At 36.6% G+C, this 68,410-nt stretch overlaps 1 non-coding gene across 1 annotated transcript; it reads left to right on the forward strand.

The window, feature by feature from the left end:
• Positions 1 to 35,361: 35,361 nt before the first annotated feature.
• On the forward strand, positions 35,362 to 35,464 carry LOC123232653. Its single transcript, XR_006505181.1, has one exon. It is a non-coding gene; the product is annotated as a U6 spliceosomal RNA (small nuclear RNA).
• Positions 35,465 to 68,410: the final 32,946 nt, after the last annotated feature.

Below are 68,410 nucleotides of genomic sequence, written 5' to 3' on the forward strand. Positions count from 1 at the left end.
GACAGGCATTTATTTAACAAATATATAACAAATAATATATTTATATAATAAAATATAAATTTTATACATTTATTATAGATATTATATAACTTCCTCTTTGAAAACTACTTTGTTTTGCATTAGTTCACACAAATCTTTCCATATTTATTTGAATTCCTCATAATTTTTGTTTCTTATAAAAACATTTTATTATATTCCTATAGTATAGTTTATTCCATCTTTCCTCAAATGATGTGCACCAAACTCATTTCTAATTTTTTTTGCTATTACAAAATTGCTGTTATTGATATTTTGGCTTATGTGAGGCCTTTATGTATTTGTCCTCCTTGGGATGCCCAGTAATATATCATATGATCATTGAATCAATGGGTAGGAATAGTTTAGCAATTTTTCTCATATAATTCCAAATTATTTTCCAGAAAGTTTGGACAAATTCTCAGTTGAATTGACAGTGCATTCATATGTCAGCTTCTCCAAAATTTACTATTTCCATCTCTTTTCATCTTTAGCACTTTTAAAGGTAAGCAGTGAAATCTCAGCTTTATATTTTTCCAGGAAGAATAGAGTTGATGGGGGAATTTTGGCTAGAGTGAGCAGATATAGTTGGTCCTCGAGTCTGGAAATGTTACTTCCCCCACATCAGTTTGAATGTAATTCTGGCTGGTAGTGAGCAGAAGTTGTTACTCCAACACTTTGGATAGAAATGAGGGGGATAACAGATTTAAAATCACACTGACTTTCTCAGGCTCAGCATTATATACACAAATAGTACTCTAAGTGCCAGTCAGTGTGCTAGAGAGATAGACACTCTTCCAGTTGCCAGATGTCTGGCCATATAACTTTTTGGCACTTTAGAGAATATAGAGGCAGATCTATGGATTGTATCTATAAACATTACAGTTACCATCTGACAACTGTTCAGTGGCCTCAGTCCAGTTCCTAGTGGACAGGTGTTCGAATCACAAAAAAACACCCTCACAATTGGTACCACTAATTGATATGCTTGTTGGAAGGCTCAGTAATGAGGCCAAGAATTGAATGGGCATGGAGACAGAAATGTTCACCCTTCATGGTGGTCCCTCTAGTTTAAATCTGGAGCATTTGGGTGGAGTTATGGCAGGGGAAGATTTGTTTGGCTGCTCTATGGTTCTGTGATTAGATGGCTTCAATTCCCATTGCCCTGAATCTGAGGAATTTTCCAAGCCCCCAAAATTGCTTTTTAAAAAGAATTAAAGTTCATAGAAGAAATTACATTTCTCTGTCCATATCAGCTGTTACTAGTTCTTATGGTCTATCAACATGTTTTCAAGCTCAAAAATTATAGTGAATTAAGATCTTGTTTATCTGTTCATAGACTCGGAGCTCTAAAGGATTTTAGAGGTCTTTTAAGTTCAGCAATTCTTCTTTTTTAGTCTCAGGAACACCTTTGTACTTTTTATAAACCCTTACCTTCCATCTTAGAATAAATACTGTGTATTGGTTCCAAGGCAGAAGAATGGTAAGGGATAGGTAATGGGGGTTAAGAGGCATGCCCAGGCTTACACAACTAGGAAATATCTGAGACCAGATTTTTACTTAGGACCTCTCTTCTTTAGTCCTGGTTCTCAATCCACTGAGTCACCCAGTTACTCTTAACTCCTTTGTATTCTAAAAAATATTGAGAACTCCCAAAGAGATTTGTTTAAATGAGTTTGTCTATCACCATTTAATGAATTAGAAATTAAAATTCAGTATCTTTATTAAAATAGTTTTGACCTCGTGAACATCCTGAAAGGGTCTTCAGGGAATTCCAGGAGTCCCCAAACCAAACTTTGGAAATTTTTACTCTAGTCCAACTCATCATTTTAAAGATAAGAAAACTGAGAAGCCCATAGAGGCAAAATGATTTGTCCATGATCTCATAGAAAGTAAGTGAAAGAACTTGAATTTGAATCCAGGCCCTCTGACTCCATATTTAGCACTCTATATTGGGATTCAAAAGTCATTGTTCCTGATTCCTAGAAGGTAACAGTCCACTGTTAAATTTGCCAGGAAAGCCAACCCAATGACAGGCGTCTTTAGGATAAGCCATACTCTCCTATATAGTATCTTTGGGATTCACAAAAAGAATACTATACCATATAATATAATTTTTTATTGACCCCAAGGTGTTTTGGAAAATATTTTTTAATGTGGAAATGACATGAAACTACTTTATTTCATCAAGAGCAAACTGAGGTCTAGGAAGGTTAAATAATTTGTTCAAGGTATATAGTTGTGGGCAAAGTTATGATGAAACCTGGGTTTTTTGACCACAGGAGAGTGTTGGAGCCATCTTGAGCCAGTTAGCCAAAGCTGGTTGGTAAATTTTCAATGGAAACATTTACACCTTAGAAATGAATCATCACTACAAATCAGGACTTGATTTATTGTCTTGTTGATCGGCTACACTTAAGAAAATGTTAATAATACAGGTTATTCTTTAAAAGTGTGTGTATACATTTTTTTCCCAGCTGAGCCTGGTTGTTAAACTTTTTCCAAGTACATCCCTGTATTGCACTATGAGCTCAGCTAGAGAAGGTTCAGGGTATAAATGTCTTGACAAAGGGCAGCTAGGTAGCACAGTAGATAGAGCATCAGGCCTGGGGTTGGAAGGACCTGGGTTCAAATATGGCCTTCGATACTTCCGAGGTGACTCTGGAGCCCCAGTTGCCTAGCCCTTGACTCTCCTCTGTCTTGGAATTGATACTAAAACAGAATGTTAAGGGGAAAAAAAGAAAAGGCTTCATCAGACTAGAAGCCTGGTGACCGGTGACTGCTGCTTTTGATTGTAATAACTGGCATTTATATAGTGATTTAAAGTTTGCAATGTACTTTGCATTTATTATTTCATTTGAACCTCACAACACCCTTTTCTGACTTCTAGTCATTGTTGCCTCCAATGCCCCACACATTTTTACCTAGTATCAATTATAACACATTACATGAGAATATCAAAATATTTGAATAGGATTTTTAATGGTTATACCTGAAGAAATTCATGATTGTTTTTCAATCTATATAAATCTTTTTTTTTTTTCGCTAATAACAGGATTTGAGCAGAATGGAAAATTATTCACTCCACTTAGGTTGCTGTGTTGCATGCATTTGGAAACAATAAGGGTTTATCATTCTTTGAAAAGTGGCCCTATAAAAGTATTTTGATTTCCAGGTAATGTATTAATTTCTCCTTTACGAGTCTATGTGTCCTAATATCGTAACTAAGTGTATCTCTAATCAGATTGGCCTTAGCATAAGAATACCTTTCACTTCAATGATTTCTTCTCTTTCTACCAATGATTATACATGATTATTTCCCAAGACTCTCTTCTTTTCTCTTTCATTATGCTTTCCTTCTTGGCAGTTCTCTCCATTCCCATGACTCACTTATCAACTCTATGCAGAGGTCTTCTAATTGTCTGTCTCTACCCCTAACCTGGGCAGTTGTGTGGTACAGTGGACAGTGCTTAACTTGCAGTCAGGTACTGTCCACTCCTCTTCTTGAGTTCAAATCCGGCCTCAGACACTCATTAGCAGGGTGACCCAGGGCAAGTCACTTAATTCTATTTGCATTCAGCTCCTTATTTGTCAAATGAGCTGGAGAAAGAAATGGCAAACTACTCCAGGGTCTTTGCCAAGAAAAACTCAGAATGGGATCACAAAGAGTTGGATGTGACTGATCCACAAGCTCTAACCTGTCCCTTGATTTCTAATTCTATATTTTCTTTTTATTTTTTAATTTAAAATTTTAATTTATTTGTTTGTTGTATTACAATATCCAGTTAACTTCCCTTCTCCTTGCCCTCCCCCATTTTTAAATATATGTTAGGTACCTCCACTTATTATCACTTCAATAACTTCTACTCAATTTGTTCAAAGCAAAACTCATCATTGTTTCTCTTAAATATGATCTTCCTTCTTGACCTGTATTTGGTAGTGCCACCATTATGCTAGAGCTACACGAGCTATAAACCTTGGAGTTATAAGTGACTCTTCACTTAATAGAAAATCATGGCATCATAGCTTTAGTGACTTGGGATGTCATATTTTCTAATCCCCTCATTTTACAATATGGCAGCGCAGTGGATAGAGTGCCTAGCCTGGTGTCAGGAAGACCTGAGTTCACTTTATCCTGTGTGGCTAAGTTTCCTCATTTGTAAAATGAACTGCAGTGGGAAATGGCAAACCACTTCTTTATCTTTGTCAAGAAAACCCCAGATGGAGTCACAAAGAGTTGGGCACAACCGAAACAACTGAATACATTTCATAGTTGAGGAAATGGGGACCCACAGAAAAGAAGAGGCTTGTTTAAGATCATGCAAGAAATAGCAGAGCCGAGATTCAAATCTGACAGCAAATCCAGGCTTTTCATCACATCTTTGCATTTGATCAGCTGCCAAATCATATCAATCAGGTAGGTGGCACAATGGATAGAAGGTGGTACTTGGAATCAGGACAATCTGATTTCAAATCCAGCTTCAGACTCTTACTAGCTTTTTAACCCTGGGCAAGTCTCTTAACTTCTACCTGCCTCCTATGTGTCTTAGATGTGTGTTTTTATATGTAAAGTGGGGAATAATAAGAGTACTTAACTCTTAGAGTTATTGTGAGATTCAAATGAGTTAACATATGTAAAGTTCTTCACAAAACACAAAGCATTATTCAAATGCCAGTCAATATTATGTTTCTTTTCCATTTCCACAGTCTCTTCTCTAGCATGGATGTCCATTATCTTTACGTACTAGTAAAAAAAAAAAGACACCTCCTAAAAGGTCTCCCTACCTCCGGTCTTTCCTCTTTTCTATACTTTTGAAAACCTGTCAAAATAATCTTCCTTATGTGCCAATGTGAACATGTCACTCCCTTTATCAAAAAACCTCCCAAAAGGTCTCCCTGCCTCCAGTCCTCCCCTTTCCTATCCATCTTGCATAAATCTGTCAAAATAATCTTTCCCATGTGCCAACATGACCACATCACTCCCCTTATCAATATTGCTCATAGAATAACATGGAAACTTCTTATCTTCACATTCAGTACCTTCCACAGTTTAACTCCAACCTATTTTTCCAGTTTTATTTTTCTTACACTATATAATCCATTAGCATACTCCATTTTTAAGCAAACTGAACACTATCTTATCTCATCTTGCCCTGTCCCATGTCTGCATTTGCCCAACCTGTGCAACATGGATGTAGGTATCACTTGCATCCTCATCTATTGAAATCTTTCCCTTTCTTGAAGGGTGAGCACAGGTATCACCTCCTCCAAGAAGGCTTTCCCGGTCTCTCTCTACTCATTTTCTCATGGCTTCCTTTCCATGGTCTAGTGCTCTGAAAACCAGAAATCCCTATAGAAATTAAGAATATAATGCAAATTAAGACAATAAGAATGTATAAAAATAATGGCATTTCACTCAGTGGGTGTGCCCAGGTGGCAAAAGGTAACAATTCTAACTAAATATTCTGTGATGCCATCTAAGCTGAAGGACAAAAAATCCATGTGAACTTGTAAAGCAGATGATATTAATGATGCAGTGAACAAGAAAGTACAGATCCTCCCCCAAAGCATCTATAACATTGTACTAACATACAGGTTGTTATTTTGCTTTCTGATAGGTCACTCTGAGCAGACTGAAAACCTCTGCTCCAAATTGAATATCAAGATTTTAGATTATATATAAAACATATATAAGAAGAGAGTCACTACCCAGTGAAGAAAGGTAAATTAGAACTTGAATAAGATGAGAGACAGAATATCGGAATGTTTCTAGCCACACTGGCCAATTGATTCCTCAGCTGATAAATGAGCAAAAGAAATAAATAGTTTTTGGATGAATAAATCAAAGCTATATATAACCATATGAAAGATGCTTTAAATAGGTGATTCTCAAAGTGGGCACCACTCCAAGTGGGTACTGCAGCAATCCAGGGAGGCGGTGATGGCCACAGGTGCATTTATCTTTCCTATTAATTGCTATTAAAATTTTTAAAAAATTAAATTTACAGGGGTGCTAAGTAATATTTTTTCTGGAAAGGGGGTGGTAGGCCAAAAAAGTTTGGGAACCACTGCTTTAAATCATTATTGACTAGAGAAATGCCAATCGAAACAACTAAGGTATCATCTCAAACCTATTAGATTAGCTAAAATGATAAAAGGGCAAAATGACAAATGTTGGAGGGAAGTGGAAAAATGGGAACACTAATACACTGTTGGTAGAACTGTGAACTCATCCAACCATTTTGAAGAGCAATCTGGGATTATTCCCAAAGAGTTATAAAACTATATACCCTTTAGCCCAGAAATAGCACTGTTAATTAGATCTGTTTCCCAAGATGGACAGGGAAAAAGGAAAAGATGTTTTAAAATATTCCTAGGAGCTCTCTTTGTGGTGGCAAAGAACTGGAAATTGAGAGAATGCCCATCAACTGGGGAATGGCTGAACAAGTTGTGGCATAAGATTTGATAGAATATTGCTGCATAATAAGAAGCATGTTGATTTAAAAAACATGGAAAGAACTACATGAAATTATGAAGAGTAAAAAGAGTAGAATCAAGAGAACATTATCCTGGCAGTGTCAGCAGTGTGCAAGTCCCCATCCTTGTATCTCCACTTGCAGAGAAGCTGGATTGCCACAGCATCTGTGGTTTTGCTGAGTGTGTTGGTTTCCTTTTCTTTTTTTCTAAGAAAAAAATAATTTTAATTTTTAGGACAATATTTTTCTGATGACTTTCATCATTGAATTTTAATAAATTGACTTGAAAATTAAAAAAAGAGAACATTATTTAAAGCAACAGAAATATTGTTTGATGACTTATGTATGTCTACCTCTAGAGAAAGAACTGATAAATAAAAACAAGTTAGACAATTTTATATATAGGTTTTGTCATATGATACCTTCCTTATACAGTGTGTGGATGGGAGTAAGGGAGATACCTGGGAACTTTAATGTAACAAACAAATTAATTAATTAAAATTTAAAAAAGAAACATAAGTTGCAATCATTAATTGATCACATTCTAACTAGTATTATAATTATTGGGTACATATTATTCCTCCTTTTTACATCATAAATTCCTTAAGAATAGGCTATTATTCTTCAGATTTGTATCCAAAGCACCTGGCATAATGCTTTGTACATGGCAGGAACTTAACTGTTGAATCAAATTGCATGGAATAGAATGGAATTTCTGTTGGGACCAGCCATTCCCAAAGAGAGGTAGAATAGCGACAAGCTAGGGAAGAAACTATGTTGACTTTATCTCACTTCCAAAATTAGTGACAAATTCAGGATTAAACTGTTATTAAATAGTTAAAGAGAAAAATACTGAGAACTATGCTGAAGAAGAGACCTCGAATATATGGACATTGCTGACCTTAAATGAGAAGCATAATAAATGCCACTTTAAAGTGCTCTGTTGCCAACTTTCCATAAATATATCAGAACAAGATATAGCTTCTGAAAAAGGGATTTAGATCACTGACAACATTTCTTGCTTATAAACAAGAATTTGAAGTTTAAAAAAAATATATCATCAAAAGTCCAGAAATATGTCTAAGTGGTGGAAAGCTGTGTCTACATGGTTATTAGGTAATGTGTTAGCCTATCAATTCAGTCAACCAATTTATCTGACTGATTTTCTTAGTGAATCCATTCATAGTATATCTGAATTTAACCAATCACTTCAATAAATGTGGTTGAACTGGTTGTGTGTATGGGCATAACTTAAGTCATAGACTACATGCTGAAGCTATTTATATTCATCTCATTAATTCTTTTCTATATTAAATATAGAATCACAGGATTGGAAAGGAGGTGCCATGGGACCCCAAGTTTAAAATGGTCTAGTGCTAAAGGCAAGAAGAGATATTTGCATGGGTGGATGTGACTGTCTTGATATGATCTGTATGTTCTGGGATCTAGGGACTCCTAGTAAACTCTCTAGGGTAATGGCATGAGTATTTCCTAGGAAGGTATTTTCCGGGGATTAGGGAAGACAGTGACCCTAGAAAATTACTTGAGAGTAGATTAGTCTCCCAGAGACTTCTCTTTAGTCATAAGGGAATAGTTCCCTCAGGGGTGTTGTCCAAGGCTCAAGATGTCAGATATACAAAGTTTTGCTTGTAAGATGGTTTACATTAAAGAAACTTCTTAACATTTCTTTTCACTTACCCCTTCTTATCCAGGTGACTGAGTTGTATGTAATTAATTTTTTGATTTCTAAAATAATTCTGAATTCTTTGTTGTCTCATTGCCTATCAGAGCACTAATTCATTATGCTACTTTAATTAGTGGCCTCCAACCCTGACCCATAGTCATTGCAACTCATTAGTAGCTGTTCTTTTCCCTGATGGATGTTCTAGAATAGAGGTTCTTAACTTAGACTTCTGTGCACTTGTTTTTAAAATATATTTTGATAAATACATTTCAATAGAATTCTTTTCCTCTGAAATCTCATGTGTTTTATTACCTGTCTTATTATTGTGTGTGTAATATGTGTAATATGATAATATCACATTATCCTGAGGATGGATACAAAGGCTTCGCTAGCCCAAAAAAAGGGATTCAAGATAAGCAAAAGGATAAGAACCTCATTGTAGTGGAAAGAGTAGAGTGGTCCAGAAGCTGAGAACTCTTCTTATAAGAGAAAAAAAAACACAGTAGGCGAGAGTTGTTATACATCTCTCCAATCTTCCTTTCCAAAGTAGGATATAAAAGTAGCTTCCTTAAGAATGTTTACTCAGAATACAAAGTATTAGGCTGAGAGGGTCACAGGTCTTAATTAGGACCATTGTAAGAGGATTGCCTCACTTTTCATCGTGACCATTGAGAATCCGTGATGCTGAGTAGCAAGGGTAGAGAGTGGCTCAAAACTCGGGTGACTCATTGCCAGTTTCAGACATCCTAGAGCAATGGTTCCCAAACTTTTTTGGCCCACCACCCCCTTTCCAGAAAAAATATTACTTAGCCCCCTAGAAATTAATTTTTAAAATTTTAATAGCAATTAATAGGAAAGATAAATGCGCCTGTGGCCATCACTGCTCCACTGGATTGCTGCAGCACCCACCAGGGGGTGGTAGTGCCCACTTTGGGAATCACTGTACTAGAGGTTGGAATTTAGAATAAAGAAGGTTAATGCCTCTTTAGAGTCTCCACTAAAACTGTTCCCTTTCATTTTGCATGGGATACCCAAAAGAGTTTGAAAGACTGAGAAAAACCATGGTGCTTCAGTCTCAGGGAATTCTTTGTGGTTTTTCAGAAGGCAGAACTTGGAAAGGATTTAAAGAGATAGTCAGTAATTAAACAGGAGTTACAAGGACTATCTAACCCTAAATCAGATAGAATTTTGGGATAGAGTATGATCCTAGTGGATAGGAGGAAGTAGTTTTAAAATCCATCTGTGGATTTTACATAACTGGCTTTTTTGTGTTCCAAAAGTGATGAACCTATGAAGACTTGAACTTTGGGGGTGCATGGTTATTATTCAGTTGTTTCAGTCATGTCCAACCCTTCATGACTCCATTGAGAGTTTCTTGGCCAAGATAATGGAGTGGTTTACTATTTTTTTCTTCAACTCATTTTACAGATGAGGAACTGAGGTAGACAGGGTTAAGTGACTTACATCACACAACTAATAAGTGTCTGAGGCTAGATTTTGACTCAGGTCTTCCTGACTCCAGGCCCAGTACTCCAACTACTGTGACACCTGTTAATCATTCTCCAGTGGAAAGAAAATAGTTGAAGTACTTTTTTCGTAGTCTGATTAAGGACTTGGCCTTCTTTCTGAATGTGTTACAGGTTCAGTCTTTTGGTTCTAAGCTAAAAGAGAGATGGCAAAGCCCATTTTTTTTTATGGAACATTTTAGCAAGATCCAGAATCACTCCTCCTCCCCACCAGTATGTTCTCTATGAATTATTGATACTGGCCTCCTTGCAACTTCTGACTATGGCCATTTTCACTGGCTCCCATCATGCCCCCATGCCTGGAATGCTCTTGCCTCTACCTCTTGGCTTCTTTGGCTTCATTCAAATCTCTACTAAAATTCCACTTTTTTACAGAACGCTTTTCCTTATGCCCCTTAATTTTAATATCTTCCCTCTGTTGATTATGCCCAGGTTATCCTGTCTGTCTATAGCTTGTCTCTACATAATTGTTTACATATTTTCTACCCTGTTAGATAGAGAACTCCTTGACAGCAGGGACTTTTTTCTTTTATTGTATCCCCAGCATTTAGTATTTAGTAGGTGCATAATGAATGTTTATTGTTTGGATCTTAGTCAATCAATGATAAATTTTTTGTTGATTGTTGACTAAAGCCAAAGACTTCACAACACAGAACATAATGCCAAAAAAATAGCTTTTCAACCATTAATCAAGCAGATACATGCAACAACAACCATATGACCAGAGAGGGGAATGACGACCATGTTCATAGGGGATAGACCTCAAGAAATGGCCATGAGACCTATAGGAGCAGTATGATGACATCAGTCTGACTCTACTAGTAGTCCTACAGCTTTGGAGACATTAGTTGCCCGTCTGTGCATGGTGCCACATGTTGCTTTGTACTTTCCATGCATGACCTAATGCTCCACAGCTCAGGTCTCACATGGATCAAACCCAATCTTGGAAGCCTACCAAATAATATTATTCTCTGATGGTCACCATCAACAGTTTACTCAGAAACTGGGAAAGTTCCTGAATATAGCTGTTGCCTAGATCTAAAGAGATGTGAGCAAAATACCCATCTAGATCTTATATAAACAGTCAAGATGGCAATGCATTTAATTAGAAATCAAGTTTAGATTTAATTAAAGCCAAATAAATAATTTGCTGTATATTGGACATACTATAGTTATTTATCAGGCATAGGGCATCTTTTATTTAACCCCACAGAAAACTCAGAGGACTCATCAGAGCCTATAAACAAATGAAGAAAAATTACAAACAACTCATAGACAAACCTTTATACAATTAGACATAATTTTCATTTCTCCATGGAGAATCTCTCTTTCGTCTTTATTTTTGGTAGGCATGTGTTTTATTTTACATATATATGTATATACATACAAACATATACACAGAGAATAGTTAGCTATTTGATTCTTAAATACTTTCTGATTTCCAAAGCACAATGACAAAGTTCGTAGTTTCTCACTTTCAGTGAAGGTTGTAAAGTCCTCCATATTCAGCACCACTCAGGATTTGAACTCTTCTCAGAAAACTGCATTTGGCCTTGCTAGACAGACAATATCCTGACATCATAATGAGTCCCTCTTTTATAAAATAGCAATCAGTCCAGGGGCTTGGACTAGTCTGGAGAGGAAACCCTCTCTAGGCTGTTAGAGAGGTAACTTTGTTCCTCATCAGATGAACAGAAAAATCTTAAGAGTAATAGCAAAGGACATGGTCCAAGATCTCTTGCTTCCTCATGCTGTGATTATAGTGCCTTGATGCTGTTTCTTCAAGTACCAGGAGCCATATACATGGTTTTCTTTCTCCAAGAGGCACATTTTTCAAGGAATTCTCATTCCCCGAATAGAAGGCTGGATTTCTGAACTCTGCTACTTGAAGTTACTTGCAGTGGGACCCCTAAAATGCCACTACTCAGGGAATCCCCCTCTTCTCTAGCTTAAAGTCTGAATTCTGAAGTAGCCCTTGAGTTAATTTTCTTTTGTTTTTAAAGTTTTTTCTCCCTCTTCCCATTCACTTCTCCCATTAGAGTAGGTATCATTTGACAAAAAGCTATATACATATATAAAACTATGTCTTGCTTCTTTCTAATTGTCAGTTCTTTGTCCAGAAGTGGAAATGCAGAAGTCATTCTTCAAACAATAGTTCTGTTGCTATCTATAATTCTCTCTTTTTGTATAAGGAACTCTCTGATTCATAAGCCTTAGTTCCACCTTGGTACATTACCATGAATACATATCAAGATTGTTTAGTTATGGGTTTTTCATGTAGTCTCATTATTAGCAATATTGATCAATATTAGCATCGATCAACTACTTACTTTGCATAAGGAGTTGTGTTAGACTCTAGGGATAGGAACACAAAAATGAAACAATCTTACCTCAAAGATGCCTGGATGGTGATCAAAGCCACATAAATCATTTGTTACACCTGGGGACACTAGATTTAGGAACACTTTTCCTCTTTCTTGTCCGTGGCTGAGCAAGAAGTCATTACCAACAAAATATATACTTGGGGTATAGAGAGTCTTCCAAGAGGACTAATACTTCTAGTGTGAGGGCTTGCGTAGTCCTTTTAAGGGTTGCTCATCCACCTTTGGTGTCCACCTACCACTCAACTCTCACCTTTGGCTCTTAGAAGAAATAGCATGTCCACTGGTGATACCCCAGGAAAACCATCATGGCAGAGGGTTAAACCAGGTTGAGGGTAACTGACAGTGCTCAAACCTGTCAGTGGGCTAGAGGGTTATCTCCCCAAGCATGTGAAAAATTTCCCCTGAGGATGAGAACAATTTGTTCCAATGGCAAGGAAGGTAGCTGAAGTGGGTGTTATGGAGTCCTTGGAACTTGGTTAGACATCAAAGGGGCCAAGGTCATTCCTTGCATCCTGGACCATTGCCAGTGATCCTGACTTTTGCCATGCCAAAGGACTTCAATGACTCTGGAAGAGAGAATGAGGCTGCCAACGTTGGAAAATCCTGTTTCACTTCAATTAAATTCAAGCACAAGTTGAGACATCACCCTCTGATCTCATTGGTCCTCTTCAAAAATGAAAGATGTGAACAACAACTATTTATACTTGTATGTAAATTCGGAATAGGGTTTCTGCATATTTCTCTGACCTCACTAGAACAGAGTGCTTTAACAGCTCTCCCCAAGGGGAATTGTATTCCTGAAAGTAAATGTATAAATTTGATGCCTTTTCTAGAAATAGATTTATACAATCATAATGCATTCAATTCAAAAGTTCTAAAGTGAACTTTAATCTTTTTGAGCCATACTGATGATCCTAAATGTCCAGGCAGACATTTGGCCAAGGGGGATCCCATATCGGGAAGAGCACCTGGAGGTGGCTCAGAAATTCTTCCTTCCTCAAAAGAAGACAGCACATTACTTCTTTTTGCCCATAGGCCTATCCTACCTTTCTAGGTATAACTGCTCTTCATGTGGGACTCTTATCTAGAAAAAACACATTTTTGTAAGAATTAAAAACTTAACCCTATCTTTTATTACTTTTTACTTCTCAGAAACAGAGCAATGACAACTATGGACATATGAGGAAATAAGGTAAAATGAAAAAAATGGAATAATAAAGGATGAAAATAGATTTTAAAAAATAGCCTTAATGTTCAATTCAGAAGACAGGATAAGTTAGGTCTGGAAAATAGTCAGCCAGGTTAGCTTTTTTGGGCATCTCCACGGATGGCATCGGTTTTGTGGATATCCCGATTAGGATTCTGTATCGTCAGAAACCAAAGTGACCGTGTTTTGTTTCATTGGAAAAGTGGGAAATTTTGCCATTGCAGAATATCAGCCTTAAAAATAGAATGAGCTGAATATGAATCCCTGCATCAAATATTCCAAATCATATATATTTGAAGAATTGTGTTTTAGTTCATCTGACCATTGAAGCTTTCAGACTCAGATCAATGCCTAGATATTCAATATTTACAAAAAAGTGATTTGGCTTTAGGGGAATACTGATATCTGGGGGTACCAGATGATACATGGGGTTCTAATACCCTACTCGGGGAGTAAGACAGAGCCAGCCTTTTGGGTAAGACATCTTATAAACATTATGTTATAAGTACTCTTATGTGAGGCTCTTTCTTATAGAATATCTTATCCACACTACCGGAAATCTTTGAGTTTAGATTGCCAAGTTAGCTGAAATTTTCACCACTTAGATACGAATATGAAATAACAAGTAAATGTCTCTGGGAAGCCTTCTAGATTATAAAAATCTTGAGGCCAGAAGTTGTGCCTTATTAATATTTGTATCTCTGGCATCTAGCACAATCTCATGCACAAAGTGGGAGCTCAAAAATGTCTATTTAAAAAATTTTCAACTTCACTTACTTGTCAGTTTTTTGAATGCTCAGAAGCCATAAATATTATTATGTCAACTCCCATTTGGGATGGGGCAGTAGCAAAAATGGCAGGTGTTAGCTTTCTATATAAACCCACTACCCGCTGTACACTACTCTTATGGTAGTACTCTGCTCTCCTACACAAGCATTTGAATTTGCTTCATTGGTATAACTTTGGATTTCTCATTGTTGCTGAGTCTCACTTCTGGACTGAGCTGCTGCCATTGGATTTAGCCCTCCGGAGATGATAGTACTTTTCCTTTCCCATTTGTGCTCTTCCCTGAAAATAGACTGTCTTCTCCTTTTCCTGAGGATTTAGTATTAAATACTATAAAGGGGTAAAATAACAAACAAGTGCAAAGTTTCTACTGTAGAAAGCATTTGTGATTTAATTCTGGTCTTATATGTTAACTACTATGAAGTATGCCTATTCTGTGTGACTGTGGACAAGCTATTGAACTGCATCTGCCTCAGTTTTCTCATATGTAAAATGGGGATAATAATATCATCTACCTCCCAAACTTGTCCTGAGGATAAGATGAGATATTTTTGTAACAGACTTTATAAACCTTAAAGTGCTATATAAATGTGATTGTTACCACCACCACCACCACCACCACTACTACTACTACCACTACTATTATTGCTGCTGCTGCTACTACTATTACTACTACTACTACTACTACTACTACTACTACTACTACTACTACTACTACTACTACTACTATCACTACTCCTCCTACTCTTCCCTCTACTACTACTACTCTTCCTTATAGCTCTTTCTTTCAGGAAGATAAAGGATACTAAGAATCATGTCTTGTTTAAACCATCTCTAAATGCTACCTTATCTAAAAGTATGTCAAATTCTTGCCTAATGAACGATGACTCAAAAACCTACTGGAAAATCTGACTCATATCAATATTGATATTCTTACTATAAATAAAACACAGATATTAAGAAGTGGAAAAGCAGTATTCTAGATTTGAGAAACTAAATTCAAAGACTGGAAAGGTCTCTCATTCCTCAACATTTAGCATTAATGTTTTTTAAAAGGATAATTATATGAAAAACATTACCACTATGCCACAAAAAGTGGGGGGGGGGGGAATCCAATGTCCATTTCATATATTCTAGTGTGGTTTTCTGGAAGGTATGATATCACTGGCTAAATCTTAGAAATATAGTGGATACTGTAAATGGAAATGTTGCTAGGGGGTCCCCAAGAGCTTCTAGGTAAAGAGAGTAGCACTCATTGAGAAAGGATAGGGAAGGGAATGGGCGAAAGTATTCATATTGCACCCATTATATATTAGTGACTATAATAAGTACTTCACAAATATTATTTCATTTGATCCTCACAGCCACCCTGCAAGTTAAATACTACTTTTATCCCCATTTTATAATTAAGGAAATTGAGGCAGAGATTAAGTGACTTGGCTAAGGCACTGAAGCATTTTGAGGTTCAAAAAGAGTGACGTCAAATTTGAGCTTTTTTGGCAGCTATATAGGAGAATAAATTAGAAAGCAAAGATACTGAAATCAGGCAAAGCAACTAGGAGATAATTACAATTGGAAGTCATACACAGAGAGTTAATGACTGAACCCACTGGAAGTGAAAGGAGCACCAAAGGAGAGAGTACACAATAGAAGCAGAAGAAAACCTATGAGGAGGATTCAGGAGATAGATGCTGACCTAGCACTGAAAACTGAAATGTCCCCTTGCCTCTGAAAATTGGCTGGCTTGCAATTCAAATTTGAAATACAAATTATCCTTTCTATTGGTTCTCTATGTTAGGATTCCATGACCAAACAGGTCATCCTAATAGCCAGGACAATAGTCTCAGAAGGTTTTATTAAGGAAAAACATCTGATGTCACAAAGTTCTCTTCCTTTATCTAACCCCAGGATATTTTTGGTAGCCAAGACCTCTGGAAGCTCAAAGCCAGTACAGGATAGCACATGAGATTACACACACAACTTGAGAGTACATGGACAAATGGGAAAGTAACCAAGGACACCTTACCCATAGAATTGCACTTTTCTGCCACCAAGATTTCTCATCTAATTCTCATGCCCTCTCTTTAATCAATATATACGGTTCCACAATTATAGTATCTATATGTTTATAGACTATCCCAAAGGACCAGATTATCTTTGCTTTTCCTCACAGAAAGCCTCAGAGTGAAATAGAGTTCTGTCTTTGTTAGGATTATTAGTAACAATTCTTGCCTTCTCACCCCCTCAGATCAATTATCCTATCTTCCTTATCCTGGTAACACCTGTTGTGGTGCTTTTTTTTTTTAAAGCGTGAGAAACTTTTCCCCCTTTCTTAGAATTTGGAATGCAATTAAAGTAAGTATTCCCCAGGCAGGAGGTACCTTGACTTTTAGGTTTCATCTTACCCTAATTATAACCTAAAGAAAAGAACTGAAGAGGAAATAACCTTGTAAACCTCTAAAGCAACTCTTGAAATAGTCCTTTGTTCCAACAAAACATTACATTGTGATGCCATGTGTCAATGTTATTTCGGTCCATTGAACTGCCATCCCTGCCTCCACCTAGGAATGACTGTTAAATTATCATTTATGTTTATTTCTCTTCTCTTTCTATAGTCCCCGTTGTGTGCCATCTTGTGACTTTGTCGATATCTTTGTTCTTCCTGAGTTTGTAGGAGAAAGAAAGGAAAAGAAATGAAACTGAACCAATATCTCTTATTCCTAATAGGTCTTGTGAAAAAGAGTTTGCAGCTAATAGTTTAGATCAGTTTTTGGAATTATTTGTGTATTTCAATTATCCGTGTTTTCTACATTTCCTATTATCTCAGTCAAGTGCTGCCTATGTTGCATTACATTATTGACATATCCTTCCAGCTAATATATTGTTCCCTGTTTGGTGCAAAGCAGACAATTCTTGATTATTCAGACAACTGTACCATGAATGACCACAAATCATCTTTCAATTATTCAAGGGTTTCTTTTCTAACATGAGGATTACATAGACCCTTGCCTGCTCTATCTTTTTACTTTGTTTTTTTTCCTTTTGTCCCCTCATGGACCTTTTGGCATTTTCATTGTTTATTAACACCTTCATCAAAGAATGGAAGGGTGAAATAAAATCCAAACCAGACCATTTTTCTCCTTGCTAGTAGTCTTGTTAAATGACTTATTAGAGGGAAAGGATTGGAAGTACTGAATACATTTATTATTTTATATGACTAGTTGAGTACACTTTTTCCAACCTGTCCTTCAACACGATTTATACAAATAGCTGAAAGTTAGCTCTAACTAGACTATGGAAATATGGCACTAGTTTATAGGCATTTATTAAACTTCCAGGGGAGTTGCATATATCAGTATAAATTATTTTTAAAATTGTTGACTAACACATTTACAGATACACCAAGATTCTTTTCCCCCAAATATTCCAATAATGTGTTTGAGCAATTTTATAGGTTATAAAAGTTGAGAATTAACACCTAAAGAGATGAATTTAAGTTTCGTATTTTTTTCCTTTTCTTTAGTTCACCTTCTTGACATGGTAAAAAAGATATAGCAATAGAGAACAGAAGGAAAGTCATAAATATCATTAACCCATTAAACCAAATAATCAAAAATTCTATTTTTCCTTCCTTATTCTTTAGGCCACTGGGAGAATGGTTATTTTTTCCTTCTCATTAGCTCAGGAAAGAAACGACTCCTTTAAGCCTTCACTTTAAAACCTTGCATATAGGGTAAGCGAATCTATTCAAGACAAGTGTATCTATCTAGCCTAAGTACTATACAAAATTAGACACTTCAATGCTTTTTAAGGATGAAAAATGACAGCAAGAAAAGGGGGAAAAAGCTTTTTGTGCACTAAGTTGCAACTTAGCAGAAGGACTTTATGCATCTACTACTTTTGACATTTATACTTTTTAGACTGTAAGGCCAGAATCCACGTTGATTTTTTTCCTCCCCTAAAAGTTATTAATGTAGCTTACTGATTTCACTTCTGTAAATTGTCTGAGGGTCAAGACTGCAACTTGTCCAAGCCTTGTTATCTTATGCAACTTATCCATTTTATTGAATAAATCTTCCAAAGAGGAACTATCCACTATACAAAGGAAGGAGACCTTTTTTTTTTCTTTCTGGGGTAGGGGTGTGTTAATATTTTATGGACACCAATGCAGCATTTGGACTGTCCATCTGTTATTCCTTATTCTCACTACCCAATTACACTATCTTTCTTTCCTGTCATACATTTTACAAATGATGCTTTTTATTTCATTTTTTGTATGCAAGTTACTATTGGCAATGTGCTATAGTCTATTTATACACACCACTTTCCCATTACATTTAGGTCATCTGCAATTTTTATTCTTTGTAGTTTGTGGTGTTCCATGCTTTACAATAATACAGGGGGGTGGTGTGCTGATATTAAAAGGATGGGCATTTCTATCAGGGAATAATAGGTTCAGGTTATTGTATTTGGGCCATTTGAATCATTGATAGAACAATAAAAAGTTCTCAAATGCAGTCCCATAGAGAATTCAACTTGGATACTTGAAATGTACAAATTCTTTTAAAACCCTAATCTCTTTCTTGGGAAATTTGATGCCTAGCACATTGACCATCCATGGTGCCATATATCATATATAGCAGCTTTGGCGAACCTTTGACAAGATGAGTGCCTAGAGGTCAAATTCAAGCTGTCTGTGAGCCCCCTGCATTACTTGAAGAGAGCTAAGGGAGAAAATGCTCTCTTTGGGTGGCTGAATAGAGGATTGGGGCATGCAAAAATGTCCTCAGGCTCTGGGAAGAGGGGGAATGGAGCAGCTCCCTGAGAGTGGGCTCTGCACACTTCACATCTTCCCAGATGTAGATATTTAAAATAATAAACTAACTCAATGAACTGCCCATTTAAATTCATGTCTATCTGACCACAAATAAAATGTCCCATTTTTTTCATTATGCCCATGGTAGGGTTTTTTTTAATTTATAATCTTTGGAGGGTATTACTCTTCCCTTTCCTGTTATTCTCTAAGGCAGAGATCCCCAAACTTCCATGGTTCATAGTACCCTTCCTGTCTCAGAATTTTGTTTTACAATATCCCCCCCGCCAAAAAAAAAATACCCAACAGTTTCATTGACTAAGTAGTTAGGTCCAAATAACTTATTAAGTATTTAAGTCCTAATAACTTAGTAGCCAGTTGAAAAGCATAATACATAATAATTCAAAGAAAAATATTTACATTTCATTTCTTAAATAACTATATAACTTAATGATGGGATGCATGCATGGCCAGTAGATATTGCTCAGATCCATCAACCTTACAATTTGATTGGCCTTTGATACTTTTATTTCCTGTTCCATATCAATTTTCATGGGGCACTTGCTTTTGATCACAGTCACTGCTGAAAAGCCAGCTTTGAAAAGGTATGACTTTGCAAATAAGAACATTTGATAAATTACTAGTGTAGCCAAATGTGTCAGTAAACAGAAACACATCTCAAATGTTTGAAAACAAGGAAAGGAAGGTAGTATGACCCAGTGTTGAAACTTTGAACCACCCCCATTTAGGAATTTCTAAAGGATCTGACAAATGTCGGATATTACTGAGTTTCCCTCAAGAATTTAAAATATACTTTGGGACCCCTGTGAATTCCTTGCTATGACCCAGGAGGTTCTGGGGCAAGGTTTGGGGACTAAGTCTCTAAAGTTATCCAGTTCTGAGTAGAGCTCCCAAAAGCAATATAAGGTCTGAATGTGTTCTGCCACTTTCCACATCATCTCTTCTTACTTAGCTGGTTACCTAGGTGTTAGACCGCATCGTAGAGCTCAAGTAGGATGAGATCTTCTAGCTCCTCTGAGGGAATTTTACCATGTACTTTAAAACATATTAAAATACTTACATGAAACTATGATCTCATCAACGTGGATCTAGACTGTGATCTATGTAGCCCATCATATGCCATCCTTCTCCATATCCTCCCAAAAGTTCGCCACAGGGAATATGGGAGGGTCAACCAATGACCAGGGGGCTTCTGTGATTTCCTCTAACAACACACGTTTGTTTCTGTTTTATCTGCCTTATTACTAATTCCTTTAGTAAAAGATATCAACACTAAGCTGAAATTTCATTAATCTAAAACAAAATGGACTAGGTCAATAACATGAAAAAATATTTGAAGATGCCACAGAAAAAATGCTGTGATAAATGACATCAATGAACACTGGCTGGTTTTCAAAGAAACATATTATAATAATGACAAACACCTCCTGGAGTGGAGTATTTTCTAATGAGAGAATTTTGTTCACATTTAATAAGACTGAAAAGCCCTGGCAATAATAGTAACATTCCATGCTTTGCTGGAAGGCTCTTAAATAAACACATTGCATTGTAAGGGTGTTTATAATTTTTATACACTTCAAATTAGTCATACCTTTAGTTGGGGTTTTCTAAACTCCTACCTGTTTAGAAATCATTCTAAATCATTACTTCCAGATAATATACAAATTTCAGATTGTATACAAATACAATCATTGCTTCCAGAAAAGGAAAAAATCAGTATTTCCTCATGATCAGCAATTACAAAGAAATTGAGGTTTATACTTGATTAGGACAAAGATATATTTCTGAAAGAAAACAATATTTGCATTTTTAAACCTTTAAGGAGTAAGCACTTCTGGTGACTTGGAGAGAAGAGTGGAAGTCAGGCATCAATATTTTAACTGCTTTTGCCTTATTTTATTTGCTTTAAAATGGGAGCAATAATTGCTGACATAGTGTGAAATCCTTAGGTAACAATTCAGATTTTTATAATGGTATAGCCTTGGGGCAGCTAGATGGCTCAGTGGACAGAGACCCAGAACTGGAGACTAGAGGTGCTGGGTTCAAATTTGATCGCAGATATTTTCTAGCTGTGTGATTCTGGGCAAATCTTTTAACCCCAATTGTCTAGTTCTTATACCCCTCTTCTGTCTTGGAACTGATACTTAGTATCAATTCTAAGATGGAAGGTAAGGGTTTTAGGGGAAAAAATAATAGTATAAGCTCCACATCCCAAGAGTAACTCCTGAGTGAATAATAATCACATCATATAGACCTATATAAGAAAAACAATATCGTTTGGACTTTTGCACAGTATGCTTTATTAAAACTGGACTTCATATCTCTATGGCAAGTGGATCCCCAAAGCCCATCCAGTCATAACGTTAGTGATTCTTTTTCAAAAAATGAAGTTAAAAAAAATCTAAAACACATGCTTCTAAAATCCAATGCCATTGTTGTGCAGGAGAATTTAGCCCTGAAAATGGGACTGGTGGGGAGGGGGCACTGGGAAAAGACTCTTTTTTTAAAAGAGACCCAATCCATCTTCCCTTAGACTCAGAAATTACATCCTAAATAATTAAAATAACAATGCACCTGCATTTGAGACTGGGGCTGACCTGAGAAGGTATTGTGAATCTGGACAGCCCGTGGGAGGGGGGCTCAAGGAAACAAAGGCTGGAATGAACCTTCCAAACCAAATAGCACAGAGTGGTACAGAATCATTTTAATCCTCTTTATTGCTATTCCTAAGGCTACTCCCTACTCTTTCCCTTCTCCCTATTTCTCCCCAGGTCATCACCCCCCTCAAAAAAAAAAAACCTTCCCAACTATTCATCTTGACACCATCTGGGATAAGATAAGACCATGGTATGGTTGCTTGACCTCTGCAGTCTTAACTAGTCACAGAGTTAAAATTCAGTTCTTGTAACAGGAATTCTAATTTACTCCCCACATCACAGATGCAAATGTGTCAGATATTAAACCAGAGAGGATCACTCTGATGCCCTGCATTGCAGGCTTCCTTTGATGACTCCAGGGGATATAAAGGCATTTTGCTGTTTCCTTTTCTTCCTCTCTAGAGGCATCTGGCTTAGTCAGGTGGTTCACATTCCACATGCTCCTATTTACTGTATGTTCTCTTTCTGCATTGTCTTTTCTTCTTTCTTTCTACTATTGCATCTTTCTTGGCCTTCCCTAAGAATCTTGATCCAGAACTGAAATATTTATTTGTTCCTGGAATTTCCATCTGGTCGAAAGAGGATGAGAAGCAGTCTCATGTCAGTGACACTCTGATAATCATAAAGCTTTAAGTGCACACACCCACGCGAACATGAGCACATACACACACACACATGCATACACACACATGTTTAGTACTCTGTCTGCCTTCCTATACTGTGCGTTGTGGCAACCTCTCCTCACATGTATTTGCCTGATGAATCTATCACTGATTAAAAAAAACTAACAAATCTTCCAATTCCTATAGGAGTGAGATTTATTTAGCCCTTTCCCAGTTATATATATAGCTCACATTTTTTTTTCAGAAGCCAGGATCTTTGCCTTTCAAAGATGTCATGTGTTCAAAAAATACAGTTTGGCTAAAAAAAAAAAGGAAAAGGAAAAGGAAAAGGAAAAAAGCAAAGAAAGTACTTAATATTCTCATGAGTCCAGAAAGACAACCTAACCCATAAATGTTAAGCAAAGCAGAATTATAGGTGAGTCCAGGCAAGTTTGCCCTGAAAAATCTTCCTATTTTCCCCATCCTTCTTTATGGATTGTCTGCTGAACTATTTGAAGAGTATATAATAAACACATTCTCTCTGTTGGTTGTAAAACACAATTAGACTGATAGAGGCAAGGTCATGCAGCCAGGTGTAGAGAGCCCTGCCTGGATAGAATTGTCTTGATACACATCTGTAGGCTTTCTATTCACTTTTGCAATTTGCATTCTAATTAACATCATCTCCACATTTACCATGCATCTGTGGGCTTTCTATCTGTATCTGCATCTGTAACCCATGGTGACCAGGAGCAATATGGGAAGGGAGAACATGGCTAATCTCTGAAGAGGCTAGCAGCCGCTCCATTCCTTGCATATGGAAGCAATAAGAAGTAGGAGAGAGACAGCAGGGTTACTAAAGAGGCCTTTTTTTCTTTCCTTCTTTCTAGCCTTTTTTTCAACTATTTTTCAACTGCTAGGACGATTTCCCTCAGTCACTGACCCTTTTGACTTTTAGGAAAACTTCCCATGCCTCTTCTTCAATCCAAAAGAAAATAAATCCCAGAGTTTGTAGTGTATATGTACCGAAGGAATATATCAAATGAAAATTGATTCATTTTTCACAAAGAAAGCTTTATTTCATATATAATAATTTTGAGTATCATAAACTTGCTAAATGTTTATCAGAACATTGTTATATAAGTATTCCCCCTAGGCAAGCTCCCCTTGAGAAGTTCTTGTTCTAGAGTGGGAGTTCTTTCCCTTTTTGTGTCATGGATCCTTGTGGCTGTCTGATGAATCTAATTACCCTTTCTCAGAATCATGTTTTTAAATAAAGAAGCAAGTTTCTGTTAGAGTAATTAAAGATCCAAGCTCATTAAGTCCCTCAAAACTATCTGCAGACTCCTTTGGAGGTCCATGCAACCCAGATAAAGAACCCCTATCCTTTCTAGAGAATATGAGTCAGAGCTCAGTAGTTCTCTTAGTATTTAATCCAGTGTCCTCCAAAATTAGGCACTTAAATGTTTTTAAGGATGATGCTAAGAAAAATATAAATGTTTTGGGGGTTTTGATTTTAGCATGGCAAAATACCTTTTTTTAAATTTATCTACAGTACTTGACATTAAAAATTTTAGACTGTAAAGCCAGAAACTGTGAAGGTTCAAAAAATTTTTTTTCTTTGCTGCCTCAAGACTATATGAGGCAGTCTTCATACATCTTTAGGAGTTAAAACAAAATTCTTTTCTTATTCATTTCAAGACTAAAGAAGACTGTCAGGAGCATAGGTGCAATAACTTCTCTAGCACATTCACCAGGGAGAAAATAAGTATATCAGTAAGTTGAAGAGTAGTTTTCTTTCTATCAGGTAGCAGAGTCCAAGCCATAGCTTTCTTGTACAACTAGACAATAAGTTCCTTGAGGGCAGGGACTGCACTTTATTTCTCTGTCTATTTCCTGATGCAAAAAAAGCATATTCTATTACACATAGTGGCTACTTCACATTCTTTTATTGACTAGTGAATGAATGATTGGAAAGTATTGATTCTCCTTCCTATCCAAATATAGTTCTAATGGAAAAAGATTCATAAGGGGAAAATGCGGAGAGTTAGTTCTAAGTCCGTTGGCCCTGATTTATACCTTACTAGTTTAGTGTCTTTTTCTAAAAGAGATGATGGACCCAATAATTATTTCTGATGAATATGATTCAGGGCTGTATGTGAAAAAAGATTGAATACCTTTGGTGGAAGTGTTTACTAAGCAACTTTTCTTGCCCTGTCCCCAACCCAATAGAATGTAAGCTCTTTGAAGGTAGGGAACTTTATCATCTTTGTATTTCCAATACCTAGCAGAATGCTTTCTCTCTCTCTCTCTCTCTCTCTCTCTCTCTCTCTCTCTCTCTCTCTCTCTCTCACACACACACACACACACACACACACACACACACACACACACACACACGGCAGAGGAACGTTCCCAAGATCACATAACCGGCACATGCCAGAGATGGGATTTGAACCCAGGTCTTTCTTTCTCTGAGGCCCACTTACTATCTCTTATGCCTCACTGCCTCTCATATGCCTTATTAAAGTAGATATTTAATAAACGTTTATAGTATTCTCAATGAAATAATCTCAAAAGAGTAATTCTGCCTTGCAGACACACACGCATAATGTATATTGGTAGTCAACCATGTAGAAAAACTACAGTGGCACATGGGGGTCCAAGTAAATATGTCATAGAGGACCAATTACTCTTGATTGGAATGCAAGTTTAACACATCTCCAGTTTCTCATCAATTTGTTGACCACTTTTCTCCCCTCTAAAGTCTATGATCACTTGATGGGGTCAGAAAGTTTTAAAAAGTAAGTCATCTTCATAGAAGAGCAAATTTCAAATTGAGAGAGTTTTTAGCTGAAGTACATAATAGAAGTAAAAACAGGTATAGTGTATAAAGACAATTACTTAAGATACTTTGAAGGCAGGGGCATGTTGGAGCCACCATGCTCCTGAGAGCCACTATTCTTTTTTTTTTAAACCCTTACCTTCTATCTTAGAATCAATATTGTGTATTATTTCCAAGGCAGAAGAGCAGTAAGGGCTAGGCAATGAGGGTTCAGTTACTTGCCCAGGGTGGCATAGCTGGGAAGTGTCTGAGATCAGATTTGAGTCTCTAGTCCTAGCTCTCAATCCACTGAGCCACCCAGCTGCCCCCACTATTAAATTTTAAATGTGAGCACTTACACCTCAGAAATCTGCAAATGTTACATATCGAATGTAACAAAATGTTATGTTACAAAACAAAAGTTCATTGTTTTGAATCTCCAAATTTATGAAAGTGATGGGAAAATTAATTATAAGTATATTTTGCATAAATTCCCTCTCACAGAGCCTATTGTTAAACATTTACTGGAACAGCCCTGTTTGGAAGTTTCCTAAAGGTATAATTCTGAGGTATCGCTAGTTTAGCTCCAGACCACCCCAGTAAAGTGAATATTTTTTAAAAGTGAGTTCACATGAATTTTTTTTAGTTTTTTAGTACAAATAAAATTATATTTACACTATACTGTGATCTATTAAGTATACAATATTATTCTGTCCAAATAAACAATGTACATACCTTAATTTAAAAATATTCTATGGCTAAAAAATGCTAATGGTCATCTGAGCCTTCTACAAATCAAAATCTTCCTGGTGGAGGGTCTCACTTCCACGTTGATGGCTGCTGGATCGACTTTTCATTTAAAGACTGAGAGGCCATTGTAAGGTTATTAATTGGCCTGTCAATATCATAGTATCTTAAAAAATAGGAAGGCTGGAGGAGAGGGAGAGAAACAGAGATGGACAGTCATTGGAACAATCAGAACACACACACACACACACACCTATACGGATTAAATACTCCATCTTATATGGGCAATGGTTATGGCACTTTAACACTTACAAATAATAATGTCAAAGATCACAGGTCACCATAACAGGTATAAAACAAATGAAAAAGTTTGTAATGTTGCAAGAATTACCAAAATGTGACCCAGAGACCCAGAGTAAGCCCATGGCATTGGAAAGGTGCCGATGGACTTGCTGAAGCAGTGCTGCCACAAACCTTCAATTTGTAAAAAACACAGTATCTGTGAAGCACAATAAAACGAGCTCTGCCTGTGTATGGATAGAGATGGACCTGTGATTTCAGTGGGTTAGAACAATCTCACCTAAGGAAAATACCAATGCACATCAGCACTTGCTCTGCAGTTTATGGTTTTAAAGAGATGCCCAAAGCACTGGGCGATTAAGTAAGTCTCCCAGACTCACACAGCTAGTTTGTATTAGAGGCCAGAACTGAGCCCAGGTCTTCTGACTCCAAGGCCAGCTCTCATACTCAGTTTTTTTCTGTAAATACCTTTTTGTTAAAAGATCCTGAGGGCAACTTTTAGTTAACTGTGTGGCCTTGAGCAATTCAATTCAACAAACATATATTCAGTCACTCTTAAAAATAATAAAAAATTTGGCCTTGGAGAAAGAATTTTTAAAAAATGATAGTTACTGTCCTCAAAGAGCTTATGGTCTATAGGGGAGGATATGATCATTCGTAGATAAGTATAAAAAACTTTTACCATGTGTAAATATGATTATGGCATACTGAGAAATATGGAGATCAATTGCACCTGTAAATACATATCAGGCTGCTTCTGGTCTCAAGGAGGAGGGAATGATGGGAGGGAGTGAGGAAGGGAGGGTGGAAAGGAGAGAGAGAATTTAGAACTCCAATTTTTTTTAATGAATGTTAAAAATGTTTTTACATGTAATTGGGGAAAAATAAAATATTCTTTAAAATAAATTAGAGAAATGAGATCTAGCAACTCAGAGTCTCATAATTTTTAAATTGAAAGAGCCCTCAGTGGCCATTTAGTTCAACATACCTGTCCATCAGTCCGTCCATAAGCATTTATTACGCACCTATTGTGTGTCAGGCATTTTGCTAAATGCTGGGGGGAAAAACCTGATAGAAAGAAACACACAGTAGGACAAGTGCTTGAAGACTCTCCAGAGGTAGTCTATATTTCACTTTGGAGGTAGCTCTAATTTCTAAAATGTTAAGGCTGCATTTGCCCCTGCATCGCTATCCCACTGTTTTTGCTTCTGTCCTAGATATTAAGGAAATCTGAGTAAAAAGGGAACAATAGGAGAGTGAGGGAACACTGATGAGAAAAAGAGGTAGATATTCAAGGGAGAGGTCAAATTTGAACTGAACCTTGAAAGAAGAGATGGGGGAAGGATGCCTGCATGAATGTTCAGAATGGGTAATGACAGGGTTCAAAGAACAACTAGCAGTCCAGTTTAACTGGAAAATAGAGTAAAGTTAAGTCAACAAACATTTATAAAGTATCAACTCTATACATATCAGAATGCTAAGGATCAGGGATACCAAAAATAAAAAAAAAAGGCAAAAACAATCAGTCCCTGGTCTTGAGGAACTCACAGTTTAATGGGAGAGGGGGGACACAACATGCAAATGGTCCAGATATAGATGGGATAAAACAAGATATATATGGGATAAATGGATATTTCTATTTTGTACATATCGTGTATATCTTGTATATTTGTGCAGGATAGATTGGAGTTAGCTTCAAAGGGATGGCATTAGCATTAAGGAGAATTGGGAAAAGCTTATCAATATATAACAGCTTTGGAGAAATAGTATGGTGTTTTGGAAGGAGTGATAGACTTGGAGTTGGGATCAAATCCCATGTCCAATATTGGATGTGTGACTATGGGCAAATCACAAATTTTCTGAACCTCAGTTTCTTCATTTCTAAAATGAGGATACCTGCAATATCTACTTCTCTGAGTTGTTTTGAGGCTCACACGAGATAAATTATGTAGAGGGCTTGGCAAATCTTAAATTGTTTTATAAATGTCAAGTTTTATTAAATATAGATAATCACAAGAGAACAAAAGAACCCGAGAATTTTGAACCTAAGAGGGTCCTTAGTGATGGTCTAATTTGAACCTCTTATTTTTCTGATAAGAAATCTGATATTTAGAGAAGTTAAATGACTCACCACTGGCTTGCTCTCCTCACTGGTGTTCTTTCTACCACTGGAGGAAGCAGAAGCAGGAATTGTGGAGCAATTAGAGCTTGGTTAGACATCAAAGACACTAAAGTCATCCACTGCACCCTGGACCATCACCAGAGATCTTGTCTTTTTTTGCTATTCGACTTGGATGACTCTGGAAGAGAGAGTGAGGCTGACTTTGTGCAATTCTGCCTTGCTTTAAATCAAATTCAAGTCAAAAGATACAACCAGTAATGTCATTTTGGTCCTCTTTTAAGTATGAAGGACAATAACCAATGTTCAGTCTTCATTTCTCTTGCTAAACAGTGCATACCAGTATGAATCTTTCATGCTTTTGGTTGTCCAATAGTTTAGATATTTAAAAAAAAATTGGCCAAAGAGTAGTTTCCTTGGAAGGATATGTAACTCAGCTCTGACTACTGACTTCTTTTACAATCTAAGTGGCCAGGCTCTCTTGCTGACCTCTTACTTACCCCCTTTCTTTCCTTTTTACAACTCCCACTTCACATATCTCTGTCTTCCTCCTTACTTCAGAAATCCAATATACCACCCTTTATTTTCTAACTAGAAGCTGGAGTGAAAAACCCTGTTTTCTCAAGTGAAATGAAGCAGCTGGCACCTTTAGGGCTCCCATATTATCATTATTATCATTTAACATTTATAAGCGCTCACAGTATGCTAGAAACTATAACATACAGTATTAAGGAACTTGCCATCTAAATTAGACACAGATAGATACACATAAAAGAGAAAATGGAGGCAGGGGGTGGGTGGAAAGAGGATGAAGAGAGAGGAGAGTCAGGGTTGCTGCCACCACACTTCAAGCTCTTGCTGAGTCTGTGGTTGTCTAAAGACTCAGGAACATGTCCAATTTTTAACAAAACTATCTGAAATGGCCCCTAAAGGGATAGTTTGAATTAGCAGGTTTTAAATTTCCAGCCCAAGAATTCAGGGGAAAAGACTATGTTGTGATCAGAAGTGTTCTGACTTCTCTCTAAATAGGAACGCAAGATATTTTAGTCTGTCCCCTCCAGCCACCCCACCTTAGGCTGTCATATTGAACTCAATGACTTCAAGCCCAGCAGTAGAGAGGGGGAAATAAAACTGTAGAGAAGCTAGCATACAATTCCATTGTATACATAAGCTAGAATCATGAAACCATTCTTTTAATAATTTTTATATCTCTAGATTCAACTCATAACTATCTCTCCCACCCCTTTCTTCCTTAAGGTCATATCACCATAAAGTTTCATCATTAAAAGGGACTTTGTTGACCATACTTTAAAAACAAAACAAAACAAAACAACTCTTCTGTAATATCCACAGTGAAGTATGATTGTTTAGTGGAAAGGTCATCAGGTTTGGAATCTGAGGACCTGACTTCAAATCTATGCTTTACTACATACCAGCACTGTGAACATAGGCAAGACAAGATCTCTCTGTATTTTGGTTTCCACATAAATAAATGAGGAGATTAGAGTAAACTAGTTGATCTCAAAGGTCCCTTCTAACTCTAAATCTATGAGCCTGTGATCAACCAGCCTTTGTAGGGAGATATCCATTGAGGAGGTAGGTGGGTGTCTCCAGAGGCAGCCCATTCCACTTTTGGAACATTCTAATTATTAGGAAAATTTCACTTGGATCAAATCCAAATATGTCTCTTTGCAACATTCACCCGTTATTCTCAATCTTTTTTTCCACTAGCCTATCAAAATCTTTTTGGATACTCTTACTCTGTGTCAGATTTTCCTCCCATTTTCATGTCATTTGCAGTTTTGATAAGCATATTATTTATTTCTTTATTTAAATCACTTGTTGATGTTTTTGTTGTTGTTTCAGTTATGTACAATTCTTTGTGACTCCATTTGAGGTTTTCTTGGCAAAGATACTGGAGTGGTTTGCCATTTTCTTCTCCACCTCATTTTACAGATGAGAAAACTGAGACTGACAGGATTAGTTGCCCAGGGTTATGCAGCTAATAAGTGTCTGAAGCTGGATTTGAACTTGGGTCTTCCTGACTCTAGGGTGGGCACTCTCTCCACTTTGCCAATAGCTCTCTCTAAATCACTGATTAAAAATAAATAAAAACACAGGAGGGTCACGTTCAGATTTCTGGGTCATTCAACTAAAGACTTCTTTTCTGGTGGACATCAAGACATTAATAGACCATCGGGGTCTAGTCATGCAACCATGAAAATTCATCTAATTGTATTATCACCTATATCGCAGTCCTCCATCTTTTCCACAAGAATAGCATGAGATGCTTTGTAAAATGTATTATAATAGAAATAAACTACACCTAAAACATTCCCTGATCCATCAGCTTAATAACTGTATTGAGACTAGTTTGGTTTGATCTCCTCTTTGTCCACTCTGTGATTGCCATTTCCTTTGTTAGATATTCATTAACCATCCTTTTAATGGTATACTCCAGATTGTTGCCTGGAAATGACACCAAGCTCACTTCCCTTTATTTTGAAAATTATGTTCTTTTCCCCTCTTTTGAAAACTGAGATAGACATTTACCATTTTCTAGTCTTACAACCTCACCATCCTATAGTTTTCAGACTCAATTCTCTTCCCTTCTTTTAAAATTAGCATGACATTTACTCCTTTTTAATCCTATGGTGCCTCTGACATTCTACATAACCTTTGACAGTGGCTCAGCAATCACATCTGCTAGTTCTTTTTTAGTACCCAAGGATGTAGTGCTTGGGTCAAGTGACATGAACTCATCAAGGTCAGCTATTATATGTACTCTTTTATTATCTCTTTACTTACCTTGGCTTTCAACTTTCTATTGATCGGCTTTTGTTCTCTCCTTTTTAGTTCAAGGATCATTCTCCTTGTTGAAGAGAAGTCCAGTAAAAATTGAACGGCATTCCCTTTTCTTTATGTCAGTTATCATCATCCCTTGCACCCCAACTAGGGTCCTATCCCTTCTTTCATCATCCTTTTTTTCCCGAGTAGAGCTAAAAATTCCTTTTTATTATTCTTAGTTTTCCTTGCAGCCTCAGCTCATTCAAGAATCAAGTTCGCTTGATTGCTACCTTCAATAAACTAAAATTTCCATCTATCCTAGCTTTCCATACCAAATATTCCCTAATTTAGAAATAAAACTTCCCAAAGAGAACATGTTTATTGTCATTTATCCATATACTCAAAATTATGGCTATAACTATTCATTATTTTAAAACACTTATTAGAGATTTATACCCCTTCTACTTGAAGTAGCATGTGGCAAAGATACATTTATGTAGAAAATATAAAGTGAAAGAAGACAAAGTGTTTTCAAGTATCATGGTTGAGTATATTATTGAAAAGAAAGAATGAAGGAGAAGAAGAATGAAGAGTACGAGTAAGGATGAGAACAAGAATAAGAAGGAGGTAGAAGAGGAGAAAGGAAGGGAGAGAAAGAAAGGGAGGAAGGAAAAAAGAAAGGGAGGAAAGAAGGAAAGAAGGGATGGAGAGGAGGAAGAGATGAAAGAAAGGAGAAAGGAAGGAAAGACAGAAGGGAGGAAAGAAAGAATGAGGGAAAGAAGAAATTCCCAAGGTTACACAGCTTTCATTGTAATTCTGTTCCCAAAGGCTCTGAATGAATGAATTCTCTAAAGGCACTATCACAACAGAGGCAAACTACCCCCAAAGTTGCACAAAACCTTGGTAGGATGATCATGTCTTTGCTGTATCATCTTTAATAGGAAGAAGTATTTGTTGAGTGTCTACTATGGATCAAATACTGTGCAGTTAAGAAAGAAGAATGGGGCAATGTTTCTACAGTCAGTGAGGTTTCTATTACTTTCTGGAGATCTTAGGAAAGAAAGAATCACTGGGATGGACAGCAAATGCTTCACAAAAGTGTGACCTGACCTTGGCCTTACGGTAGGATTCAGATAATAGAAGAGAAGGTGCAAAATAATTAATAAACATCTCTTAAAATCCATCCATAGGGCATCTCTGAAATAGGAAGTGATAAGATAAAGTCGATGACAAAAGTCTTCTTTCACCAAGAAAAGGAAGGCACTATGAATTGAAACTGAGACCCTGGTTTCATTCTCCTTTCAGTGTTCTATCTTCATCTTCGATCTTCGATCTAAACTCGAATATTGCTGGAATGTTACTGGCAATTCAACTCAGTTCAGTTCAGTTTAATTTAGTTCAAATGAATTCAAACAACACTTATTGAAGATCTGTTCTTTATAAGGCTTGTGCTAGGCACCAAAGCTTTAAGGTTTCCTAATTCTCTGAGCTGTGGGTTTCATCCAGCAGCAATTGAGTAGAATGTTCTGGTTAGCCCTCAAAAACAGTCCCACAACAGCTTCCCCGACTTAGCTGTAAAGACATGACTCATGGCCACTTACTGTGCTGAGGATATAAAACAATGATAATAACCCAGTGAATCTTCTGAAGGCGTTTTTGAAGCGGTGCCATCAGTAATATCCCACCAGGCAGAATCGGGTATAGGAACAGCACTAGATGGAGAATCCAAAGACCAGGTCTCTAATCAGAGAGACCAATTAGGTGGCTATCAGAATGGTTCTTGGCCACTGGTCTACGTACGCCATGATGAACGTGGACAAATCAAGTCTCTTTCTCTGTAAAATCCTAGGATCAGACTAGGTGACCTCTAAGGCCCCTTCTGGCTATACAATTCTATGATTCTGTGAAACCTCTTGAATTCAAGAGTTAAAAGCAGTCGCAAATTGCTGGCACTAGTATTTCACTGAGAAACTAAGAAAACAGTGCTGAAAACCAGGTCTGCTTAATTACAAAAGACTGTACCGTGCAATGTGAATACTGATATATAGCTCTGATACTACAAGGCTTTCTCCAGAAAAGCCTGAAGGGCCGCTGTCAAGTTTGACAAGCCCCAAATGCAACACCCATACATACCTCTACATAAAATATTACGTTTTCTATTTTAAAAATAGCCTCTTGATAGGCTTTTCCACTATCAGTCTTCTGAAATGATCTCAAGTGCTGAAAAACAGAAATCTTTTCAATTTCAATTCCCTGCTAGCTTGTAAGAATGGGTTTGGCAGACAGAGTGGCAACCACCATCATAACCAATCCAGTGCCTCCCTGGTTATTTTATTTTCTCATCCAGTTAAGGACATAGGGATTTAAAAAAATCATTATATTCTTTGTTTTGGAGGACAACTAGTTGTTGTTGTTTTTTTTAATATCAAGGAAACACCAAAAAATGTCATTTTGAGGGAAGGGCACATTTTGTCCTATCATCTTATAACTATATCTTTTAAGAAAAAGATAAATGTCTTAACATAGCAATCACCGTATCCCCAAAGGCTACTGGCTGAATCCTTGGTTAAGTCAAAAGGGAGAAATTTAAAAGAGGCTTTACTACATTTACAATTCTGGGTGGCATTTTCTTGAATATGTAGAAAACAGAAAGATGCCTTAGTAAATCTGAGGGCTTTCCTATTATGTGGTAACCAGAATTTTTGTCTTCAGATTTTCTCATTCTGTTTCCTCAGGTCTAATCCAAATTAATCTCCCTAAAACATTGCTATAGTTGTATTCTACTCTAACTTTCATCCTTCTACCTCTACTAAAAAGCTTTCAGTAACTTCTCATTGCCTACTGACTACAACCCAGCTTCTTTAGCCTAAAATTCATTTGTTCATAAACAAGTTTTTCAACTGCATGCCACAAAATCACACAACTGCAGCTACAGCTATTCAACCTATAATTGAACACTATTCTTCTTCAATATTCTAGAAAAGTAGTTACCCAGCCTTCGCTTCTCCATGGAAAGGAACTTTCAAGGTAACTAACACATTCCACTTTGAAATAGCTCTAGTTTTTTTAAAAGTTTTCCTTACATTGAACTCTCTTATGTAACATCTATTTATTGGTCTTAGTTCTTTGAGGACTTTAGAATCAAAGAGAATTAATTTAATTTATTTTCCATAAGATAGCTCTTCAGATATTTATTGATAGGTTTTACATGCCCTCAAGCCTTTTCTTTCCTAAATTACACATCCCCATGTTACCTGTTGTTGTTTATTTGTTTCCATCATGTCTCTTTCTTCATGATTCCATGTGGGGTTTTCTTGCTATCAAAACTGGAATAGTTTGCTATTTCCTTTTCCAGATGAAGAAAATGAGGCAAACGGGGTTAAGTGACTTGTGTAGGGTCACAGAAATAGTAAATGTCTTAGGTCAGACCTTCCTGATTCTAAGCCAAGAGCTCTATCCATTGTACAGCTAACTGTCCCATAATGCCTAAATTGATCTTCATGTTTCATGGTCTCCACTCTTTATGGTCTAGGTCATTCCCCTCTGTATTTTCCCTAGTTGTTTAATGTTCTTCCTCAAATAAAACACTGAGAACTGATCAAAACCCTTGTAATATTATATGACTCATGTAAAACACAACCCGATCTCTAACTTCCCTTGTTCTGGGAACACAACTACTGCTTCTAATATATTAGCTATTTTGACTATTTTGTTGCATTGTTGACTCATGCCTAGCTTGAAATCCACTAATACCCCAATATCTTTTGCAAACTCTCATCGAACAATTCACTCCCACTCCACAGCTATCATGTACTCTTTGAGCCTAAGTCTGTCATTATATTTGGCCCAACATGCTAGCTTGTTAAGACCTTTTGGATCCAATGTCGTAGCAATCCTTCCTAGCTTAGTGGCATTTGCATATTTCATATATATAGTAAATATATATATGTGTGTGTGTGTGTGTGTACATATACATGTATATATCCAAGTTGTTCATATTAATATTGAATTACATAAGATCACAGACAGCCATCGTGCCACTCTATTAGTCTGCCAACTAAGTTGATATTAGTGAATAAATGATTTACTCTTTCAGTCATCTATTTACTACTAAATCCATCTAAACTTTGATTTATGTAATAGAAAGTACTAAGACAAGAATGTGAGAAGCTATTATAAATTGGGAAAACATGTAAAACATCAACTTTTGATTATGACTTTGGGAAGTCAAATCACTGAGCATTTATTAAGCACCTTTTATGTGCTGAATACTGTTCTAAGTACTAGAAGTAAATCAAGCTGAGCAGAGGAGCAAGTTGGAGGTATTTCCTCAGTAGATCTACTAGTTTGGCTAATCAAAAGATTGACAAACACAGGTATGTCATCTCCACTTAACAGTGTAAGCACCTTTGCTTGCTTTAGCAGCACATATACTAAAATTGGAAAGATACAGAGAAGATTAGCATGGCCCCCACACAAGGATGACACACAAATTCATGAAGCATTACATATTTTTGGGAAGACATTCATATCGAGTTCCATTCTTGCTGAACATAGAGAATTCATACTGGGGAGAAACCTTACAAATGCAAGTATTGTGGAAAGACATTCAAACAGAGGGCTGGCCTTGCTGTACATCAGAGAATCCACACTGGGAAGAAACTTTATGAATGCAAGCAAAGTGGAAAGACATTCATAGTATGCTCCATTCTTGCTGTACATTAGAGAATCCACACTGGGAAGAAACCTTATAAATACAAGCAATGTGGAAAGACATTCAGTAGGAGCTCTAGTCTTGTTCAAAACCTGAGAATCCACACTTGTGAGAAACCTTATGAAAGCAAAGTATGTGGAAAGCCATTCACATGGAGTTTCAGTCTTGCTATATATCAGAGAAACCACAGAACTCTCACCTTGCTCAAAATCAGACAATTTACTTTAGTATGTCATAAGCTATACTAAGATTCAGTTCAAATGGATACGTGATTTAGATCTAAAGTGTGATACAATACATAAATTAAGCAAGCATGGAATAGTTTGCCTTTTAGATCCATTTATTGATAAGGGAAGAATTTATGACCAAATAAGAAATAGATGACATCTTGAGATGTAACATAGATATTTTTTTATTATATTAAATTAAAAAACTATACAAACAAAACCAGTGCAACCAAAGTTAAAAGGGGAAAGAAGAAATTATCATTTGCTTAAAAACAATATATTCAGGGGGCAGCTGGGTAACTCAGTGGATTGAGAGCCAGGCCTAGAGACGGGAGGTCCTAGGTTCAAATCTGACCTCAGACACTTCCCAGCTATGTGACGCTGGACAAGTCACTTGACCCCCATTGCCCTCCCTTACCACTCTTCCACCTATGAGCCAATACACAGAAGTTAAGGGTTTAAAAAAAGCAATATATCCAATTAAATACTTAACTTTTAAAATATTCTAACCATACCCTTAAATACCTTAATTCATCATTTCATGGCATCTAGATCTAAAGAGGAGTTAATAAAAGGGAACAATGTCATTGCTTTATAGAAATCCTTTTTAATTAGCATCATTTCATATAACATTTTTCCAAAAATCCTTATAAAGGAAAAATTAAAAGATAAATTATATTATGGATTTAAAATATGAAATAAAATTGAGTCAACCCCTCCCCCCAAAAAAAACAAACAAAAAGCAATGTAAGCATTTAGTCAGCATAAAACATTTATACATCAAGAAAATTTTATGTACAATTCCTGAGGCAGAAAGAGGACAATGAAGTTTATAGTTCCAGAGTTGTGAGTTACTCTGAATAGATGGTTTTCATAAGTCATGTACATCATTTTAAGTATCATGATTGTAAGTATAAAAGAGAAATGTGAGTGGTAAGTACAGGGTGTATAATCAGGGGTATGCCAGAGTCAGCTCCAATTGGCTAGTGAGATCCAATTATTAAACTGTCAAATCAATAAATAAATAAATAATAAGCACCTACTATGTGCCAGTCACTCTGTTTAAGTTGTTGTTTTCTTGATTGTCTAGACTTAAAAATGTGTTAAAAGCAGAATGAACTTAAATGTCTATGTTTTGCTTATATTTTTAGCCCTAGAAAGTCCAGTAATTAAATATTTTTTTACTGTGCTCCAAAGTGTTTTCCCTCAACAAGATTGCCCCTAAGATTCTGAAAGAAATCGAATATAACAGTATGGTCTTTCTCTGGGAACCTTGACCTGCTAGTATGAGAGCAACCTGCAGACATTTGGCTTTCAGTGGAATGGAGATGTGAGAGTTGGAGAGGGAACAGAGTTAATTTCTATTGCAAGTATTGAGGGGGGCTATGAGGCCCTGCCAGAGTATGATGGCCCGTGAGAGAGAGGACCTTGAGTAAATGTGCTAAGGGTTAGATATTAGTCGCCTCTGTTATTAATTATCATATTGTTACCTCATTCTGTCTCTTAGTGTCTTATGCCATGTAGATGACTGAAATTGCTTTATCTTTTGTGCATAATTCCAGTTTTGTTAAGATTTGAGAGGTTGTGAAGGTAGAAAAAATGTCTAGTACTCCACCTTCTTGCTTTTTATTTTCATAATTATATGCTATTTCAATAAGTTCATATATATTAAGTATTGATATTGATTCAATATTCTTAGAATCTTTGAGTATAATGTTATCTCCATGCTCATTTAAAAAAAATTCATCTAAGGAGAAACACAGAAGACAAACAACTGCTTGAACACATGGGCTGGTGGGGATATTATTGGGGATGTAGAAACTAAACAATAACTCTAGTACAACTATCAATAATATAGAATTAGGTCTTGATCAATGATACATGTAAAAACCCAGTGGAATTGTGCATTGACTAAGAGGGGTTAGGGGGGCTTGGGGGAGAGGGAAAGAACATGAAATATCTAACTAGGGGAAAATATTCCAAAGAAAAATTAAAAAAGAAAAAAGAAAAAATTCATCCAAAATCATGATTGCTACTCTAGCTTTTTAAAAAAATTCAGCCAAAACATAAGTTTTACTCTAGACTCTAATTTGAACTTTGAATGAATCTTTGTGTTTCCATTGTGTTCCTTATAAATAACATTTTGCTATATTCTATTTTCTAATCCATTATGCTCTCCTCTTTAATTCATGGCTGAGTTCATTCTCTTTACTTTCACAGGTATAAAGATTAATTTTGTATTTCCTTCTACTCTGACCTCTTGCACCTTTTTCTTTCTTTCCTCTCTATAAATAAGGAGAAAAAAGAGATGGAGTCTGCCTGGCACTTGGGATTGTATAAGTGAAGCATCCTTCTTCCTTCCTGTTTTGGTTCTTTTCTTCTCCTTCAGTTATCCTTGATGCCGGATTTTTGCTTTCTTCATATGCTTTCAATAGTCTTTTCACTTTCTTCCTTGCAACATTCCAGTTTGTTTCCCATATAACTATCCTCCTACCAATCCAACTCTCCCTCTTAGATACCTCTCTATCCCTCCCTTGTCTCTGTCCCTTCCCATTAGCTTTTTGAGTTTATGTGTTTGGGAGTAGGAGGGATGTAATTATATTTGATCTTCCTTTATCTAATTCAGTGGTTCCCAGACTTTTTTGACCTACCACCCCCTTTCCAGAAAATATATTACTTAGCACCCCAGGAAATTAATTTTTTTCTTTTTTTTAATTTAAACATTTATTAATATTCATTTTTAACATGGTTACATGATTCATGCTCCTACTTTCCCCTTCACTCCCCACACTCCCCCCACCCATGGCTGATGCACATTTCCACTGGTTTTGTCATGGAAATTAATTTTTTTAAAATTTTAATAGCAATTAATAGGAAAGATAAATGTACCTGTGGCCATCACCACTCCCTGGATCACTGTAGCACCCATCAGGGAGCGGTGGTGCCCACTTTGGGAATCACTGATCTAATTCATGTAAAAGTGTGGCACCCATTCCTTCATGTCCTTCTATAATGTTCTGGAATATTATCAGGAAGGATCAAAATTTCACCTCTTCTGTGCCACATTCTCTTTCTCTAATTCAAGTTTCTGTTTTTCTCACAAGGCTCTATCATCTCAACTACCTTAACCCTGTTGATTTCTTTGATATGCACTTAAAATGTATTTTAATATCTTTTTTATGTTGCTAACTGTCCCTTATTTTATTTTCTCTCTCCCTTCCAGAGAACTATGCCTTATAATAAAGATTGTTTTTCCAAAAGGAGGATGAAAATAAACAAGTAATCTACTGGGTTATGGTTAGTAATAGGACCCAAAGCAGAATAACAAGAACGATAGAAAGGAGAAGATAGACATAGATGATCTTGTGGAGCTATAACCCATAGAACAGAGAAATTAATGAGATAGAAGGGATCATATGAGGAAGAGAGAAGAATCAAGAGTGACTAAAATTCTTAGCCAGGGTGGCTAGGAGAAAAGTAATAACAATAACAGAAAGAGATCAATTTGGAGGGAAACAATCTGGAACAATAAACTTCATTGTCCTCTTTCTGCCTCGGGAATTATCCACAAAATTTTCTTGATGTATAAATGTTTTATGTTGATTAGATGCTTTTACGCTTTTTTTGTTTTGTTTTTGAGAAGGGGTTGACTCAATAAATTTAAAGGGAGAGAATTTGGTTTGGGACAAATTGAAATTCAGTTGCCATTGAAGCCCTGATTTTCAGCAAACAGGTAGATATATAGTTCCAGAGTGGGAGAAAGGATAGGACTAGAGATACATATTTCAGAATCATCTGCATAGAAATTATATGTGAAACTGAGAGTGGATGAAGTCACCAAGTGAAAGTGAGAAGATCCAACACAGAGCTTTGAAGATATTTCTTCAGTTATGGGATAGAGTATGATTATTTAAAGGTTCCTTTAGTGAAGAATTACTGAAATGAACCATACTCAGTCAAACTTGATTCATGACCCCGCATCACAATTTATCTTCTCATTCAGTTATATTTATAACAATATGGACTCATATCACAAAATGTATTTTAGTGGTCAGACAGCTATGTAAAGACAAGCTAATTCAAATTACACATTAGCTCATAGAACTAATAAAACCTAAATTCTTATAACATAATTTTTATAACAATCTATTTCTTCTTGTTGTTGTTATGCAGTCATTTCAATTATGCCTAATTCCCCATGACCTTATTTCGGGTTTTCTTGGCAAAAATACCAGAGTGGCTTGCCATTTCCTTCTCTAGATTATTCTATACCCAAGAAAAGTGAGACAGTTAAGTGACTTGCCCACAGTCATATAGCTAATAAGTATCTGACACCAAATTTGAACTCATGAATATGTCTTCCTGACTCTATATCTGTCACTCTATCCACTGTGCCACTTTACTGCTACATTTTTAGACCATGCCAAAAGTAATAACTTAAGGGAGGTAACATTAGACTTCCCTGTCATCAGACTCCTCTGGTCCAACAAACTTATACTGGGTTAAGTATTAAGCAAGGAAATTTGCTACACTTTGTTTTATTTTGTACCATATATATTACTGTGTGACAGGCACAGTCTCTCTCTCTCTCTCTCTCTCTCTCTCTCTCTCTCTCTGCACAAGCTGCTAAAAAAATAAAGGTAAAATTATTTAGACAGCTCAAGACAAGTGTTATTCAATGATACCTTTTGTGAATTTTCCTTTAATGTGTTACATATTTCGAAGCTCAGAACTTGCTCTAATATTTTAATATATTCTGCATATCAAACTGTATCTGGCTCTTTACTCTGAATCTGGTGGTGGCTTGGTGGCCCCTTTCTATCTTACAGTTCTGGGATTATTTAATAGTTTTAAGTGTTTTGATGTTGGTGTCACTGGAGGGGAAGAAGTTAGCATTGCTCTTTATTAGCCCACTTAGAGTCAAGCTAGAATTAAAGTGTCAACCACTCAATTCACTATTTCAAGAATCTGTGATTTTATCGCTGTAGGCACTCTCTTCAGAAAAAGAGATCAAAACCCATTTCACACCTTCGCTGAAAGTTTTGTGAATAGCTGTGGCCAAGTGAATTTATTACATGATGGCCAATTTTTAGGTGATCACCCTTTCCATACTTTGTTAGGTTGTTTTGTGTTTTTTTTAGAAAAGCCATATAATTGGCTGGCAGGTTTATGCTTATTATTGTTATTATTTAATTTAGAAGAACCCCTTGAGTTTCCATTTCAGTGATGGTACCTTCAAGTACACAAGATCCCTTCTATGTTCCATGTCATGGAAGGAACCAATATGTAGCTTTAATAAATGGAATCCTCCAAAGAGGAAAAACATTAAAATCAATTATTGCTTCATTTGCTCATATGTAATGTACACTGTCCTGAGGTAGAGATTTGTGGTAGTTCCTATGTCTGAAGCTTTGTTTATAGGAAAGTTACATGACACATTTTAAAGCTTAAAATGCATTTTCTTTACCTCTTCCTTAAGTCTAGAAATCAGTAAAATAGTAAATCAAGTCCTGATTTGTTAGCATTTGCAGATTTCTGAGATGTAAATGCTCCCATTAAGAATTTAATAATTAGCTTTCAAGGTTGGGTTTGAGCTCGCTCCAGCACATTTCTGAGAATCTATCATGCCAGCATCCTCTCCATTACACAATGCAACCTCCTTATACACATCATGAAATACCAACTGAATGGATGTAACTATTGAAAATATTAATTTAATATCAAATTAATGTAAGATGATCTCCTCGCACTTTACTATCTAGACTTATACATTTACCAAATGTGAAAGCTAGATGGGAGATTAGAGATCATCTTGTCCAATTTCCTAATTTTAAAGAGGAAAGTTACCCAAACAAAAATGTAGAAGCTGGTGTAAAGGTTGCTTGCAAAAACAGGAAAAATTCGTGGTAAATATTTTGACAGCTAAAAACTTAAAAATATAGTTCTCTAATTTCCCAGGATGAATGACTGAAATCAGTGGCATTTTAGAGCATGAATGCAACTTAACATATTAGAATAAAAAATAGATTAAATTAGAAAAGCCATTTGATCACAGAGAGAATCTATTACAAGCCCAGCCCTTTGTAGAAGAATAGAGTATAGTAAAAAAGAATGATAATTGGCCTCTTTTGTGAACAGATACAACTGATAAAATGAAAAAGAAGTTGTATCCCTAATTTTTACCTGCAGCAGGGTTAAACTGCAAATTCCCTCCAAAATGCCAAAACACCAATGTGAGCAGATTTAGCACGGGACATATAATTCCCAATGTTCTGCTGGTAAAACAAACTTTATGGAGGATTCTGGGACTTTTATAATGATAGAATACAACCTTAGGCAATATAAATTTATAATCTCTCATGACAAATGGCCTTTTAAAGTGCAATAGAGTACTTGATTCACAATTGAAATCAGTGTGATTTTCTGTCATATGATCTATGCCAGGCATTACATGAAACCTCATCCAATGTTATGGTAGCATGTTCACGCACGATCTCAGGAAACTTATGATTTATTCAGATTTTACAAGGTACCTAAAGTCAATGAATACATGAATAACTTTATTGTCTTCAAAGTATGTTCTATATTTAAAATTACACCAGGATTAGGTGATTCCTACTTACAGGGAGAGTGGTAGAAGGGTCCTATGTATGATCTATTTAGATCAAATGTAAAATGGACTATTTGTCACTAATCAAACTTGAAAATCTGAATTGTATGATATATTGTTGGGCTGAAATAGTAAGAATAAAATTATCTTAACCTATCTAAGATTCTGTATATGAGTCAAAGTGAAATGAGTACATCGAGAACTTTGGAGGATAATCATTTTCTCACTGAAGTCTACCCTCTCACTCTCACCCCAATTCCAGATTGGCAGCTGGCAAGCATAATAATATGCTGAAAAGACACAAGTTTCCTTGAGATCTAATTAGATCTCCTCTTTTTCCCTGAAGTTGATAATTCTATCCACTTTGGTCTTCTGATATATTTTCCCATTTATAATGTTTTATAGAATATAAGCTCCTTGAGGGCATTATCTATTTCATTTTTGGTTCCAGGTACCCAACATATAGTACCTATTTTCCAGTGTTTCCTGAGTTGAGTTAAATGCAATTTTGCTATGAATTAAACTGCAAGAACCTACCATATTTCCCCACAAGACAGTTTCTTTGAGATGTCTTTAAGGAAGTAAAAATCAGCAACTGTGAGGATTAGCCCTTAGCAGGACTTTCTTTAGAATCTTTCAATATCTCTAGATTCAAAAAGCTCATTTGGTTTTGTAGATCTTGCAATCTGGTAAAATGTGAATAAAAATATAATAAATAAATGACATCATTCCAATTCATTTTTATAGACTCATAGAATCTTAAGATTTTCCAGTCTGAAGGAGTCTTGGGAGCTGTTATCTAATCCAGCCAATAGCTGTGCAGTAATCCCCACACAATATCCCCAACAGATGGTCCCCAGCTTCTACCTAAACACTTCCAGTGACACAGCTCAGCTTCAAAAAATAGATAATTCAACTTTTGTACAACTTTAATTATTACAAAGTTTTTACTTAATATTGAACTGAAACCTGCTTCCCTGTAACTTCCCTTGGTCCTAGAAAAATGTCTAAAGTCCTTTTTTATCTGGCTTCAGACACTTGCTTAGCTGTGTAACCCTGGGCAAGTCACTTAACTCAATCACTTAGCCCTTACTGCTCTTCTACCTTGGAACCAATACTTATTCTAAGACAGAAGGTAAGGGTTATTAAAAATAAGTAGTCCTCTTTTCACATGACATTCATTCAAGTATTTCATAGTTCTTCTTATCCTTTATATATATCTACCTTAAATCTTGTCTCCTCCAGGCTAGATGTTCCCATTTCCCTATTCTGTTCTTCATGTGATAGATTTTTCCAATACTTTTCACAAAATAGAATATATAAAAATTACAATTAGCTACTTGAGCCATCACATATAGAGCTTGTGATCATCTCAAATCTCCAGTTCTTTCTCCCATGTGTTATCATTAAGGTGGATTTGCCCCTTATGTATTTAGGTAATTTTTAAAAATATAAATTAAGGATAACACACAAACACATGCATACATGCACAAACACACACAATGCAACCCAAAAGTTTTAGGACCATTTTGAACTATTTAACCTTGTATGTGTATGTGTTTATAAACTTTTTTGTGTATATAAATATAAACATATATACACAATATACATTTAGGGTTTAATAGTTTAAAATGCATAATTTAACTGTATTTAGAAATATATATTTGTACATATGTTAGACACACACATATATATATGTTAGACACACACCACACACACCACACACACACACATATACACACATCCTTTTGATCTTTATCTATTGCTCTGGCTTAATGAAATAATTTTGAATATTAATTCTATTACAGTGAGAAGGGCTAGGCTTTGACTAAATGAAACCCTTTAGGTAAAAACCCAATTAGCTTGAGAATGAAGTAGCCTTAAGTTGTAATAATGAGAGACAAAATTATCTTGACCTTTGTAAAAGGTTGCATTAGTCGAAAGATGGGTTGAAATCCTAAATGAAACCCACAACTAACTAGGTAATGCTGCCCAATCCTCTTGAACTTCAGTTTCCTCATCATAAAATGGGTATCATAATCTTTGCCCTTCTTATTCCCAAAGGATCCAATAAAAACATATATACAGAACTTTGTGTCCATAAATGCAAAAGATAATCATGTTGTTGCTGATAATGGTGATACCATTGCTGCTCTTAATATTGTCAATATCTTAACTCTCCCTCCCAGATTTATAGCCTCTAAAAACTATCTGAGCCAGTCCACTGGTAAACTCTGAAGAGGAAGTATCTGTCTTCCCAAGATGAAGAATGTTTAAGGCTTGTGAATTTACCCTACCCTAGACAGTAAAGGAGTAGTCTGTACATTCTCTTCACTCTAGTAGCCTGGCATATAGTGGTAGGCACTTGAGAAATGCTCGTTGATTATCTTGTACTATTTTGAACTCAATATGTTCAAAACAGAACTCACCTTTACCCCCAATCCTTCTCCTCCTTCCAAACTTCCATCTTTCCAATCTTCCAGGCATAGGTGTCATCCTCAGCTCCTCACCATCTCTCACAAATTCCTCCAAAACCAATGTCACTAAGGCTTGTTGAATTCAACTTTGTACCATCTCTCAAATATACCCCTTTCTCTATTACTATACTACCATCATCCTCATGTAAGCCCTCTTCTCCTCATGCCTAGACTATTACAATAGTCTGCTGGTTGGTCTGCCTCCCACAAGTTTCTCACCACTACAGTCTGTCTCCCACTCAATTGCCAAAGTGAAATTCCTAAAGGACGGATTCAATGATGTCACCCCCTTACTCAATAAACTTGTGGTTCCTCATTACCTCCAGGAAGAAATATAGCATCCTCTGTTTAGTGTTTGAAGACCTATATAATACCCCACCTTCTTTTCAGTTGTTTGTGCCTTATAATGTCCACCTCTAGTGTATGATTTGTCTAAGTGACGTTGGTTTTCTTGTTGTCTCTTGGGTCTTGGCATTTTCTCTGGTTATCTTCCATACTAAGAATGCTCTTCCTCCTCATTTCTTCTTTTTTGGCTTATCTGGTTTCTTTCAAGTCCCCAGAAAAATCCCAGTTTTTGCAGGATGCCTTTCTTAATTCCAATGCTTATCCTTTGTTGATTATATTCTATTTATCCCACGTATACCCTGTTTATACATAGTTTTTTGCATGTTTTCTCCTTTACTGGATTGTGACTTACTCAAGGTTGGAGACTGTCTTTGTCTTTTTTTTTCTCCTCAACACTGAATGTAGTACCTGGAATATATTGGCATATTAGGTGCTTACTAAATGCTTGTTGACTGACTGAGTAGTAAGCTGAAAAGTAGATGTAGTTTAAAAATTGCTACTGGAAATTTAATAGGGAACCAACTAGATATAGATTTACTTTGGAATTTGGAATGATTAATGTGGTATGTCAGAAAGAGCAATTCAAATCTGTGAAAGTCCAAGGAGTGAATGGTTAGTGTGTTTTACTATGGATCCTCATAGTATGGAATTTTGAGGGCATGTTTGAAATAGATCCCCACTAGCATGGTCTTAGATGTAAATCCGTGGGGTTTGGGTTAACCCCTAGATTTATTTTGTGTTATTTTTTTAAGTTCATTTAATCAATTAATTAATTCATTAATATTCTTCCATGGGTACATGAATCATGTTCTTTCCCTCTCCTCCTTCCACCCACCTCCCATAGCCAACAAGCAATTCCACTGTAACCCCTAGTTTGAATCTTGATGCAAGGAATATGGGGAAATCTGGACACCACTAACCTGTGGCTCTAGCTGGCACAATTGAATGTATACTGATCTTTGTGCCTCCCTATTAAGTCATTCCTCAAAAAATCATTTGGTAATCATGATAACAAAATTTGAGTTTTTACACTGAGGTGACTCAATGTCAAACTGCTAGTTTACTTTACAAGGGAAAAGAGAGCATCTGAGAGAGGCACAAGTGGACCCAGAACCAGAGCACCTAGGTATAAGTATGAAGTTTAATTAAATATGTACCACATTTTGGATGAATGAAACGATACATTGGATCAATGATTCCTCTGCCGCAGTATTTTTTGTCTTCTCAAATTATTTAACCTCAAATCTCTTTTGATAAGTTTTCCAACTCTTCTTTCAGACATATTCTTCCAGATTCTTATGAGCCATGGACCATCAATTTCATGTAACTCATCATTCTGGTAACATGAATCATGACCCAGAATGTCAAGTCCTATTTTTCACCACCATCTCTCTCTCTCTCTCTCAATCTCTCTCTCTCTCTCTCATCCAAAATCATGACCTTGATCTAAAATGAAGTTCATACTCCCAAATCCTTCAAATTTCTATCACTTCAAAGAAACTATAAATGCATCAGTTTTTCTATTCCTTTTCACTATGAATCAGCAGAAGTAGGTAGTGGTCATTGAGTTCACTGAATAACAGCAGAATCTCTGTCATGTCTTGGATACATGCTCCAGGAGAAGAAAATACCTTCTAAGTAGTCATATTATAGGTTTATCAGTGCTTAACTATGCATTCTATGGTAGGCAATACCCAACTACCATGGCCCATACCTTTCTTCTAGACATAGAAACAGAATTCCTTTGTTTTGCTAGTACATATTACATATGCCTCCTCTTGAGCATTTTATTTAGTATAAATTGCTACTTCTATTGAAAATTCAAAATCACCTGTAATGAGTCAGCTCTATAACAGTTATATAGTATATAACTTTGTATGATGACATAATTATTTTCTTCACTTTCTTTTCTGTATTAATACATTTTTATTACCCTCTTCTGTGTGGAATCTTTTGCTTTTGCCTCCTGCCTAATTAGTTCTTCCCATCCTATTTATGAATTCTTCATCATATCTAGTAATAATAATCATCATAAAGACATAGAAATGCTCCTCTAGTCATTTAACCTTTCTGTCCAACAAAAGACCCACTTGTTTTCACAAAATACACCAGTAATCATTTCTTACAGGAAAAATACACAAGATATTCTTCAGATAACTAGAAAAGACCACTTGGTGGCCATTCTTTGAATACAGAAGTAAAAATATCCTTAAAAATCAACTAGTTCAGGGGCAGCTGGGTAGCTCAGTGGAGTGAGAGTCAGGCCTAGAGACAGGAGGTCCTAGGTTCAAACCCAGCCTCAGCCACTTCCCAGCTGTGTGACCCTGGGCAGGTCACTTGACCCCCATTGCCCACCCTTACCACTCTTCCACCTATGAGACAATACACTGAAATTAAGGGTTTAAAAAAAATCAACTAGTTCAACCAGATATTTTTCCAAATGAGTAAACTGGTGCTCAGAGATTGTGGCTTTCCCAAGTTCTCACCCAGACTTGAGGCTAGAACTACTCTCAAAGAGCAGTGAGATGCTTTAGGAGAAAGACTCATTGTCATTGAGGGTCTTTAATCTATAATTTGATTATCTCCTGTCCGGGTGCAGAGTAGGACTACACCATTAATGAGACGGAGTAATGTCAGTGCCACAGAGAAGACTTTGCCATTACCCTAAATTCTCTTTCACTTGATGCAGGATACTTAGATTTCTCCTATTAATCCCTTTAGCTCAAGGTTTTGTTTCTTATAAAATAATTGTAATAATAATAATAATAATAACAGCAGTCACTTACATAAAAGCTTTATAGTTTGCAAAGCTCTTTGTGTACATTTTCTCCTGTTGCCAAAACCCTTGGATGAGTAACACTTTCCCTGGGGAATCCTTTGTGGCTCCTCCAGGAAATTCCCCCTGTAAATTGCTTTTATATTTACTTAGCTCTACCCTCTCCTGCCAACCTGCCAAATGGCATGGAGTGTTAGTAATTAATAAGTTCTCAACCACTCCTCTAGAGTTGTAAGCACACACTCACATACACACACAGCACCCAACAGCATCTCCCAACAGACTCTCCCAGGCTCTTCCAGGCACCCAATCCACATAGTAACCACCTTCCTCATTCATCTTAATGCTGCTCCATTCATAAGGTTGGTCTATTTGCTTTTACTCTTGAATTTTACAAGCAGCTAATACAGTCTACATTTTACATAGGGAAAAAATAAAATTTATTGGGCCTAAGAAGCCAAAGGCTATTTATTGGTCTTATATAGTTTTAAATGATCGAAATAGATAATCTGGCAAGGACTAACCTTTTAAAGAGAGTTAGTAGGTAGTAGCTCCAGGCTAAACTGAGAAAGCCAATGGAACTTTTGTCTTTGGGGACAATTCCCTGTTTCAGGCATCTAGGGTGACTATCTATTCTACTGTGTTAAGAAAACTCGTTCAGCTACTTAACATGGCTGGTAATTAAAAACATTACCCTTCAAGTCGCATCATTTCAGTTTTGATTAAAGTCCTAACACATCTGGGTCTGAAGTCACTGTCTACATGATGCTTATACTCTAGCCAAGGGATATGACCTACTTAACTGAAATTAAAAACAATACGTTGAAAGTGTCCAAGAAAGGCCTTAATTAAATGGACCAAGGACTGGAAGTCATTACTCATTTGGGGTATCAAGAAAAATTCCTATAAAAAGTGACATTTGAGGTGGACTTTAAAGGTTGAGTAGATATTCAACAGTGGAGAGAAGAAGCAGGTACTTCAGGCATAGGAACAAACCTGAACAAAAAAAATGGAATATTGGCTAATTCCGAATGGATGTATTATGAGAAGGTTGACTGTTGTCCTTCATACTGGAAGAGGACCAAAATGACATCACTGTATCAAGGACGATGTGCACAATAGTGGCTGATCAGATCAGTAAGAGCTCAGAAGCTCTACCACAGTTTGGACACAAATAGGCTGTATGAACATTTGGGATGGAGATGTCTCTAAATCTGGGCATCTTATGACTTTTTGAGCTACTGAAATTCCACTTTTCTCTTCAAGATTTCTTTGATATGGGCATACCATGCTGGACAGTCTTGTGCCACTGTTTCCCATGTCTCATAATGGATACCAAAGTTCTTCAGAGAAACCTTTAGAAACACTTGTATGCTTCTTCTGATTTCTAGGTGAGCACTTGCCATATTTGAGTTTTCTGTAAAACATATGTTTATATGTATATATGTTTAGGCAAACATACATTTTGGCATTTCAATAGTGTGGCCATCCCATAATGAAATAATAAAATAGTAAAACATAAAATGGTAAAATGGTATGGGTGATGTTTTTGTACTTGAGCATGAATGGAAATTAAGTGAGGCAGAATTGTGAGAAGTCTTGTGTAATTAGAATCTGTTACCCTAAAAACTACTATTCCCAGCAAAACTATAATCCCCAGAACCACACTCACTTCCTGTCATTACATGCTGATGCAGACAGTATATAAATTGGGTGGAGGTCTGTCTGTCTCTCTCTCTTTCCTTCCTGTCCTAGCTTTGGTGGATTGGGAATTTTTGAGCAGGTAGAAAAACTTAGTCATGTGGTTCTATTTTGACAGATGATAAACTTTATAAAAATAAAACTTGAAGTTTTGGACACATTAATTTTAATCTTTTAGTCATGGGTCTCACTCTTTCTTCCAGAGTCATCAAAGTCCAGTAGTAAGAAAAAAGTCAGATGAATGGTGATGGCTCGGGATGCAGTGGATGACCTTGGTGTCTTCAATATCTAACCAACCCTAAGCATTCCACAGTGCCTACTTTTGCTACCTTCGTGGACCAATGGAACAAACTGTATCTGCCTATTCCACTAGGGAAGTCTTTATTTGTTTGGGACATCCCCTTAAGTCACCTATAGGTTCGAGACCCACTGGTTCCCTCCAGCTAGTTTAGCCTGTCTGCTGAGATGGTTTTACAGGAAGGTGGTTGCTGCACATGCTGCAGCTTCTTGGAGCCACTAGTCAGAGTCGGATGGCTGGTGGACTCCAAAGGTGGATAAGCAGCCCTGAAAAAAGGTCTTGGTAGCCCTTAAACCAGAAGTTCTAGTCTTCCTCATACACTTCATAGACTCTAGTATGAGATAAGGCTGGAAAGGTAGGATGGCATAAGAGACTCTGAACTTTGCTTGGTTGATAGTCAGCATCTATTGAAAGCTGTTGGTTTCATGACTACATCTATGCACAAGGAAAATATCTATTAAAAATGTAAAGGGTTTCAAAGTAGGAAAGAGCAGAGATCAGAAGAGTTATCCTCTAAGAGGCAGCTGTAAATAAGGATCTTATATAAGGTAGAGGCAATGGGAATAGAGAAGAAAGGATAGATGCAAAAAATACTTTAAATGCAATTTATCAAGTATTTATTAAGGCTCTGCCATATGTAAGGCACTGTACTACCTACTGGGGATACAAAGACAAAAATTATACAATCCCTGACTTCAATGAGGTCATCTTCTATCAGAGAAAACAACATGTGCATAAGTAAATATACAATATATATATATTAAGTAATGTGAGGTCAAATACAGCCTCCCCAACTTCAGGCCCAGCATTCTTTCACTCATCTGCCTCTAGGTTTTTCCTACCCCAATGAAATCACAGATATGATCTCTTCTCCTTCCTACCACAAAGAATGTAATTTAATTGTGCTATATGCAAAGATAGAATTGTCAAGAATCTCTCCCTTCCAGAAACATATATTCTATTGCACACACTAAAAGCATCTAATATTTTGTAATGTATTATCTTATATGATCTATAACAGCAATGTTATAATACAGTGTGTGTAGTCAATAAGCAGCAGCCTCGATGAATGTTTCAGTTGTCTCTTTCTTTAAGGTTAAAACCTTTCTACAATTTAAATATGTTTCCTCATGTGACTGGCAGCTGGAGTTGTCCCATTGTTTTTCAATGAGGTGCTGCACAATTACTAGCATTCTAAGAGTCCTATTGAACATGAAACACGAATGAAGTGGGCTGTAATCTCTCAGCAGAAGGAATGCTCATGCCAGGATGAACCCCCCCATTCATTGGAGCTTCTTTCACACCATGACATTTCCATCTAAGGTTTCTCCTCATACAGGAGTTGTTATGGATTCATGAGGATGGTGAGATAGCATATGCATATTGGATAGTAACAGCCTTTTATTTTGACTTTTGTTTAGCTTTTTTAGCAAAGACAGAAAAAGAAAGGAATATATTTTGCCCCCCAATATTTTCCCTAATTTGAAAGGGTTGGGAAAATCTACAAATATAATATGTGATTTTTATGGCAGCACGGAGTGTCTGTCAAGAGTTTGATAATTTTTAAGAATCTTGATGGAACTACATGAATATACAATTCAAGGTAATAATTAATTCCCCAGGGAGATCCCTCATTAAAAAGTAAAAAAAAACCATGTTAGCAAAGAGAAAAGAAATACTAAAAAAGATAGGAAATCACCAGATGAGCGAGATAGCAGGTAAAACTCTGTAGGCCAAGTACAGAGAAAATGAGGGACTTTGTTGTATGTAGGATCTTGTCTAGGAATTTTCCCCTCTCAGTAATACTTGGACTGTAGCATTTCACTTATGAAAGGCAACTTTATAAAATGCATAACGTGTCAGATTTGGAGTCAACAGACTTGGGTTCAAATCCTGATTCTATCACTTAACTTTTTTCTCTGGGCATTGGTATCATCGTCGGTAAAATGAGAGGGTTAGACTAGCGAAGGCTCCTTCTAGCTCTAAATCTATGATCCAATGATCCCAAAGGTGCAATGAAATTTATCCTAGGTAATTATCACAGAATATTGTCCATTAATCTCATCTATAAAGAAATATTGAGAGGCAGCATGATATAGTGGATAGAAGACCAGCCTTCCAAGACAACGTGGTTTCAAATTCTACCTCTGAAATACTAACTCTGTTATCTGGGGCAAGTCCTTTAATCTCTCATTTCCCCAGGTAATTCTCTAAAACTATAGATTGTAGAGGATCTCTCCATCTGTATCTATGAAGGAAATTTCCCTCATAAAGATGAAATCAAAGATCTAGATTTTAAAAATGACCTATAATAATCTAGCACAAACAAATTTAGTTGGGAATTACAGTGACATTCTTGAAAGATAGCATGATCTCCTTTAAACTTTGAGGTCCTTGAGAGCAGATATTTTTGTTTGGTTTTTTTATTCATTTCGAGGAGGGGTTTGTTGTTGTTTATGTATTCCCAGTGCTTAGGACAGTGCCTAGCTCATAGAAGGCACTTATTAAATGCGTGTCAACTGACTGAGTTCATCCCTTTTTGACTAGCTCTTGTTTAATGGACTGTGAAACTCTGAGGATCCTGTTATTAGGTCAATTAAGTTTCTTGGATCATTTCTTGGATCATCTGAAGTTGACAGGAAAACTAGACACTCCTCTCACTCCTTTGATTTGGCATTTATAAATCAGGGTTGTATCAGTGTCCGGTGAGTAAAATTTTAGTATACACAGAAATAAGTAAGAATAGGCAGCTAGGTATCACAATGGCAACTCTGAACCTGAACTCAAGAAGACCTGCATTTAAATCCTGCCTCAGACACTTATTAAATGTGTGGCTTCAGTCAAATCAGTTAAATTCTATCAGCCTCAGTTTCCTTATCTACAAATGAATGAATGAAATATTTATCTAGTGTTTACTATGTACAGAAAACATATAGAAAAGCAAAACAGTCCCTGATCTCAAGAAGCTCATCTCCTACTGGGAAAGGTTTAAGCTGAAAGTTAGATGAAAAAATCCTACAGTTCTTAGTGGGGGGGCATCAGCAAAGCATATGTTCATACCTCTCCTTTAGTGTTATTTCCTCTAATAAAATCATGTCCATTTCAGATGTTGAATCACTTGACAATGCCCAAGTAAATTGGAGGCAAGAGCTTTCTTTTCTGGGTCTTCAGTCACTATGACTAGAGCACTATAATTCACAAGACTCTTGTGTTCAGGGTTTTGGGTTCTCTCCGTGAGAATCTGAGGGAAGATGGTCATCAAGATGGCAGTAGCAGTCTGTCTTGCCTGCCCTGCTGTCTCCTGCTTCTCCCCCAGGCTGCTTTGCTGCTTTCACCAAGGCTGGCTTGTCTGCCCTGTGTGTGGCAGTTGGTTGGCATTTGGTGGAGGTGGCTGGTTCCTTCTCCAAAGGAGCTGCTTCTCCAGATCTTAGTTGTGTAAAATGGTGACAAGAGCATCTATCTCAAAGAGTTATTGTGAGGATAAAAGGAGATAATATTATAAAGCACTCTGAAAACATTAAAGTACTATGAAATGCTCATAATTATTACTGGGATGATAATGAGGATGATGTGCATCTTTGCATCATTACCAAGAACTGTATGACCTTGGCTTTGGTAACCTCTCCTTCACTCTCCTTTCCCACTCATGGCCCCATTCACCAGTGCCATGCAATGACTTCTCACCAGAGGAGGTAAGGCAGCCCTTTCCCTTATACAGTCTTGCCCACCATTCCCCTCAGTACTCTGGCCCCAACACTGCAAATTTATAATGGATTCAGACACGTGAGGCATTTATTTGTACTGCGTCTGACTCCCTAATGACTAAGTTTGGGGAAACTACTTTTGTAAAGTAAAGGAAAACTCCGCTTATTGCCCACCTTCCCCCTTCATATGTGTTATGTTGCCCCATTAGGACATAAGCTCCTGGAGGACAGGGAAGGGTAAGATGTCAGAGTAAGAAGAACATCCTTGTTTTCAAGGATCCCATACCTTCATGGGAGAGGCAACATGTATGGAAGGTTTTAATTCTAAGTCAGAAGAAAGATCCCATGATCCTTAAGGTACAGAGGCAAAGCAGATGGCAATGCTTCTTCTTTAATGTCATTTCCATTAATAAAAGGTATGGGTATAAATTCCTGTTGATGAACAATTTAGCCGTGCCCAAATGTTTGGTGTCTGGTTTGCTTCTAATTTCTATCTCCCATGCTTAGCACACCATGCATGCTTGTGAAATGATTTTTCCCCCTCTTTCACCATACTTTACTTTGGGGACATTGATAGCTCTGTTACCTCCTCCATGAATATTCTCCTTCCACCCAAGCAGCTTAGAGTTGATCCATGCCTTCTAACCCTGTGTGATTTTTGTCCATGTCCTTCTATAAACCCTCAACAAAAGATTTAAACTATAGGATCCTAAGTCTAGAACTGGAGGGGAAATTTGAGAATACTCGGTCTCAACCCTTCATTTTAAACGTGAGGAAACAGAAGTTAAGTGACTAAGGTCATACAGAGAGTAATTGGTAGCCCTGGTATTCAAACTCTGGATTTCATGAGTTCAGAAGTCTTTCTATGGAAAATTATAGCTTTCTTTTGGTTCTTTTCCTCTACCCTCCTCTTCTCCCCTCCCTTCCCTCTTTATTTAAAAAATTCATTTAAATCACTTGCCCAAGGTCACACAGATTGTAAGTGTCTCAGGCTAGACTTAAACCTCCTCTCCCTTCCCCTTTGCTCCCCTCCCTTTCCTTCTTCTCCTTTTCTCTCTCTCCCCTCCACTTTTTCCCTCCTCCCTCCATCTTCTTCCCTTCCCCCTCATCTCCTCCCCATTTCCTTCCTCCTCTTCTCCATTCTTCCCCATCCCTTCCTCACCTCTTCTCCTCTTCTCTCCTTTTTTCTTGCCTACCTTCTTCTCCTCTCCTCTCCTAACCCTTACCTCCCATTTTAGAATTGTTATTAAGTAGTGGTTCCAAGGCAGGAGAACAGCAATGACTAGACAATAGGGGTTAAGTGACTTGCCCAGGATCACACAGCTAGGAAGTGTCCAAGGTCACATTTGAACTCAGGTCCTTCCATCCCCAGGTCTGTCTATCAAATCAATGAGTCACTTAGCTGCCTCTCCTGATTCTTAATCTATATACTTATTTTTTTCCAGACAGAGAAGTCCTAACGATGACTTCTCTTATTTCTTGAATCATCATCATCTCTAGCATTTATATAGAATTTAAAGTTTGCAAAATGCTTGACAAATATTTTTTCTCATTTTATCTTTATCACCATTTTACAGATGAATGAACTGAAAATGAAAGAGATTAAATGACTTGCCTAAGGTCGCACAGATCATAAGTGTCTCAGGCTAGACTTGAACTTGGGTCTTACTTGATTCCAAAGTCAATGCTCTAACCATTATGCTATCCAGACAGAAGACATAATGATGGACTCTGAGGTACTCATGAAGCATGGGCATATCCAATTGTGCATACTTATGAATACGCATTCAACTATGTATATCTACTGTGTGCCTTTAATTGTCTTTTTTGGTCACCTACATTTAAAAATAAAATTTAATTGTTAAATCAAATAGAGATTAATGTCTCACTTTTATTGTTGTTATTCCAAACCTTTGGTTCCATTTGTAAAAGACTCTCTAGTACAGAGACTCCCTACACTAATGTATACAAGCCATTTGTGTGTGTGTGTGATTTATAGTTTTAAAGGGATACTCAGAATTTAAATGACTCTTTGGACATATAACCAGTATGGATTAGATATAGGGCCTGATATAAGGATAGCCTTTTATACTCTGGACCAGAAGTTTTCAAGATAAGATATAAGGATTCCTGGAGTCTCCCATGATCCTTTCAAGGGGTCTGTGAAATCAAAACAATTTTTATAATAATACGTTTGTTGTTCAATCCTTTCAGTTATGTCTGACTCTTTGTGGCCCCATTTGGGATTTTCTTGGCAAAAGTACTGGGATGGTTTGCCATTTTTTTCTCTACCTTATTTAATAAATGAGGAAACCAAGGCAAATAGGGTTAAATGACTTGTCCAGAGTTACACAGCTAGGAAGTGTCTGAAGCCAGACTTGAAATCAGTCTGACTTCACGACTGGAACTCTATCAACTTGTTCCACTTAGGTGCTCCATAATAATACTAAGATCTTTTTATAAGTTAAACTCATATAAACACAAGTTATTTGCAGTCCTCAATAATTTTTAAAAGTATTAAGGAGTCTTGAACAGAAGTTTGAGAACAGTTACAATAAACCATACTTATCCAAAACTCAATTTACTATCTTTTAAATGGCCTTTTTGCTATAATACAGAAGGATTAACTTTCACTTTTAATTAATTAATAATAATTATGTAATAATTAACTTTTAATTAATTAGTAATAACAATAGCTAACATTCATATAGTTCCTACCACATGCTAGGTAGCACTGTGCTAATCATTTAAACAATATTACTCATTTAATCTTAACAGCAATACTATGAGGTAGGTGCTATTTTGATCTCTATTTTACAGAGGAAGAAACTGAGGCACAAAGAGGTTAAATGACTTACCTAGGATCACACAGACAATAAGTAAATGGGACTTGATTTGAACTCAGGTCCTCCTGATTGCAGCCCTGGCAATCTATTGATTGTGCCACCTAATAAAAATAGTAAATCACATTAATAGCTCGTAATTTTTATCCATGATTTCATTTCCCCCGCCCTGCCACAACAACTCTGTGATGTTTGTATCATAACTACTATTCCTGTTTCGCCATTGAAGAAACTGATATTTAAAGGTGCTAAGTGATGAATGAGTAGCAGAGCTCTGATTCCAAATCTGGTGGTCTTTTCCATCTACCATATTGCTTTACAAACATAGAGAATTAAAATACTCAAATAATCTTCAGTCACAAATAGCCAAAAGCAAAACACTCAAGATCAGGATTAAAACTGAACACTAACCTCTGAACCTATGTAACACAATGATCATTTTGCCTTGATAAAAGTTAAAAAGATGTATATATCATAACTGTTATTTAATTGGCACTCAGTGCTCCTGTTCACTCCCAAGAAGCAATTACTTCTGGTATGTTCTAGAGGTTGAAGAGAAAAGAAATATTATTTTTTCATATTCTTCTAATCTCTGAATCTCTCCCACTCTTGTTCTTTTATTTGTGGGGTACAGCATAGATACTCCCCTAACGTCACTGATGGCAATCCATTTAGAGGAAAAGAGGAGTTAGGCAATAAAAAAAAATCTGTAACCAAAATGATAGGTCCAGAAAGGACATTTGGGAGACCACATAGTATCACTTGTCCTCACAACACTAAGACCAGACAGCAGATGGGACATAATCCTATTTCCAATAACCTCCAGAGAGGGAGATTGCATTGCCTCCTTTGATAGCTATTTTGAATGTGTATTTACATTTGCAGCTAAGAAACTTAGAAACTCTGATTATGATGTGGTCATTCAAAGAATGATAGCTTGTAATATTATTCCTTTTGATTGACATAGACTGGTGCCATGATATTCTTTGTAGCAACAGAATATGAAGACTGAAAGGGACAATAAGCAGTCATCCAACATCTAGTATAGAGCTGGATATATGGAAAATAGTATATGCTTTATACTGCTGGTGGAGTTAAATCCAGCTAATCTCCATTTCTTCAAATTAAATTAAAGCTGAATTGTCATAGGCAATTAGGAATATCAAAAGAACTTGATGCAGCAAAGGGAAGAAGGAAACCTGGATTCCAGTCTCGAATTTGTTCCGAACAACTGTCTGATCTTGAACAAATCACTTAATCTTATCTGGGCCTCAGTTTCCTCATCTGTAAAAAAATATGGTAAGAGGATTGGATAACATTCTCTAATATCTAATCTCTCTAATCTTCCAGAAAGGCATCATGGTAAGTAGAAAGTGTACTAACCTTAAAGTTAAAGGAGCCGGCACTTTCTACTTGGGTAGGCTTGAGCAAGTCCTTTAATTTGAGTGGGTCTCAATTTCTTTTTCTGAAAAAGGAAGAGGAGGTGGGGTGAAAGAGATAGCCTCTGAGATCACTTTCAACCATGGAGTGATAATTTTATTTTCCTCCTTACTCTATTCTTTTTTGGCAGATGTTTTTGGAAGGTTACATAACCTCACTTAAAAACTTATGGCAGTTTATAGAACTACTCCTAATGGTTTAAATCAAGCTATTTAAAATTATACTAAAGAAAACCACAATTTGATTTAATATTTGAACACATGAAAAGAACTACATAATTGCGAAGGCACTGAGGGATTAGTTCTCAAAATATCTAAAAAAAAAAGGAGAAAAAAACTGACTGATTGGGGGAAAAACATGGATGTCACTATTACCCTCAAAATTGATGAATAGGTACAAAATAGTAACTACTATTCTAGCCAATATATTTACTTTCTTTTCTCTACAATGTCTTTATTGAAACAACCTATATGTTTCAAAGACATGTTTGATGAGTGATAGGTTCTTTTCTGTGTATTGTCTTTTGATAATTAAATTCTTTTGTTTCCTAGAGTAAAATGATACTGTGTTAAGATCCTTCCTCCAGCTAGGTGACAAAATCATACAATAATATTCCTCAAATAACATAAGATCAGGAAATTGGTCTGTAATTTTCTTTTTCTGTTTTAGGTCTTCCTGGCTTATGTTTCAGCCCTACATCTGTGCCATAAAAAAAATTTAGTAGAACTCCTTCTTTGCCTATTTCGCCATGTAGTTTATATAGTAATGGGATTAATTGTTCTTTAAATGTTTGATAGAATTCATTTGTGAATCCATCTGGCCCTGGGAATTTTTTCTTAGGGAGTTCATTGATGACTAGTTCAATTTCTTTTTCTGAGATGTGATTGTTTAAATATTCTATTTCTTCTTTTGCTAATCTGGGCAATTTATATTTTTATAAATGTTCATCCATTTCACCTAGATTGTGAGATTTATTGGCATATCATTGTGCAAAATCACTCCTAATGATTACTTTAACTTCCTCTTTATTGGTGGTGAATTCACCCTTTTCATTTTTAATACGGTAATTTCATTTTCTTATCTTTTTCAAGTCAAATTAACCAGTACTCTATTTTGTTTGTCATAAAACCAACTTCTAGTCTTATTATTAGTTCAATAGTTCTCTTTCAATTTTATTAATTTCTCCCTTGATTTTTTGGATTTCTAATTTAGTCTTTAGTTGGGAATTTTTAATTTTTTCTTTTTCTATTTTTTTCTTCATTTCCTTGCCCAATTCATTGATCTGTTTTTTTCCTCTCTATTTTATTGATATAAGCATTCAGGGACATAAAAGTTTCCCTAAGTGCTTTGGCTGTATCCCATAAATGTTGATATTTTATCTCCTCATTGTCATTCTCCTTAATGAAATTTTTTTCATTCTTTTGATTTTGTTTTATTGTTTCTTGATGTCTCATGAAGTCATTAGCTTCTATTTGCCCATTTCTGATTTTTAAAAAATGTTTTTCTTCTATAACTTTTGAATTTCTTTTTCCATTTGATCAATTCTACTTTTTTTTAAACCCTTACCTTCTGTCTTAGATTCAATACTGTATATCGGTTTTAAGGCAGAAGAGCAGTAAGGGCTAGGCAATGGGGGTTAAGTGACTTGCCCAGGGTCATGAAGCTAGGAAGGGTCTGAGACCAGATTTGAACCTAGGACCTCCTGTCTCTAGGACTGATTCTTAGTCCACTGAGCCACTCAGCTGCCCCTTCAATTCTAATTTTTATGAAACTCTTCTTCATTGTATTTTTGTGCCTCCTTTTCCATTTGGACAATCCTGCTTTGTAAGCTGTTATTTTCTTTTTGTAATACTTTCATTTCTTTTCCCCATTTTTCTTCTGCCTCTCTCATTTGATTTTTAAAATTCCTTTTTGAGCTCTTCCAGACCCTGAGACCAATCTCCATTTTTCTTTGAAGTTTTGCATATGGCTTCATTAATCTTACTTTCCCCTACAGAGTCTGTGACTTATTCTTCTTGTGTCCATAATATATATTCATACATATACATATATACATATATATGTATATATGTCTGTGTGTCTTGTTGTTGGTGGGTTTTTTTCCTATTTGCTCATTTTCCCAGATTTTGGTTTAACTTTTACTTTTGTCTTAAAGGTGGGCTCTGTTCTCAGGATAGAGAGTGTACTCTCTTAAACTTCTGTTTTTCCTTGCTTTTTCTCTCAGCTCTGGTTCTGGTTTTCTGCAGGTTTCAGTTCTTCCAAGGTGGTATGATGACCTGTGGGTTAGGAGCTCTAAAAGTCACTTTGGGCTGCTGCTGATTCAATCTCTTCTAGGGACTGCTGATGGCTTGCAGGGCTCAGAGTATTGTGAGCTACTTTGCTTTGGGGCTTGGAGTTTTAGTGTAGGCTTAAACAGGGCTCTGGGCTTCCCCTTAAGTAAGTACCAGCCAGGCAGGGACTGCCTTGCTCTGGGGTTACTCTGGGGTTTGGGTCTTCACTGCTGGTTTGGGTAGAAATTCTGAACCTCACTCTGGGCTTACACCCACCTGGTGCAGTGTGGACTGCTGGAACTTGGGGCCTCAGCACAGGAACTTATGGACTTGAGACCTCAGTGCAGTCTTGTGCCAGGGCTTGGGATTTCAAGGGGTGGGTGTGTAGTGTTCTGCTTTTGGCTTAGGCAGGGTCCTGGGATCTTAAACTTGGGTTTTGCCCAGGTTCAGAGCCTGACACAATGTAGAGAGGGGAGGGGGAACCTTGTGCAAGGCTTTACTTTGGACTCCCCTCTCACCCCAGTAAAATAGACCCAGTCCCCCTACCCTTGCAGTTGTTTTCTGAAGGAGAGTTACTTCACTCCATCTCTTTGTTGGTACAGTGCCTGTATTCATTTTGAGGTGCTATTTTAAGGTTGGTTTGAGAGAATTCTCAGAGAAGTTCTGGTTTTCCATGTTCCTACCCTGCCATCTTGCCTCTGCCTCCCAAGCAGGATTTTGAACCCTTTAATAAGTTTTGATTGCTGTGCTGCTTCCTAGAAATTAAAGGAAATGACTAGTATCTTGGATATTTCAACTATATTGTTGAGTCTGAAGTGCTGATGGGTCATCGAAATGGAATTGAGTTGAGATAGGAATGGAACTAAAGTAGAGGTGAAAAGTTACATTGGACACCTACATGTAGAGAGCATGAGCATAGACATGATGGCTTTGTTGAGGGACTAGATAAGCAATAAGAGAAATACAAATCATTGTATTATTGATATGAATTTTAAATATTGATATTAAAATGAATTAATTTAAAATATTACAATTAATTAAGTAATAAAAGTTGTTAAGTTTTAGGGCATGCTCATAATGGGAAGGAAGAAATAAAGGATGTAATCTAGGTAATAGTAAGTGTAAATTTAAAAAAGTAAACTTAGAAGAAGAACCATTTAGTAAATCAACAAGAATTTGCTAAAGCCCACTATTTCAGGCAAGCGTCCAGCATACATTCCAGTATCCTGGAAACCAAATAAGAATTAAATTTTAAGAAAGAGGGGGCAATTAACAATATTAAGTGCTACAAAGGGGTTAACAAAGGGTGAACATTCAGGAAATATTATTAGATTTGGAATGAAAGCAGTCACTGATGACTTAAGTGAAAGCAGTTTTATTCGAGTGGTGGGCATGTTAGCCAGATTTCTGGGGATTAAGGAAGTTTGAAAGTTGTTTTTTTCTTACCTCAAACCTAAATCCCTTCTGCTTTAATTCTAAGTCTTTTTCATCTCATTTTAACTCCATAAAAAATGAGAAATCTACACCCTATGTTGCATCTCTTATTACTATTCATTTCCTCTAGTTTTTTAAAGTGATATTTAGGAAGAAAAGATAATGCAAACCCCCTGTGGAAGGATAGGAACAATCACTCAACAAATTGCAACAGTCAATCATACAAAAACATATTTAGGGATTTTAAAAATTATGGTTAATTGACCTAGTAAACCAGAATGGTACTTTTAAAGCTATTAAAATATGTCATATAAATGGGTATTTAGCAAGATATTTGAAAGCATATTTTTCATCCCATATCCCATAAAAGCTCTGAAATATCTAGTTATCTTAAATATATACACTGACATTTGGGCAACAGGGAAAAATCTTCTGAGATCTATGTGAGACCCAGGTGTTACAGCTGCTTTGCAAGAGTTATCTGGAGCCTTACTCTTCAAACATTTAATTGCAGTTTCCACCTCCTTCCATTCCCCAGTTTTGAATTGAGAGACACTGAGGAAACATCAGTTCTACTTCTTCCTACTCTGTTGAAAGTTGGAGCATAGAACCTCTAAATAACTTACATTGTGGTGTGCCCATAAATAGATTCTCTTAGCCTTCTCTTATAAGATCAGAGAGTCATTGCATCACCAGGGACTTTCCATTTATTGTCCTTCCAAAAATGGGATTAAAGATACATGCCCAGTGCCAGAGGCAGTCACATAGTGACTTGCAGCTACAGTTGCAGTGAACAAATGCTGGTTCTAGTCATGAATTATTTTACTGATACCCAGAAATGGAATAAATATGAATTTAAGAAAAGGTTTTGTGGAATGCCATATCCAAATGTAGCAGCCAATGATTGATCATTCTTCATCTTCATTTAGTTTGGAAAAGGGCTTTTTTTTCTTAGATCTGTACTCTTGTTACAGAACTTATTTTAATTCCAAAGGGTAAGACGGTTAATCTAAAGGCATCCTCCTAGGTGAGCAAGTGTCTCAGAAGTCACATGCATTCTGCTAACTTGTGGCATGGATGCCTCAAAAGCCAAGGAAACTTCACACACATTTTTTAAAAAGGTAAGTTGGAGTGGTACAATGTTTTCCAATGATTTGTATAGTTGTTGTTGTTGTTTAACCTCTTTTCAACAATATAAAAAGTGGTGTTAACCCTCAAAGTAATTTAATATACTACTAATAGGATTCTTTCATATTTATTGTTTACAATAACTACAATGTTAATTTTTGCCCCTCCCCAGGCTACAAAATAAAATTTGCATTGTATAATTATAATTATAAAATATGAAATTTTATTCTATCTGTACTTATGAAAACACTTCATATTCAATGTATGCATTTTTACAACTTTTAAAAATATAAATAACATTTAAACTACATAATTTACTATTGAAAATGCTTAACAATATAATATTTCAACATAAATTTGATTTTGATGGTGGAGTTTTTTTAGTTGAACAAATATTTGTAAATACTTGGTTTCCTACCAGATAAGCACAGACGTACATACATTTCCACATTACATTTATTTCATTATTTTGTAATATATCTTTCATTTAAAAATGAGAATGAAGTGGCATTGCCTATTCACATAAATATATGGTGTAAAAATGAAAGAAGAGATTGAGGGTGTGGACTCGAAACTACCACACCAATGCAACTACCAACAATTTGGAAATTGGTCTTGATCAAGGACACATGATAAAACTAGTGGAAATGCGCATCGGCCATGGGTGGGGGGGGCGCGGGGGGGGGGTGAAGGGGATAAGAGGAGTATGAATCAGGTAACCATGTTAAAAATGTATATTAATAAATGTTAAAAAAAATGAAAGAAGATAGAAATTAATTTTAACATTTTTATCCACCTAACCAATCATCAAAAATAAATAGCTAGTTATTGTATAGAATTTTTTAAACTGCCTAACAACAATAAATGATAAATGCACTTGTTTCTTTTTTTTTAAACCCTTATCTTCCATCTTGGAGTCAATACTGTGTATTGGCTCTAAGGCAGAAGAGTGATAAGGGCTAGGCAAAGGGGGTGACTTGCCCAAGGTCACACAGCCAGGAAGTGTCTGAGGCCAGATTTGAACCTAGGACGTCCCGTCTGTAGGCCTGGCTCCCAATCCACTGAGCTACCCAGCTGCCCCCTACACTTAAGTTTCAATTGTCCATATAGTATCATTTTAATGATGATTATATGTAAACTAACATTTGTACAGAAAAAAATATCTTTAGATGTGGCTGTGTTCTCTTCTTCCCTTGACATATCAGTTACAGAGTCACAAAAACTTTATGGAACAACTGGCCAGTGTTATCAATCAATTCATTTGGAAATCTTTCAGATAGAAAAATAGTAGGGTAAGTGGAGAATGAGATTAAATTTGAAAACATCTGTAATACTGCAATGAAAGCTAATATATGGTTTGTTTCTTCAGAACTTTTGTGATAGTTCATAGAGTTTTAAAGATGACTCACAATGCTTATGTCTAGGGATCATAGTTTTCAAGCAGCTTTATATTTGTGATGTAAGAACTGCGAATATTTATAATATCTTGATCACATGATTACACAAAACGTGAGGTGTGGTTACAAAGTAATACAAGGGAATGAGGGAACATTTTGGGTGCACTGTACCAAATGCAAAGGTATATTCATGATTCTGACTTTCCATTGAGAATCAGTTTACACTCAAATATTTAATCTTCACAATAGTTTGTAAACAATTTGATGACATGTTGAAAAATTAAGAATATACTGTGTTTTATTAGTAGTGGTCAGAGTTTGATGTAATCACTGCATCAAAACTTTTGGCCCCATGGTTTCAAATCAGTACAGAAATAAATCAACAATGCTTCAAATAGTCACATTCTTGTTGTCAAGGAGGGAAAAAATGTTTTTAATAACATAGATGATTATTTCCACTTAAAATATCATCAAATAATTTTTTAACTTGAATCCCTTGAACCATCATTACAAACCCTAAGGAGTTCTTGAAACATGAAATGGGAACCATAAATGTAAGAAAATAAATGTTGATCCTAAAGTGAGAAAACATGGATTTCTCTCTCTCTCTCTCTCTCTCTCTCTCTCTCTCTCTCTCTCTCTCTCTCTCTCTCTCTCTCTCTCATATCTTTATAGGAAATGGGAAAGAAGTAGAAAGTTAGTGTCTTCAAAGATCCTCTCTGTTAAGATCCAAAGGAAAAAGAGTGTCCTATTGAGAGAGAAGTTCTTCATGTACTATTAGAAGAGGAAAGAATGGATCTGAACTTGATGATACTGAATTCAATCTGTGCATCATCAGGTCTGTGTACTCTCCACACCTGGCCATCATCTTCACCCACACACACACACACACACACACACACACACCCACACACACACACACACACACACACACACAACAATGGAAAAGTCTAAAAAAATAAAAATCTTTGCCTCTAAGGATCTTCCATTCCAACATGAAAACAGAAAAATGAAAAAGACATACATACAATATAAATTCTATAATTTTGGTAAAGGAGGTCTAAGAAAGTGACAAAGGTCACTAAAGGACATGAAGAGACAAACTACTAACCTATTAGATACCATATAAAAAGAACTGAAATAATTAAGAAATAAACTAGAAAAACAGGAAAGAGGGTATGATGATACTACACCAATACCACTTGCCCCTCTCAGAGGAGAGTCTAATTATCAATCTCTGACCTGCCACTTCTGTAACAAGAAGGTCCACTTAATGATGAATTGCAGGAATTTGTTACCGACAATTAGGAATAATAATAACAACTACAACAACTACAGAAACTATACTTATTTCAGGAACAATAACTATTGGAACAATAACTATAGGAATCATAATTTCAGGACTGGTAATCAGGCATATGGCTCATAACAAATGACCCCACAGCATTATCTCCAAAGTGGAGCTTGTCCATGCACTTCAGGATGCTAATGCCCCTCAAAGGGGAGCCCAAGGAACTACAAAAACATTATGAATGTGTGTGTGGAGGGGTGTTGGGGCATGGGAATCAGAGGATGCAGCCTTTGATGCAGCCTTTGATTTTCCAGACCCTGATATCTTGCTGCCTGTTGTCCCTATCCACTGCCCCACCCATACTAATGAGCTTCATGTGACATTGAGAGTTGGCAACACTTACTATGATTGTCTCCTGGACACTGGAGCTTCCAGGTCTGTATTGAGGAGCACATCTGATTCAGCTTGTGACTCTATTGGCTCCCTAAAAGTAGTAGGTGTATCTGGAAAACCTCAACAGGTACCAAAGCTTTCTCCTCTCATGGTAAGTGTGGGACCCCTAACTGTAGAACATTTATTTCTTTTAATGCCTGTATCCCCTATAAATCTGCTGGGAAGAGACCTTTTGTGCAAACTTAGAGCCACAATAACCTGCTCTCCAGATGGCTCTATATCATGGGAAAAACCTGAGGAATCTTTAAATTTGCTCCCTGTACTTCTCTCAGAGAGCCAGGAGGTGAACGAGCCTCCCACCTTGGGAATACCTACTGACATCCCTGAGTCTCTTTGGGTCACATCTTCTTCTGATGTAGGCCTACTTAAATCAGCAGTTCCCGTTCAAATTAAGACAAAAGGAGATCTAGCTCTCTCCATTCCTCAATACCCTCTATCAAAGGAAGCAATTGAGGGAATTATGCCAGTGATAAATTCATTAATTGAACAAGGGATAATAATTCCATGAAAATCAGAATATAATACACTTATTTTACCTGTTAAAAATCCAAATATAGGCCCAGATGGAAAAGCCAATATGCATTTGTCCAAGACCTAAGAGCTGTAAATAATCATGCTATAAAAAGTCATCCTGTGGTTTCAAACCCGAACACAATAATTTCTTCTATTCCCATCACAGCTACACACTTTAATGTTGTAGACTTGTGCTCTGCTTTCTTTTCTATACCTGTGCATGAGGATTCCAGGCATATCTTTGCTTTTACCTGGAAAGATTCTCAGGGAACATGGACTCATTTGCCTCAAGGGTTTGTGGACAGCCCTACATTATTTACGCAATTCTTAAATGAGGATATAGATGACATCAAATTCAAACACAGCTATTTAATCTGATATATGGATGATTTGCTCTTGGCTTCACCAAGTGCTGAAGCAGGTCAGGAGGATAACAAGCACCTCCTTTTGGAACTATATAAGAGAGGCAATAAGGTCTCAAAAGACAAAATTCAGTGATGTCTCCCCAAGGACCAATATTTAGGTTTCATTTTAACTGCTGGGTCCCATCTTATTTCACCAAAACTTATCGAAAATATCCAAAAATTAAGCGCTCCTGCCACAAAAAAGTAATTAAGGGTAATTCTTGGAGCAACGGGATTCTGTCAGCAATGGATCCCCTGCTATGGGGAAATCACAAAACCCCTTGTGGCACTTAAAAAATTTGGTCTCTGAACCACTTAAATTGGAAACAGAACACCTGACAGCTCTTTCTAATTTAAGACAAGCTATCCTGTCTGCCCCTGCTCTAGGCATTCCAAATTATGATAAACCATTTACTTTATATGTCCATGAACAGAGAAGGGTTGCTTCAGGTGTTCTGACTCAACTTTTGGGACCTGCTCAAAGCCCAGTAACCTATTTTTCAGCCCAGTTTGACCCAGTAGCTTCAGGAGCACCACCACGTCTTATAGGAGTAGCTGCAATGGCTCTATTAGTGACTAAATCTGCTGACCTAGTATTAGGATACCCTCTGATCATAATGTGCCCACACGAGGTTGAGGCATTGTTATTGAAACATAGGACACAGGCATTTACAGATCAAAGAATTACAAAATATGAAATAACCCTCTTGAACAACAAAAATATCACAATAAAGTGCTTTGGAGTTCTTAATCCTGTAAACTTGCTCCCTGATTTGCCAACTTCTGGAGAACCTTTACATGATTGTACCTCTTTAGTGTCCATTGCTAATAAACCTCACAATGATTTCCTGGAAACCCCTTTGGACAACCCCGAATTAATATTATTTATAGATGGTTCATCCTTTATGAGGGATGGCATGCACTCTACAGGAGTTGCAGTAGTTACTGAATTTGCCACTCTGTGGTCAGCTTCCTTACTCTCAAATGTAAACTCACAAGGAGCAGAACTCACAACTTTAAAACATGCTTGTATTATAGCAAAGGATAAGAGGGCCACAATTTACACCAATTCCCATTATGCATTTGGCATATGTCATGCTGTTGGCATGCTATGACTTCAAAGGGGAATCCTGATATCGGCTAGAAAATATATTGCTAATGGAAACCTTATTACGGAAGTTCTTTCTGCCCTCCAGCTCCCTGAAGCCATAGCTGTTGTTCATTGCTCTGCACATACACATGGTACTGACCCTGTCTCCAGAGGAAATGACCAAGCAGATGCCTCAGCAAAGCTAGAGGCCTTTGGTCCTAGGTTCAAATCTGGCCTCAGATACTTCCCAGCTGTGTGACCCTGGGCAAGTCACTTGACCCCCATTGCCTACCCTTACCACTCTTCTGCCTTGGATCCAATACACAGTATTGACTCCAAGACGGAAG

This window comes from Gracilinanus agilis, chromosome 1, assembly GCF_016433145.1.
Source record: "Gracilinanus agilis isolate LMUSP501 chromosome 1, AgileGrace, whole genome shotgun sequence".
NCBI lineage: Eukaryota > Metazoa > Chordata > Mammalia > Didelphimorphia > Didelphidae > Gracilinanus > Gracilinanus agilis.